General features: G+C 41.7%; 1 protein-coding gene and 1 long non-coding RNA gene across 2 annotated transcripts; both read left to right on the forward strand.

Annotated features, from left to right (window-relative positions):
- Nucleotides 1-15,613: 15,613 nt before the first annotated feature.
- LOC111889402 (uncharacterized) lies at nt 15,614-16,245 on the forward strand. Its single transcript, XR_002849526.3, has 2 exons — nt 15,614-15,781; nt 15,979-16,245. It is a non-coding gene; the product is annotated as an uncharacterized LOC111889402 (long non-coding RNA).
- Nucleotides 16,246-22,909: 6,664 nt separating this feature from the next.
- Nucleotides 22,910-23,778, forward strand: LOC122197945 (uncharacterized). Its single transcript, XM_052764073.1, has 2 exons — nt 22,910-23,352; nt 23,458-23,778. The coding sequence occupies exons 1-2, from the start codon at nt 23,010-23,012 to the stop codon at nt 23,604-23,606; spliced, it is 492 nt and encodes a 163-aa protein (XP_052620033.1). The 5' UTR covers nt 22,910-23,009; the 3' UTR covers nt 23,607-23,778.
- The last annotated feature ends 48,311 nt before the right edge of the window (nt 23,779-72,089 follow it).

Genomic DNA, 72,089 nt, shown 5'->3' on the forward strand with positions numbered 1-72,089 from the left:
TTGTCTCTGTAGATCAACAAGGTCTCGTTATTCGGTAGGTTTAGACGGACTGCCTTTTCGAAACACAGAATATTGGTACGATGGAGACTCAACCAGTCCATGCCCACAATGACATCGAAACTTTTGATTTCTACCGGTATGAGGTCGATTGGGAATGAATAACTATCTAGTGCGAGGGTACAACCTATGTAAATCTCATTTGAACTCTCTGTCTTTCCATTAACTGTAACACCGTGAATTTTCAAAATAATTTTTCGCAAATATAAAAAAATTTCTCATTTAATTTCATAAAACATTAAGTTTAAAATTCCCAAATTCGTATCATACAAAATCCCAAGATCACATATATATCAAAAGTCCCATGCGTGTGTACAGATCAAGCCGGCGCCTTCCCACGGTCATCGCTAGTACCTGAAACAACAACACTAACACTGTAAGCACGAAGCTTAGTGAGTTCCCCAAAATACCACACATAAGACACATATTAGCCACTCGAGGCTACGACTCTATGGGTCCGTGCACCCAAACTCTGTGAACCCTCAGGTTCTAACTCTAGGAACCTTCTGGTTCCAACTCTGTAAACATGCACAGCATAAATCACATAGAAATAATGCAGTACAACACATAACATACATAGCATACAAGTACTCTGTCACATAACTCTGGTTACCTACTCAGGGTAAAGTATAGTGAGAAGACTCACCTCGCGTATCTCGGTATCTCACGAATCCTGAAATTCCTCGTGCTCGATCCTCCGAGCTCTAATCCTCCTATAACATCATATGTCTCTAATTAACACTTTTATCTCTAAGGTTGACTATCCCTAAGAAGTCAACACTGGTCAACTTTGGTCAACGGTCAACGGTCAACTTTGACCGGACTCGGCGAGTGCACTAGGGCGACTCGGCGAGTCTAGACGTTTTCACCAACTCTCTAGGATTCCCTTTTTACACGTCGAGTACTCCCCCTGACTTGACGAATTCCACCTGGAAGAATCGCGGGGCCACCCCGACTCTACTCGCCGAGTCTCAAGAACAACTCGGCGAGTCCCAGCTCGACTCAGTCCACCTGTCAACCCTCTCTAACTCGCCCTGACTCACTGACTCAACCCATGACTCGACTGGACCACTCATTGGACGATCTAAGGGGAATCTTCAAGCTACTCGCCGAGTCTGTTCGTCGGACTCGGCGAGTCCATGCCATGCAATCACTCAAACTTGCTTCTAAGGTCAGATCTGTTCCAATAATTTATAGATTTGGCCTTCTTAGACTGATTCATCACGTAAAGCCCCTATCTTGGTGTTCATAACACACCCCATGGCTCATAAATAGCATTTTGACCTAAGGCATAAGGATTCCAATCCAAAACCTCCATTGATTCACAAAAAGCTTGGGCAAAGGGACACTCTGGACCTCCAAGGGTCCAGATCTATGGTCTAAAACGCTTAAGGGACCAAGGGAGCACTAGATCTAGCCACAAAAGGCCTCAATAAGCCCTAAATCAATGTAAACATCAACATAGAAGAGGATAGCTCGAAGATATTACCACAATAGCGATGCTCTGGACTCCAAACTCTCAGAAAATGGCTCCTCTTGCTTTCCCCTTAGCTGATCCTCCCTTTCCCTTGCAAGATGACACCTCCAAGATCAATAATGGCCTCCTACTTTGCTCCAAACGCTCACACTCGATTAGGGTTTCACTCAAGGGACTGGTGAGCACAAATGACGGCCATAAGGCCCTTTAAATAGGTCCCAAACCCGAGAAATTAGGGTTTCATTAAACAGCGCGGACTCGCCGAGTCCATACCTTGGACTCGCCGACTCCAGGCGCGAACCCGCGTCCAGAATCGCGATCCTACTCGGCGAGTCTAATCTCCAACTCGCCGAGTCCCCTCACAAAACATCAAAAATTGAAAGCATAAAAGATACCTGGAAATCCGGGCTGTTACAACTCTCCCCCACTAGAACTAGACTTCGCCCTCGAAGTCTCGCTCTAAAAATAGCTCCGGATGCTGCTCACGCATCTCACGCTCCGGCTCCCAGGTCATCTCTGATCCCTTCCGATGTTGCCACTGAACCAACACCAAAGGTATCTCCTTGTTCCTCAGAACCTTGATCTTCCGATCTCTGATGGCCACCGGCCTCTCGGCATAATTCAGGCTCGCATCCACCTGAATATCCTCTAATGGAACCACTGTCGACTCATCGGCTATACACTTCCTCAGCTGCGACACATGAAAAGTGTCGTGAATCTGCCCCAACTCTGCTGGTAGATCCAAACGATAGGCTACCCGGCCTACCCTCGCAACCACACGGAATGGACCAATATATCGGGGCCCCAATTTGCCCCTCTTCCTGAATCGAATCACCCCTTTCCAAGGAGAGACCTTCAGGAGAACGAGATCGCCGACCTGAAACTCAAGTCTGGATCGACGTCTGTCCGCATAACTCTTCTGTCGGCTCTGGGCGGTCAATAACCTCTGTCTGACCTGCTGAATCTGCTCTGTCGTCTGAAGCACGATCTCTGTACTACCCATCACTCTCTGCCCAACCTCTCCCCAACAAATGGGGGTCCGACACCTCCTCCCATACAACAGCTCAAAGGGTGGCATACCAATGCTCGAATGATGGCTGTTGTTGTAGGAAAACTCTGCCAAGGGTAAATACGCATCCCAGCTGCCCCCGAAATCCAACACACATGCCCGGAGCATGTCCTCAAGCGTCTGAATCGTCCGCTCACTCTGACCGTCTGTCTGGGGATGATATGCGGTACTAAAATGCAGTCTAGTACCCAACTCCTCATGAAATTTCTTCCAGAATCTGGAAGTGAAACGCACATCACGGTCCGAAACAATCGAGATCGGCACCCCATGCCGAGATACCACTTCCCTCACATACACCTCTGCCAACTTTTCCGCTGAAGAACTCTCACTGATGGCAAGGAAGTGAGCGCTCTTCTTCAACCTGTCCACAATCACCCAAATTGCGTCACAGGAGGCACACCCGGCAACTCCTCGGGAAAGACATCTGGAAACTCACGCACCACCGGTACCTCCTCAACTGAACTCGGTCTCTTGGAAGTTGCTCGCGTATCCATCACATACGCCACAAAACCCTTATAGCCCTGCTGTAGACACTGCCTCGCCCTAGCGGCCGAACAAAAAGCCGATCCCGAACGTGTACCCTCGCCGTACACCGAAAGAACTCCCCCACTAGGGTCTCGTATGGTCACCAAATGACGCTCGCAGTCGATAATTGCGCCAAATCTGCTCAACCAGTTCATGCCCACAATGACACAGACGTCACCCATCGCAATAGGAACCAGATCAATCGGGAACTCAACACCGAAAATCTCTAACACGCATCCTCGGAGAACCTCCGCGGCATAAATCACTCTCTCGTCAGCTATGGAAACTCTCAGAGGCCGACTCAACGCCTCACGACTAACACTGATATGCTGACTAAAGGACAAGGATACAAAAGACCGACTCGCACCCGAGTCAAATAACACTAAAGCAGGTACAGAGTTCACAAGGAAAGTACATACGCATAACATAATATAAGCATAATATCTCGACATCAAAATAAATACATGAAAGAAAACATACCAGCCACAACATCGGGCGCAGCGCGGACCTCTTCCGCAGTCAATTGGAAGGCTCTCCCTCGAGCTCTCGGCGCCTCGGCCTTCACAGGCCGACTCTCTGTAGCTCTGATGGCGGCAGGAGCAGATCCCTGAGATGCTCCGCGCAACTGAGGACACTCCGCCTTCCGGTTTCCGGTCTGGTTGCAGTGAAAACACACTGCAAACCCCTTGGGGCAGTCCTTGGCCATATGCCCCTCCTTGCCACATTTGTAGCAAGATCCCGCTCGGTAAACTCCGTCATGACCCTTGTCGCACTTCCCGCAAGTGCGGCCCTTCTGGCTCCCTGGTTTGGGATCAACGGGCTTGGCCCGCTTGGCTGCCGGCTGAGACTGTGCCGGTCGCCGATCCCTCCCCTGAGACTCCGCCTCCTCCCTGGCCTGAGTCTCAAGCTCAATCTCCCTCTTCCGGACATTTTCCTGAAGCTCAGCAAATGTCCGGTACGAGGAGTTCGCAGCGAACTCCCGAATATCCCGCCTCAAAATGCTCAAGTAGTGGCTCATACGTGCCTGCTCAGTGGACACGTGCTCAGGGCAGAACATCGCCCTCTCATGGAACATCCTCGTGATCGCTGTAACTGACTCAGTACCCTGCTTGAGGGTCAGAAACTCCTGGGCCAAACGCTCCCTCTCCACCTGGGAAACGTACTCATCTCGAAACATGGCAGTGAACCTCTCCCAGGTCACTGCCGCAAGCTCAGCAGGCGTGAAATGCGCTGTCACAAACTTTCACCAGTCCTTCGCTCCCAAGTGAAGCTGGTTCAGCGCGAACCGAACCTTCAAATGCTCATGAGATGAGCAAGTGAAGAAGCACCCCTCTATATCAGATATCCACCTCATAGCTGCCACCGGATCCTGTGTCCTATCAAACTCTGGTGGTTTTGTGTTGCTGAACTCGCGGAACAACAACACATCACCACCTTGCGGCCTCGCAGCAGCAATCGCTGCGGTAGCCGCTGCAACAGTAGCCTCAGAAAGAGCGGCATAAAGCTCGTCAAACATCTCAATCAGTGTGGTATTTATAGACCCAAACATCTCCGGTATCTCTGCCCTGATGGCCGCAGCCACCTCCTCCTGGATGATCCGGCGGATCTCCTCATCACCGGTACAACTGCTCTCGGGCATCAAACGTGTCCTCACCATGATCTACCTCTCAAATACAACATACGATAAATTAGAACCCACACGAGCATACTCACACTCGTCAACTCTTTCCTCCTTGATTCTTGGTATTCCAAAGATTCTTACTTGGGCTGCACACCGCTCCGGTGCTTTCAGTAGTACGGGCCCAATACTACTGTCTGCACCGCATCAGAATACACCCCAAGTCCTCCTCTTCGGATCCCAAATCCCAAGTACTCTATCATGCGTAGACCACTCTCTAATAAATCTATCATAAGCCCCTCGTTGCTACCTACTCACTCTCAAGCATCTCATAGCAGCTCACCTCTCCCTAGGCTAAGGCATCACAAATCAGACCACTCTAGTCCTAATAGCAATACCTAGCCTACTCTAGCATGTGGATACATCATATCAATATCAATATCACATAATATAAAGGTATTTTGGGAAATCACCGTTCGGGCGCGGACTGATCGTACACACATCTCTTGCTCTGCGTTTTTCAAAATTCTTTTACTCTTTTTGAAAATAAATCTGAAATCCTCAGTTTGAGTTCAAATACGCCCGAAGGTGTACTCGAATCCCTCAAACCAAGGCTCTGATACCAACTTGTAACACCGTGAATTTTCAAAATAATTTTTCGCAAATATAAAAAAATTTCTCATTTAATTTCATAAAACATTAAGTTTAAAATTCCCAAATTCGTATCATACAAAATCCCAAGATCACATATATATCAAAAGTCCCATGCGTGTGTACAGATCAAGCCGGCGCCTTCCCACGGTCATCGCTAGTACCTGAAACAACAACACTAACACTGTAAGCACGAAGCTTAGTGAGTTCCCCAAAATACCACACATAAGACACATATTAGCCACTCGAGGCTACGACTCTATGGGTCCGTGCACCCAAACTCTGTGAACCCTCAGGTTCTAACTCTAGGAACCTTCCGGTTCCAACTCTGTAAACATGCACAACATAAATCACATAGAAATAATGCAGTACAACACATAACATACATAGCATACAAGTACTCTGTCACATAACTCTGGTTACCTACTCAGGGTAAAGTATAGTGAGAAGACTCACCTCGCGTATCTCGGTATCTCACGAATCCTGAAATCCCTCGTGCTCGATCCTCCGAGCTCTAATCCTCCTATAACATCATATGTCTCTAATTAACACTTTTATCTCTAAGGTTGACTATCCCTAAGAAGTCAACACTAGTCAACTTTGGTCAACGGTCAACGGTCAACTTTGACCGGACTCGGCGAGTGCACTAGGGCGACTCGGCGAGTCTAGACGTTTTCACCAACTCTCTAGGATTCCCTTTTTACACGTCGAGTACTCCCCCTGACTCGACGAGTTCCACCTGGAAGAATCGCGGGGCCACCCCGACTCAACTTGCCGAGTCTCAAGAACAACTCGGCGAGTCCCAGTTCGACTCAGTCCACCTGTCAACCCTCTCTAACTCGCCCTGACTCACTGAGTCAACCCATGACTCGACTGGACCACTCACTGGACGATCTAAGGGCAATCTTCAAGCTACTCGCCGAGTCTGTTCGTCGGACTCGGCGAGTCCATGCCATGCAATCACTCAAACTTGCTTCTAAGGTCAGATCTGTTCCAATAATTTATAGATCTGGCCTTCTTAGACTGATTCATCACGTAAAGCCCCTATCTTGGTGTTCATAACACACCCCATGGCTCATAAATAGCATTTTGACCTAAGGCATAAGGATTCCAATCCAAAACCTCCATTGATTCACAAAAAGCTTGGGCAAAGGGACACTCTGGACCTCCAAGGGTCCAGATCTATGGTCTAAAACGCTTAAGGGACCAAGAGAGCACTAGATCTAGCCACAAAAGGCCTCAATAAGCCCTAAATCAATGTAAACATCAACATAGAAGAGGATAGCTCGAAGATATTACCACAATAGCGATGCTCTGGACTCCAAACTCTCAGAAAATGGCTCCTCTTGCTTTCCCCTTAGCTGATCCTCCCTTTCCCTTGCAAGATGACACCTCCAAGATCAATAATGGACTCTTACTTTGCTCCAAACGCTCACACTCGATTAGGGTTTCACTCAAGGGACTGGTGAGCACAAATAACGGCCATAAGGCCCTTTAAATAGGTCCCAAACCCGAGAAATTAGGGTTTCATTAAACAGCGCGGACTCGCCGAGTCCATACCTTGGACTCGCCGAGTCCAGGCGCGAACCCGCGTCCAGAATCGCGATCCTACTCGGCGAGTCTGAGCTCCAACTCGCCGAGTCCCCTCACAAAACATCAAAAATTGAAAGCATAAAAGACACCTGGAAATTCGGGCTGTTACATTAGCCATTTCTACGATGAAGGTTTCTTTTAGTGCTTGCGGTGCTTGATTAAGTAAGTGTTTAAATTTTTGGTTCACGAAGCTCCTTTCTACCCCACTATCAAATAGGATATGTGCATATGAGTTATCGAGGAGGAACGTACCCGTGACTACTATGGGGCCTACCACGGCTTCATTGTGGCCAATAGCATGTAGTCTCCCCGCTCCTCCCGCATTCCCAGCTTTAGGACAGTTTCTTTTGAAGTGTCCCGTCTCGCCACACCCGTAGCAGGCCTGGCTTGCTCCTGTATCAGGGACTTGGGTGATGGGTTTGGGTGGTGCTTTGCAAAACCGGATAGTATGGCCCTTCCGGTCACATTTGGTGCAATACATTTCCCGGTAGGGGCCGTTGTGATGGAAGTTGCACTTAGTGCACTTGGGTAGGCTCCCTGCATATGGTTTTGCTGGTGCAGGGGAAACAGGAGTTGTGGCAGCACGGACAGTCACAACCTGTTGGTTCTTGGAAGAGGGTTGAGTTGATTTGCCCTTCTTCTGGTCCCAACGCTTTCTCTTGTTGTCGGCCACTTTGGTTGGCGTTGAGACAGCAGTTGTAGTTGTCGTTGGAGGAGAAGGATCTCATGATCGATAAGCCTTTGGGCCAATTTTTTGGCACTATCAAAGGTCGCAGGGTTCAATGCCATAACGTTTCCTCGGTATGAGGGTACTAAACCCCAGATGTATCTCTCGATTTTCTTGATTTCGGTGGGGATCATGTTGGGACATAGAGTGACTAGGTCGCTGAACCTAGTTGTGTAAGCCACTATATCGGAACCCTTCATCTTGAGGTTCCACAGTTCCTCTTCGAGTTTCTAAACCTCGCCCCTCGGGCAGTACTCCTTCGCCATCAGATCCTTCAGTGTTTCCCAGCCTATAGTGTTAGCCGCTACTCGGGAGATTGATTTAACATGGCCATTCCACCACGTCAGGGCCCTTTCAGTGAAGGTGCAGGCAGCAAATTTTATCTTGCTTCCTTCAGGGCAAGAGCACATCTCAAAGATTGCTTCTATTCTTTCTATCCACTGGGATAGTGCAATGATTCCTACGGCTTCGTTGAAGAATTTGGGTTTGCAGCTAATAAAGTCCTTATAGGTGCACTCCCGTATACGCGGTTGGCTTTCACCACGGTTAGAGTTGGTGCCCGTGCCAGCTCCACTGGCACCACCAGAATTTACTTGAGTCATGGTTGCGGCCACAGCTGCGGTTATAGCAGCCTGAAACATCACCGCATTGAACTGCAGAGGGGGGTGGTGGTGGTGGTGTTTGATTTACAAGCGTGCCTCTGGCCGGACGCTTGCGAGGTGGCATCTTTTACTGAAAGTTTAAAGAGATGATGAATATAGTAAGAATTAATTGTAAGTATATAATGAGAGTGATCCATGGGCTAAATCGTCGTAGCCCAACCATTGAATGGGTGTATGATTGAAATAGAGACACAGTAATAGAGTAGGGAAAACACAAGAGTGGAGACTTTCCAATAGATTAGATAACTATCAATATTACTGGTATTAGTGATGTAAACGAGTTCGGGAAAAATGACCTAACAGTAGGTCTTACATCAAACCATAAAGGGAAAATGTTGACAGTTTAAATGTCTAGTTAAAGTACTTAAAAGTTGGGAATATTTTACAGATAAGTGCTTCATAGAGCACAGATAAGAAAGGCTATTCCTTAAACCAAAAGAAAAGATGAGTCAGACATCTTCTACCAGCGACGGGTATCCCTCGGGTGAACCCTCAGATCTGCTAGTTGACGCACAACTTCTCAAAGATGTCGCTCAAGCGCTCTTTGACAAACTTGAAGTTCTATGACTTTAGCTCGAGATGTAGCTAGTTGTTGTTGCAGAGTCTCATTGGTCCTCTTATTCCTTTCCATAGACTCTTCGAGTTGGCGAATGCGGACCGTGTTAACGCCAGAGTTGGCGTCAATCTCCATGACTCGGTCTATGGCTGCTCGACCTCGCTCGACATTCTGAGCAATCCTACGGACCATGATAGGCAGGACTTAGTCAGCTGAGCCACCCTCGCTTAGATTGTAAAAGCTTCGGTCACCATTGTAGGGTAAAGGTTGACCCTGCTCATCACTCCAACGGTTCAAGTTTGTCGCCCACAAGGGTTTGGGGCCTTGAAATGTTGGTCTGGGGTTGAGGTTTGGGACTTGACCCTCTTGGGGTAGGTTGTTGACTTCCGGATCGGAGTCAGAACCATCCGAAAAGCCTTCTACGAGGTGATCATCCAAAGGGATAGGATGATCATCTTCTGGCTCGTCTTCAAGCCATCCCACATTGCCTTGATTTGGAAAGTACGGGTCGCGGGAGGATAGAATCCAACCATGATATCTACGCGAGAAAAGGGATATAAGAATCTTATATAAATAGACGTAGCATTTAAGATAATTATAATATGATCTTTATTAGTTACTTCAATAATTGCATAATGCATACTAGTTATATGTAATCAAAATAGGATAGACCTTCGAATAAGTGACCCTAACTCTAAACCCACAACCAAACAAGGAACAGGGAATAAAGCAAAGATCACAGATTCTCAGTCTATGACACCTCATCTACATATAACCTTAGCGTATCCATTTAGCATTTATTGACCTACTTACTAAAGACCTTTTTAGTTCTCAGATAAGTAATTATGGTAACAAAAAATACTCCTATAGTATTTTAGGTTTTTATGTTTTGTTCTAATGTTTTCATTGTAGTAGTATTGGTAAGTTTTTAGACTTGTTACCACATCACAACCATTCTTGGGCATATGTTAATCACTTCTCGGACCAGCATAGTTGATCAGGCTATGCCACTCCTAGAACTGACCATATACCCCCAAGCCTACTTGTGATATTCAACAATCGTAATACTTTTTTTTTCTGTCCTAGTGACACTAATTTTAGTATGAATGCAGGTATGTATACTTAGTTAAATATTTTATTATTTAAAAGTATAAACTCTTGGTCAGAGTGTTTTAATCCCATTGTGTTTATAGTTAGTATATCTTTTATGGGTTGATATACTCAATTCACTATAAACAATGCTCCGATACCAATCTGTCACACCCCAAAACCGGAACGGCAGAAACGTTCTGGGGCAGAGGACGTCATGTACAGTATCACAACACATAATAATAGTAAATAGGCAAACAACATCATCCATTGCATTATATAATGCATTTTAATACAAGAGTGTTTTGTATAATTTATAAGACATCAAAAATATGAATTCAAAATAAAACATAAGTCTTGTATGTGCTCCATCTTCTCAAAAGTTGGCATTGGTACCTGTCTACTGATGACCTGAGAATACAAGTTATTTTGAAAGAGTTTATCAGCTTTAGATTTGGTGAGTTCATAAGTGTTTAGTGTCATTGTTTGTACGAAAATGTTCGTAAGTGTTTGAATGCATAAGTTTGTAAGTGTTTTCTAGTAGTAAAATGCTCGTTGTAAATGTTTGTAAATCGTTTGTACAATGTTTGTATCTTCCTAGAAAATCCCATATTTTCTACTAAGTTGTAGTCTTCTACCAAGACCCAAATGTTCGGTTTGTTTGTTTGTAATAGTATGTATTTTCCCAAGTCTAACTATTGTTATCAAAATATAGGTTGTACGTTATCGTTTAATGAGAAAACGTTTCAAAGTAAATGTATTGGGGAAAACATTATAGAACCGTATTTTTGTATGTGGAAACTACCGTAGTACTACTTACCTTAAAGCCCATGAATTATAAGGTAAGGTGAGATTTGTAGCCATACTGATTGACGGCTATAGAACACGACGATGAAAGACGTCGAAATAAAAGTGACATTTGTCACCCCTTGCCTTGGTCAGCCAGGGACTCTAGCTAACAGTCGGGGTGCGGGATAGTCTGTCCCGTATAGATCTATACACACAATGCCCGCTCTCCCTCCCGGAGACTCTAGTTACCGACATGACAACGGTGGAATCCGCGTCATGTAGAAGTAAATCTCATATTCTAATCGTTATGTTGGTGTATGTTCTTTCTGTTTACTTGTAAATGTATATGTATATGTTCTTGTTTGTTCCTCATAATAGTAGGTATTGACTCATGTATGAAATGACTCTTTGTATGTTTTCTTGTACTAGAAATAGTAAGTAGTATACCTCTAAACTATACCTATTATAGTTTACTAGAAATGTTGTTTGAACGACTTAGTAAGTTTATACACCTTTGGTACCCAAAGGTGATGGAAATGGGGTAAAAGCTTTATATCTATACATATATACATAATATATAACTAAGGATCAAATGACACTCGGACAAACAACAGGGTACTCTAAGTCCACAACCAAACAAGGAACAGGAATTAAAGTGAGTTATCAGTCCTAAGTCCTTTAAACCTTACTTATATAACTATATATGTATTGGACATGATTTTTGACAATATATAAGTTTAAAGATTTGAAAGTAAAGTTTGGGCAATTAAGACCGAGTTTTATAAAGAGTTTAGCATGTAAAAGAATTTGATAATCATTTTGAAGTAGTTTTGTTGACAAAACAGTTAAAAGTACAGTAAATCCATCTGTTTAATAGTTATAAATCACATGTGATTCATATTATAACTATAATGATTCCACCTGTATTCCCCCCATAAAAGCATTTAAAATCATTTAAAAGGTTGGTTAAGGGGTATGAACTCACCTGCAGTGAGTGGTTTGGATGAAAGTGTTGGACAAGGTGTTAGGTGTCAAGTGAGGACTTGAACACACACACTGATCCTATTTAACATATAGAGACACATATATGTATCTAATTAGTGATTATAACACTAATTAAGCAAGTAAAGACACCCTAAAACATGGAAAACACTTTGGTTCAAGTGTTATAAGTACTAAAGGGTTGCATCTAAGGGTTGTATGGCTTTGCTTTAGAGTTTACGGCCCAAGAACCAACTCTCCATGAGTTTACGGCCTAGGGTTTGCGGCCCTTATGGGTTTACGGCCGTAAACCCATGGTGACTTCTACCATTTGATGTTTAAGGTCCTTAGTTCAAGTGGGAGGTGTTCTAGACCAAGTTCTAAGCCTTATGAAGGAGTTTAGGGCAACATTGCATCCATTATTAAGGTTTACAGCCAAGGGAGATTGCCTTGGCCGTAAACTCCCTTGGTTGATGGATTCTTGGTGTTTTAAAGCCCTTAATTCATTAATCTAACTAGTAAACACGTAAAGTAGGTAAGGACTTACAATTTGAAGGCTAAAGATGGGAGTTTTCGGCCCAAAACACCTTTGTGTTCTTGGTGTTCTTGAGGATCTTGAAGATTTAGAACAAAAGATGGAATTTGTGGGTGGATTCAAGGATGAATCAAGAAGAAGTGATGTAACAACACATAAATGGAAGGATTTACTTACATTTGGGAATATTTGAAGAAAAATCTTGAAGATCCTTGGGAGAGAATTCGATTTCTCTAGCTTGGAAGGTGAAGAATGAATGAAAAATGACTAAGTGTCATATATATACAAGGGGTTCACGGCCACTTGGAGTTTACGGCCATAAACCTAAGTGTCTTGGCCGTGAACTCCTCTTTTGAGGGTTTAAGGCTTGTTTGATAGGTTACAAGTTCAACTGACACTCTCATTCACTTATTCCTTTGATGTATTAAACCTCAAAATGCTCAAATGGACACCAGAAGTGCTAAAAGTTAGCAGAAGCAAGTTTGACTAGATTGAAATGTAGGGTTTGTATAAGATATAAATTTTGGGTTGTCACACTAAGTTTACTAGAATTATTTTTAAAGAGATTGACATTGGAGAGTTTATCCCTTGAAGCATGTCCTAATCTTTTATGCCATGTGTACGTGGTGACGATCATCGCTTGTCTTTCTTTTTTTAACATGTCCATGAGATACAACCCCCCTTGGTACCTACCTGATCCAATCAAGCTCCTCGTTCGAAGCCCCTGCATGACGAAAAAAAAGTAGGGAAAAAGGTTACAACACATTTGGGATCTTTGCAAATTTTGCTAACAGAAAGGAGGTTATGTTTAAAATTAGGGATATAAAGAACCCCTTTTAATTTTTCTCCCCCTGGCAACAAAAAATCTCCCTTTCCCTCATCAGGAATGGAATCGCAATTTGGAATGACGACAAGAGCTTCATTTGAGATTCCCTTCTTATTTTTAAGATGGTTGGATTTGTAAATTATGTTTTCGGTGCAACCTGTGTCAACAACCCATACATCGTCCCTATTACCTGTCATGTTGGCCTTGGGTTTTATCTCACCATTGTTGCTCAAACTCGAAAAGAACTTCATAAACTCTTGGTATTGTTCTTCATTTAATCTGGGTATGGAGCTTGCTTGGGTGTTAACACATGCAACTTTTGGTTTTGTCTTGTTGTCTCTCTTCCCGGGCCACCAATCGGGATAACCAACTAGTTTGAAACACCCTTCTCGTCTGTGCCCGTTCCTTCCACAAAAAGTGCATTCATCGTCTTGCTTGTTTTCTTTTTCTTGTTTAGCCGTGTGCTTCCCCTTCTCCGGTCTAAAATCACGTTTCTGGAAGGCTTTGAATGCAGCTGGTTCTGGAGTGGCTTGGTTCTCAAGCGATATGGCCCTTTGTCTTTCATCTTCTGCCACCATGTGATAAGCCGTCCCTAGAGTAGGAACGGGTTTTGTTGCTAAGATTTGGGTCCTGATAACATTGAAATCGTTGTATAGGCCCATAAGAAACTCATAAAGTTGTTGTTTCTCAAGATGAGCGGTAATTTTCTTTCCTAGTTTACATGTACATTTGTTACATGAGCAACATGGAAAAGAAAATTTTGAATGAAACTCATCCCATAATGACCTGAGACAGGTGTAGTAGGTCGAAACACTGTTGCCCTCTTGACATGTAGCGGCGATCTTCTACTTTAGTTCATAAGCCCTCGGTGCACTTTCTTTTCCGAATCTTTCCTTAAGGTCTGACCAAATCTCTAATAAAGTGTTGGCATATTTCACGCTGTCACGTATGCCTTTCTCCATGGCTGTGGTAAGCCACCCCTGTATCATTGCATCGCACCTCATCCATGGTTTGTATTCTGGAGATGAAATCTCTAGCTTCTTCAAGGTTCCATCAATGAAATTTGTTTTGTTTTTGGCAAAGAGAAATTTGGTCATCTCTCGTACCCAATCGTTGTAGTTTCCATCTGTAAGAACCTCATTTACAGAAGGTTGCTTAGAAGAATCCGAAGGATGTAGGTAGTATGGAGATGAGAAATCGATGGTGCTAGATCCACCTTTGTCACCTTCGTTTCCAGTCATGATGCTAGGATCAATTGATTTTAAAACCGCTCTGATACCATCTAGAAATCAATGGTGACACAAAACAGGAGAATAAAGCTTTTCTTTGATTGATTTTTCATACATCGATTACAACCAGAGAGACAAAATAAATAAGCTAAACAATCACAAAAAAGGAAAGAAGATAATTGATTGACCAATATTTAAGGGGGGAATATATGGACGAAAATAGAGAATCCCATATAACAGTGGTAGGTGGTGGCGGTGATTGTGGTAGATGGTGGTAGCGTTGGCAGTGACCACAGGTGGGGGCGGTGGTGGTGGTGGTGGCGATAGGTGGTGGTGGCAGTGGTAGGTGGTGGCGATGGTAGCTGTAAGTGGTGGTGGAGGTATTGATGGTAGGTGGTGGTGACGGTTGGTGGTGGTGGCGGTAGTAGTGGCGGTGGTGGTAGGTGGCTGGTGGTGTCGTTGATGGTGGTGGTGATGGGTGGTAGCGATGACAGTGGCGGTAGGTGATGGTAGGTGTTGGTGTCGGGGATGGAGGTAGTAGGTGGTGGTGGCATTGTCGTGTGGCGGTGGTGGTTGGTGGTAGCTGTGGCAATGGTGGTGGTAGGTCGTGGTTGTAGTGGCGACATTGGTGGTTGTAGGTGGTGGTGGGGGCTGGTGCTGGTGACAATGGTGAAGTTGGTGGTGGGTCTTAGTGGTAGAGGTTATGTTGTGAAATAAAACAAGGGTAATAAGGTAAAATGCCACTTTCCTTCGTAGTAGATAATTAATTCCATTATTTTCTTGAAGGAAAGTGTTTTCCCCTATTTGATGGAAAGTTTTTTCATTTAGGATTCCAATTCCATCATACAAAAGTTGAACACATTGGAATGTAATGGAATTGGATTTATTTTCCTCCGAATTTCATTCAATTCCAGCGAACCAAAGGTACCCTAAATTGATTCCAAATTCAATTAATAGACCCTATTAAAAAAAACTAATTTATTTTTACCAATATGTTTCAAACTAACATATTTCTATCATTGTTTTTTAATTAAAAAAAAAAAAAAAAGAAATTACTGTAAGTGTGAGGAAACCACCTTTTAGAGACTCAAAACTTAAAAAACAAACTATACTATTGATTGGACTATATCCCTGCAAGCTAACAAACAATATTGTGGAAAAATATGTGTTTGATCAAGTCGTGGTCCTATTTGCACATTAAATAAGAAGAAGCAGTCGTAGGGCACATGGTGTCTTCATCTCTTTATGTGGTGTATAAAAGCCAAATAGATGTTTGATAATATTCATTCCCAAAAATAAAAAATGGGTTTCTTTGTTAAGAAACCAATGGCAATGGTCCTCCTTTTGACTATTTTTCTTCTGATATCTTATGCGTATGCGCAGGGTGGTTATTCCGGGTAGGATAACATTAACTATATACATCGATCTCTCTCTGTTATTCTCGTAATCTTGTTATAAACAAAAGTATATGATGATACTTTAGTAGTTTATTCTTCTTCAATATATTAATAGTACAAAATAATAAAGTTTAAGGTCGACTTAATTGCACATCAATACAATACTAATTAACTAATCTGTGTCTATATAATTTCAGGGACCCCACTTATGAGCCGGCACCTGATTATCCTGGAAGTGGAAGTGGTGATCAGTATCCTCCGCCCCCGTAATTATATCGATGTGCAATTCTCTTTGTATTCTGCAAATTCGAAGACGTCTTATAACTAATGAGTATTGATCTTATGATCAATACTCATTAGTTGATCATCAGATTCATAACAACCTTTATATATTTATTATATGTCATATGTGACAGCATTCATATTATTATATATAAATGAAAATGACCATGCATTCAGATTTATATCAAGCTTTTTATACATGTGAAAACTAATCTATAAGAAAGAAAAACCGGGTTAAGATTCATCTGATACCTAGGGTTCATCGAGTTGCAGAATGCAACACAGAAATTCACAAGTTTATATGCAACTTTTAGTTAAAACCAAAATACACTTCTATTTCTATTTTTTTTCCTAATTGAATCTCTCATAGCTCAATAACTTGTTTAATATTTTAATTCCTTGTGTCTATTTACTTCTCTCTACATAGTTTAATCCGATAACATTGTCACCCTCAAAACAACTCTTTAACTTAGTTGAGACATTTTATCGAACAGCTAAAGTGCACAGAGAACCAACCTACAACAAAACAATACCCTTTTGGGCTTCAAAAATATTTAAATTTTCCGGACAACACATGAACACTTGCTCGACCAAATCATCTTCGTTTGATGGATTCTTTAGTTTCGAACTTTCGATTAGGTTGCTTGATTCAAAAAACCAACAAAACAAAAACTAAATGGAGAAAGAGAAAGAAACCCAGAGAAAAAAAAAACAGTTTCATGATCGATGAGTTAAAGATACAATTAAACACACTACCTAGAGTCTAGAGAAATCAGAGGAGAAAGATCTGTACTCTTTTTCTTATATATAAGATATGCTCTTTTTCTTGATTGAAAGCAAAATGTTCGATTTCAAAAGTATATTGTCGTAATTAAAATTATAATGTAATAGATGATGTAATAGATGGTTAGATCATCAAAATACAATAACTTAATAGGAAAAAGATAATCAGTGTCTTTCACTAAAATTGAACTATAAGACTATATGTAATAGCCAAAATCAGACAACTTTAGATAGTCAAAGTACAATTCCTGAAGGGTTAGTTTTCAAAGTAATTAATGTTATGATTTGAAAGTAATTAATGTCATAACTGGATTTTCAAAGTGAAATTGTCTTAATAGTAAAAATATTAATAGGATAGATATAGAAATTATAATGCTATAAGTGGTTAGATTAGCAATATATAAATTCTTAATAAGGAAAATTTTAGAGTAAATTACACGAATGGTCCTTATGGTTTAGGGTAATTTGCACGTTTGGTCCCAAACTTATTTTTTTAACTCGGAAGGTCCCTACTGTTTGTTTTTGTTACACGTGTGGTCACTGTTTTACCTAAAAAGATTATTTTGCCCTTGATTTTTTAATTTATTTAAATAAATACACTCCCAACCCACTCTCATCACCTTACCCTACCTATCTCATCATTTTTTCCTATTCAAATTATAGTCTTTTTAGGTAACATAGAAACCAAGCGCATGACAAAAAGAAATAGAAGGGACTAAACACGTCACAAAAACAAACAGTAGGGACATTCCGAGTTAAAAAAATAAGTTAGGGACCAAACGAGCAAATTACCCTAAACCATAGGGACTATTCGTGTAATTTACTCAAAATTTTAGAAGTTCGGTGTCTTAATAGGTTATATTTCAATGCACAATTTTTAGTAAAAAAATAAATAGAATCTTAATAGAAAACAATTAAAAGGACAATATCTTAATAGGTTAGATGGTAAGACTATAATGATGTAAATGAAGATATAAATGTGCCATTTTATGGTAGCAATAGAGAATAAAGACAGTTTTTTACTACAAAATAAATTTACCATTTTGATCAACTCCTTTCAGCTTCTCCTTAATCTGCTTTGACAACTGAAGAATCTCAGGGGGTTTGTGCGTTTAACAAATCAGAATATAAGAATGATAAATTGCTAAGAACATGTATAAGGAAAATTAGTGTAACTTCTGATACAGAGATAGCAATAGCTGCTTTAGCATTCTTCTTCAATGGAACATTTCCTGAACTCCATGTGGTTACAAGTTAAAGTCCCGACATAATCATCTCAAACTGATTTCCCAGACATAAAACAACTTAAAATTTATTTAATTTATGTATTTTTATAAAAGAACTCAATTTTATGATTATGTTATTTATCCATCTTTTATATATTAAAGATAGTTTCCTAGGTAAATTACAAACTTGGTCCCTATTGCATTCTTTGAATATCAGATTCGATTTGTTTAGTCGATCTTCGTTTATATTGAAAATACTACTTTTTCTTTTTTATTTATATTTTATATTTTTTAATATTTATTAAATTATAGAAAAAAAGCACATACCCCTATCCTTAAGACTCATCTTTCCTAACCATCATTAAATCATTTCGTTAGGTATGCCCCTCTTCATCACTTCTTTTTAGTTTTAGATATATTTTTTCTCCTCACATTCTCATTTTCATTTTCTATCTATTGTCGATACACCGACCTTCATATCTCTTGAAACTTTCGTTGATCATCTCCTTTTGTCACTTTTTTTTCTCTATGATGGTCTTCTTTATCTTTCACCATCATTGATCCCACCAATGTTCCCCCCACGCTCGTTTTTCTATCCTCTCATTCTCAACTTGTTGAATCAAACCATGCAATATGACGAGTCAAGGGAAACTCACTGTAACGTCCCAAAATTCCAGACTAAAAATTTCTTTTAATAAAACATCACTTAAGCAATTTCATCATCTCAAAACATAAACAAAGTATTAATTTCCAAAATACATGTTCGTTATCAGAGTAAACATTCTCAGGCTGTCTAAACTATGGTGTGTGCCATGCGATCACCCCGAGCTCTTCCATCCGCTACCGGAAGTACCTGAAACCAAAACTGAAAACCGTAAGCACGAAGCTTAGTGAGTTCCCCACCCTACCACATACCATGCATAACCACATACTGCACATACTGGGCCATGCCCGCTATCCTGGGCTTCGCCCCCTACCTCGGGCCTCACCCGCTACAACGACCCCGCCGCTCCAGGCCCCGCTTGGCTTTGAGCCCCGCTCGGATACAGATCTGTTTCACTTAGGCCTCGCCCACTAACATATAATAGCACGTAAACATAACACATCACATCACATAATCTAACACATACTGACGGATCTTATCCTAAGGCCTCGCCTATCTCTGGGCCCGGCCTTGTCCTGCTACTGATGAGTCATGGAACCCCGTCCATACTCCTGCTGATAGTGAGGTACGGGCCCAACCCACCCTCACTCCTTCCCTAACTTGGGCCTCGCCCCTGCTCTGCTGCTACTGAGATGTGGAACACCATCCACACTCTGCTATTGGTGAGATACGGGACCTTGCCCACACTCATCTCCCTACCAGGCACATACAAGTATCACACAGACAACAAGTATAAACTACCACATAAACCATTCCTTGGGCACCCGCCCTCCATCATTGGACCTCGTCCCGAATATCATACTAGCATAATGTGCCTAGGGCTAACCCCCGGGTCTTCTACTCATATCTACATAGGCCGACATTGTGGTCGTAGACCCATTCACACAAAAGGGAAACTCACTTGCACTGGCTGAACTTGCTGATGATCCCACTAGCTGCTGCCCGACCACTCACTAAACTCCTGCTCTACTAGCTTCCTGAGCTATCAATATCAATGCAACACTTAGTCTAACTGACCCCCGACAGTTAACCAAGTCAATTCTGGTCTAAGTCAAAGTCTTGGTCAAAGTCAACCTTTCCAGGTCAACCCTACTCGCCGAGTCCATTTACTGACTCGCCGAGTTCACATACTCAGGGTCCTTCCATTCGCGACATGACTCGCCGAGTCAGTCTATGACTCGCCGAGTCCAACGATTTCCGATTCCTGACCTGACCAACTCGCTGAGTCTCCACCCGACTCACTGATTCGAGTCTCAACTCGAAGGGTTTGGGGCTTCGCGACCTGACTCGCCGAGTCCAAGAACAGACTCGCGGAGTACCAGACAATCTTCATCCAACTAGCCGAGTTGTTCCTCCAACTCGCGGAGTTCATGCCCAACATCATCCAACTCGACGAGCTGTTCATCCCACTCGTCGAGTTCCTCCTCATCTTCATGCTACTCGCCGAGTCCATTCAGATCTACATACATGCAGAGGACTTTTGAGTCATGCATGGACTCCAAACGGTAGATCTACCCTTCCCAAGCATATTACCCACGTAAAGTTGCAAACTTTACGTGTAGAGATGGAGATCTAGGCAAAATGCACCATAAACTAGGGTTTAAGGCCAAGGGGCTTCAAAATCGACTCAAGGGCTGATACTTTATGCTTCTCCAGTCCATAACACACTTGGATCTGAAGTAGCAACTCCAGATCCGACTTCTAACTCAAAATAATAACATTATGGCTAAAGAGCCCCAACAACCATACATAGATCTAGGTGCAAAAAGGGTCCAGGAACTAGGTTATTACCTCTAAAATCTCATAATGAACTCACAATCCCAGATCTATAGTCCCTTCTTGCTCCTCCAAGTTCCTTCTTCCTTCTCCAAGCTTTAATGCACCTTCCAAGGCAACAAATGGCTCAGATAGAGGATATGTCGGCTAGGGTTTAATGTTATGGGGGAAGGAGGCAGTAAAGGAACCCCAGGGGAGAGAATAAGGCGCTTAAATAGGCTCCAAGTCCCAAATTTAGGGTTTTCCTCGCACAGACCGGACTCGTCGAGTCCACTTAGCCGACTCGCCGAGTTGGTCACTTACTCCTCGACCCAGATCCCGCTCGGACTCGCCGAGTTCCTCCTTGGACTCGCCGAGTCCCCCCTTAAAATTAAGGTTTTCTTTCCTTTCTTGGCCTTCCAGATTTTGGGTGTTACACTCATATTGCCTTTTATATTTGAGCTGGTGGTCTTAGAATATGTCTATGCTAATGGCCACATTGTATGATTTTAAAGACCGTGACATTGTAAAGTCTAACTCTTGCACTACAAGCATAAATCATGAGACTTGTAATAAGGATCAACTGAAGATAGAGTTTTCTTCAACGAGAGGTGGCGAATAGAGTAAGCCGAATAATATCATGCAAGTAAACATCCAATAAGAAAAAGAAGAGACATGACATGTGTATCGAAGTCTTCTTCAACGAAAGGACATGTAGATAAAGACGACGAACCGTTTTTTATGGGGAGGAGATGAGACGAGAGAAAGAGAGACAAATAAGACATATGAGAGAAGATAAATGGTTTAATCATCTTCTAGGAGCCACATCATAGTTATGTGACAAGTGGCAACCGGTCGAAACCTCCTGAAATAGTTAAATGATGACAAAATTGGAAGTTTAAGTGGTTAATTAGCACGATTAGAACTTTAGTCACCAAATTGTGACAAAATTAAAGCTTCCATGATAAAAAAAAAATTAAATAAAAAAAAAGTTAATACTCATTGTTTATTTAAGTTTCATATTTGTATTGGTATTTTTATATTGGAGGTTTTTGTAGATTTTATAATTTTATATTTAATTATGATGTAATACTAATGTCGTCCGGTTATTTGGACCAGTCGAACCGATTAAACCATCAAATCAATAAGATGATTAGTATGATTTTCAAAACATTAATAATGTATAAACTACATATAAACTAGTTTTCACTTTAAATAACCAAATCACTTACATAAATATTAATATATAATATGTTTATAAAACTTGACTTTAACATTATTTTACTAAAATATAAAACTAAAAGTTTATTATTATTATTTTCACACTTTACAATAAAAGTTATATACAAATATACCATATCTTCTAAAATATAATAAATAAGCATAATCTTTTTATAATTGGTACTGTTTGTCTTATAAGTTCATATATTTTGATAAATCTTATAATCAGTATATATTTTATAAGTGCGAGTAACATAACTCTTTTTATATTACCATAAATTAATATAAACTTAAGTAAATTAGAATATGCCAATATCTTTAGATTATAACATAAAACTATTATTTACATCTACCATAATAAATGAAAATGACTTTGCCACATATCATTCTCTCATAAAATTAGCTACATGTAATTTTGTCATAATTTTGAGATATATATTATTTTTCCACTTGTCATTGTTTTAATTTATCATTAATTTAGTTTCTATAAATTAAACCTACCATAATGACTATTAATTTTAAATTTTAAATTTTAAATTCAATTTCAAATAAATTTACAATTTAAACCTTTATGTTTAACATTTTGTTATAATTAATTCGTTTAGTACACTTAACACATAATTTTAATTAGTTTATTTTTTGCATGTTTTTTTCTCATAATTTTCACTTATTTCAATTTCAAATTCAAATAAAATTTCTATTTAATCGTTCGTACTTAACATTTTGTTTTAACCAACCCGTATAATATACGAGTTTCACAACTAGTATTATATTAATTAAATTTTAAATAATGAGAAAGTGCTCAACCAAGTAATGACATAATTACCGTATAACACTTGTCATTTAAAAAAGTAAAACAATTTAAAAGTAAAACTAATTAATATCTCATAGAGAGGTGGTGAATAGAGTGAGCATATCATGCAAGACGTAAATATCCAATAAGAAAAAGAAGAGACATGACATGACACGTGTATCGAAGTTGTGTATTCTAGATTTGAAGTTGGTGCATGCGACCGGAACGTCAATGCGGAGGCCTCCTGACTTTCCCTTTCTATTTTTGTAATCGTCAACCCCTACATATACCACACACCGCCCATTTTTCTCATTACTTTCATCCTCACAATAATTTCTGTTCTCCCTTCAATCCATAATCCAATGAAGTTTTCTCTGGTTCTCGTTTTTGCTTCATCTCTCTTCCTCCATGGAACCACCGGTATGTATCTCTTTCCCTCTCATCTACATGCTTTATTTATATGCATCTCCATTATGCATGCTTCATAATTAATCGTTCATCGTAATGTATATATCTATAGGTGAGATTTTATGCGAGGATTTGACAAAGAATAATTGCTCATTTGCAATCTCATCTTCTGGAAAGAGATGCGTGTTGGAGAATTTCGAAGATAAGAAAGGAAAAGTGGAATATCAATGTAGAACATCGGAAGTGGTGGTGGAGATATTATCAGAGTACATCGAGACAGACGAATGCATTAGAGCTTGTGGCGTTGATAGAAACGCTACAGGTATTTCATCCGACACTTTGCTCGATAAAAAATCCATCGTCACACTCTGCTCACCTGCGTGTTATCAGAAATGCCCTAACATCATCGATCTTCACTTCAATTTGGCCCTCGGTGAAGGTATTCATTAATTATTACCCTAGCTAGCTCCTTTCAATCTACACGTACATGATCGATCTCCATGTCTGTAACTTTTCATTTCGAAATGTATGATTACTTTTACAGGAGTATCGTTGCCGGATTTGTGTGAACAACAGCGTAGCGACCCTGATTGTAACATGATCGATCTTCTAAGCTCGAGTGCTGCAAGTGGTCCGGTGGGTAGTGGAACGCATCGCCTGTTTAGTGCAGCACCAGCCCCTTTTTCGTTCTAAGACATTTGGTTATATATTGTGTTGGTGTATACATCCGATATATACGTGTGTGTGTGTGTGGGTTGTTTGAAATTTTGTAATAGATTGTTATCTGGCGGAATAATTAGCAAACTAGAGAAAGTAAATAGACGCATATACATCACTTGGTCTTTTTCATTGATCATTTGAATCTTTTGTAACCCATGTCTTTTTCTCTTATATGATGAGCAAGTTTTAGATTAATTAATTTGTTTTTCTCTATTTTGGGTTGTTATGTTTTTGGATACATATAATCAGCTGTAATAAATACACTTTAGTAAATGTTTGATAATAAATTATAAAAGTATCAATTATATATGACTCCAAAAAATTATCTTTTTCATAACAAACTTATTAAGTGGCTAGAAACTAAAAATATAGATGAAAGGTATTTAAAATAGTTGTAGAAACTTATTAAGTAGCTAGCAACTAAAAATATAGATGAAATGTATTTAAAATAATTGTAGAAAATGAATACTTAACCACTTATTTAAGTGATCATGGGCCAAGTCCCACTCATAGTCGATGGTCTCCACAATCCAATAGTCTCTTGGTAACTAGTAACCAAACCAATTTGCCTTCAAAAGTATTAAAAAGCATGGCGGTCTTCTCATCGGTCATCAAGAAGTTTACTTATGTAACATTTCATTTTATAAAAGGAGAACACCAAAAGAAATTAAAACACCAAAACTTTAAATAATATCAACAAAAAGTTAACTTTCAAAAAAATGGGTACATGAAATAAACAACATGAGTACTGTGAACAAAATAATAACAATAGAATATGATAAGTATAAGTGAGCATCTATTATGTAATTTCCGAATATTCCTTATGCATAAGTTGGTGTATAAGGGGTAATAAGGAAACCTAGTTCAAGTAGGCTACTAGGAATTAGAGTAAGTAATGGTATATCAGGCCGGTAGTTCGAGAAAACCAATTACCGGCCCGGTACTCATCAGGTCGGTGCTACAAGCATTGTCACTTGTTTCGGGCAAATATGAATTCGAATACATCGTACACAAGCATTAGAATCGTATCTCAAAAAATATGTCACATAGTACAAAACAAATAAAATAAGCAAGGAAATGACAGGAAGTGCGACCACTCGCAGACTGGGTAATAGGTGAAGGACCGGTCTAAGAAATAGGCGTTACTAACCACAGACAACCTATAAATACCCCCGGAGACATGATAACCAAGGAGGTAAGTAAAGAGAACACATATTCTTTAACGCAAAAGCAATACCAAAAAGTCGCAGTTTAACTTAGGCATCGGAGAGTTATGCTGGGGTCCAACCCTCGGTATGGTTATCTGACCTAGTTCTTGTTATTCTTACGTAGAGTGAATTCATGGACGCCTGTTGGACGACACCCTTTGGGGTGAAAGAGCTAAACATGTGCATGGAGTTCGTCGTATCAACATTGGCACCATCCGTAATATAAGGATTCCTAAGTGACAAACAAAGGAAATACCCGATAGTTGGATAGTAAAGCAACACAAATGAGCTATCCATTGCAGTTAAAAGATCATAATTTGTTTGATGCAGAAACAAATCATATTCCCCACCACCAAGAATATAGTCTGGTACTTATATATGAGCAAATATGCGACGTAGGCATTCATAGAATATGTTGTGATAGTGGAAGTTTGACCGAAATCATGTATGAACATTGCTTCTCACAACTACCGGAACAAATAAGAAAAAGGATGCAACAACCAGCAGGGCATCTAACAAGCTTTGTGGGGCATTTTGTTTGTCTGACTGGGATATTGTTTGTTCCATTAACTTTAATGGATTAGGCAATACAAACCAAAAATACACAGACGATAGCCTTCACAGTCGTACAATCAACATCGTCATACAACATCATATTTGGAAGAAGTGCAATGAGATAGTTCGGGGTGATCGTATCAATAATCCACGGTGTCGTTGGATTTCAAACGAAAAAACGGATTGGAATGATCTATAGTAAACCACCAACGGAATCCATTGCAATTGTGGAAAGTAGGGCGAAAACGAAGGAATTGGATACAACACAAGCAATTAACGGGCTAGAAGAAATCACAACCAATAGCAAATATACAGACCAAGGAGTACGGATAGGAGTCAGGTTACCATGTGTATTAGAAAAGGATTAAGGATACGTTTAAAAGAAAACATTGCCATATTCACGTGGGAGGCAGCAGACATGACAGGTGTACCCAGACTACTCGTCGAGCATAAATTAAATGAGTAAGCAGGAAGTAAGCCAATTCAACAGAAAAAAGGGTAATCAAAAGACAGGAATGAAGCAATAAATGACGAGATTGACAAACTAATAAAATTAGGAATAGTATGGGAGTCGATATTCCCATCGTGGGTGGAAAACCCAGTCTTGGTCAAAAAATGAGATGGACAATGAAGGATGTGCATAGACTTCACGGACTTAAACAAAGCTTGTCCAAAAGACTGTTACCCGTTACCATCCATCGATGAAAAAATCGAGTCCTTGCACGGGCATAAATGGAAGAGTTTTTTTCTCTCGTAATCAGTCTCATCTAAACTGGTTGTTGTGACATCCCCATTTTCACGGCCAGAAAAGACCGATTTTGTTTATGCTTTGTTCAAAAATCAGAGTAACATTTTAAATAAAAGTGTTGCAGAATTTGTTCTCAGCAAAACATCATAAGTACGTTATCAAGGCATTTCCGAAGAAAATTATTTTTATTCATTTTAAAACATTTGGTATGTCATCGTCAATACATAAACATAAGCATAAACAGAACTTACATTCATTATCACTAGTGATTTATATCTCCTTAATCTCTCAGTGTAATGTGACTTCATATCAACACCTGTGATATAAATAAACTGAGTGGGTCAGGTTGGGAAACCTGGTGAGTACATAGGGTTTTCAACCCATAATAATATAATTATTATGTTTAATCATCAAACAATTAACCTAATTACTCATACCCATTATCTTCTTTACTCTTAAGGATTATCCTTTCATTCTTTCCTAAGGATTATCCTAAGGAATAGGCACGAAATCCATCGTTGTCAGGGTTTACTCAATAGGCACTAAATCCATAGTTTCCAGGGTTTTCTCAACAGGAACTAAATCCATAGTTGCCAGGGTTTGCTCATCAGGCACTAAATCCATAGCTGCCAGGGTTATCTCGTTTATCGACAGTATCGTTTCTGAGAATCCACTCGCAATACATGTCAATGGGTTTCTACCTCGTTTATCGACAATATCGTTTCTAAGAATCCACTCGGAATACATGTCAGTGGGTTTTTAGAGTACAGTTGGTGAATACACAGTTCAAATAACACCTACAGGTTGCGAGTCTGCTAGTGTTCCACTGGACTGTCTAGAATAGTCTGTGGTTGTCATCCATACTCTGCTAGATGACGGAGCGAACACTTGGGTAAAAGGCTTCTCTCATGGTTCACCTCTCACCTTTATCTCATGGTCTATATCACGTCTCATCATTTTGTTTTTGTCACACATCAACTATTTCATCTACCCATGTTTTACCCAATACATTTTGTAGATATAAAATACATATACAGTTTAAATCATTTAAAACATGTATAAAAATCTTTCACCCAGCATAGACGACAAGTATACAGACAATATGAACACATAACATGTAATTTATACTAAATACTTCATATCTATGTGTAAGATGAAAGTAACTATGCACTCACTTGTTAAAGTTTCCAAACTCGGGCAACGCTTCGCTTCTAACAATTCTATTTTCCTTCGACAAAACCTAGCATTATTATTGCTAAGTTTTAGTCTAATCTTTATTGCGACTAATTATTAGTCTTGATTCATCATTAACTCAAAGTCTACTTCATGATCTATCAAGTAAGGAACAACCAGATAGGATCATATCGGAGGTAGGGTCCGTTTGGTATACGAAGTATACTGTTTGGAAATCCCACTTTAAACACCTCACTAAATCAAAGCCTAGACATCATTTCCATAAGTAGATCAATCAGTATAACGACTTTGAATCACTGATAAATCTTATTTATAGGTTCATAATAACGATATTATATTTATATATAAGCTATATTTAAAGTATGGTAGGCGTAGCTCACTTACAGCGGGTTTTTCTCAAAACCGATCTTCGCTGGAGCAACGTTCCCGAGCCGAAAGGCTCTTCTTCTCGGAGCCATCGAGCACTACAGGGCTTCCGCCTCATGCTAGGGAGATTCCCTAGGCTTTTCGGGGGGGGGGGGGGGGTGAGGAACGAAGAGGGCTTCACCTCTTATTTATAGGGGGATGGAGGAAGATTCATGTCGTGAATTTCTTGTTGTTCACATCGTGAGTGAGCTTGGGCTCCAAGTCTGAGCCAGGTGTTGACACGTGGCATCGCACATAGGGTGGAAATCAGCCGATTTTCAAAAATTTATAACTTTGGCATACGAGCTCTGTTTTTGATGTTCTTTATATCTACGTGTAGGTAAAAATAAGATCTACAACGTTAATTTTGACTCTATAGGCTAATTCTCGACCGACCTTAAATTTAACAGTACGAGTAGATTATATGGTTAAATGTTCGCGTAAAATTCATAACTTCTACATACGGACTCTGTTTTCGTCTGTCTTTTCACCGTTGAGTTCCTATTAATGAGATCTTCAACTCTCATTTAGGTCGCGTAGGCCAAAAACTGTTCGATCTAAAATTCAAGTTTCGGGCCGTGCACTGCTATGCCAAATCTTAGAAAATTCATAACTTCCTCATATGAAGTCAAATTTGGGCATTCTTTTTTTTTTGTATGTTCTCGGTTTAACGTATACTACAACTTTTGTTTAGATCTTTAAGGCTAAAAAGTAGTTTATCAAAAAAATCACTTTTTACGATTCTCGGTGCCATGTCGGTTTTGCCGTAAAACTTCGACGGGTCATAACTTCTTCGTTATAACTCGGATTTCGGCATTTTTTATATGTACGGAACCTTTGTAACATATACTACCACTTAGAAAAGATTAATCCTTATAAATAATCTTCCATCAAAAACTCATTTTTGATGTTTATTGTCTCTAAATTGACTAGCATGGATCTGTGGACGTTACAATTGTGGCACAAGAGGTTATCGGATTTGAATTTTAAGAACATATCGAAGATCTCTAGGAATCAACTTGTAAGGGGAATTCTAAAAATGCAATTTGTCAAGGATAAGATGTGCTCAGTGTGTGAAAAGGAAAAGAAAATCGAGTCTTCTTTCAAACCTAAGTCATGTTCTTCATTATCAAATATTTTCCTCTTCTTCACATGGATCTTTTTGGACCAATGTCGGTTAAGTCAGGAGCTGGGAAGAAATGCACTCTAGTCATTGTGGATGAATTTTCAAGATTTACGTGGCTAGTTTTTTTAAGAAAAAAGAGTTATGTCGCTGATGAAATCATTGCTCTCATTAAGTAGTAAGAAGTTCTCTATGATCACAAAGCAAGGCAATTATGTAGTGATCATGGAATTGAATTCAGGAACTCCTCTCTGGAAGACTTGTGCTCTAACTCAAGAATATCTCAAAACTTCTCCGCTGTTAGAACTCCCCAACAAAATGGTATTGCAGAAAGAAGGAAAAAAACTCTCATTGAAGCTGGAAGAACTATGGTTGTTAAAGTTGGTCTTCCTCCATCATTTTGGGATGAAGCTATTAACATAACATGCTATACTCAAAATCGTCCATTATTGTTAAGCTTCATGGAAAAAATACTTATGATCTACTAAAGGGAAGAAATCCAGATATCTCCTACTTTCATGTGTTTGGAGGTGCTTGTTACATCTTGAATCAAAGAGATCAACATTCTAAGTTTGAAGATAAAGCTGATGAAGGAATTTTTCTTGGTTATTCCAGCATATCCAAGGCTTTCAGGATATTCAATATTTCAAGGCAAAGTGTTGAGGAAACAGCTCACATCACCTTCTATGAAGACTCGTTCATTCATGATTAAGTTGATCATCCTTCATCAATGCTGAATGAACTTACACAGTCCTTCAGACCCGGTTCCTGATTTATTGCGAAATGATGTTGAGCCTGTTGTTCCAAATGTTGATCAATTTATCAGTTCACAATCTATCTCTTAAGATCAGCCTGTCATCCTTAAAGAAGCTAAACCATCCATTCAGGAAAACTCTGCTCAAAGTATTACGAATGAAAGTTCTAATCCAAGAATTCTTCGAGATCATCTTGAATCTCACATCACTAGAGATGTAAATTATGGGATTCTCACTCATAGCAGAGTCAACAACAACTTCTACATGTTTGCAAACCTTGTTTTAATGATTGAACCAAAGAATGTCATTGATGCCTTGAAAGAAGCTAACTGGATCAAGGCTATACAGGATGAGCTGAATGAATTTCAACGTCATCATGTATGGACTCTTGTTCCAGAGCCTCAAGGAAAAAGTATCATTGGTACTCACTGGGTTTTCAAGAACAAAATGGATGAAGATGGGATTGTTATTAGAAACAAAGCCAGATTTGTGGCTCAAGGTTTCTGTCAACTGGAAGGGTTAGACAATAATGAAACATTTGCTCATGTTGCTAGACTTGAAGCAATTCACTTATTTCTTACCTTCACTTCCTTTAAGAACTTTAAATTCTATCAAATAAACATCAAGGCTACCTTCTTACATGGAAATATTCAAGAAGAAGTATTTCTAAAACAACCACCAAGGTTTGAAAGTGAAGAATTTCCAAATTGTGTGTATCGTCTTGATAAAGTTATCTATGGTTTAAAGCAGGCACCTAGAGCTTGGTATGACACATTGGCAAGTTTTCTCATATTAAAGGAAGGGCACAACTCGATTGCATTGCATCCATGGGAGATTTGTGCACATGATAACTTTTGATGATACTCTGATAAATGTTTTGAGTTAAATGGTTTATCTAAGTTTTTCATAAATTGTGAAATTGAATAAATACTTAATTTTTTTAAATGAAAATTTTGGTTTGAATTTTGGGGCATTACAAGTTGGTACAGAGTCTTGGTTTGAGGGATTCGGTTATACTCTTGGGTAGGCCTGAACGTAAACTGAGGAATCGGTAAATTTTCTAAAACAAAATGATTTTCTAAAAAGGTTTTTAAAGTAAAAGGGTCTACGATGTGTGCAAACAACGAGCTCAAGTAAGTATTTCCCAAAATACCTATTCGTGTGTTATGATTGATGCTTGATATAATTATATGAGAATTACATGTTATATTAGAGCTAAGGATCCAATCAGTGTTGCATGGTAAGATGCATGATTATGAGAGATGCCTTATGCATGTTGTGTAGGCTTGTAGTAATGCATGCTAGCAACTAGAGATCTTCAGGATCTTCTAACATAGGGCTGCCTGTTTATGCAATGCTTTAAATTCTAGATGCTCGAATGCTTCTTTCTTTGTGCTTTATAGGACTCAAATTGATGTAAGTTAATTATTGCATGAATATGCTAAGTTACATGATGAAAAAGTTAAATAATCCCAAAGTGATTGAGTTTGCCTTATTGCGCATCTCTTGTATGAGTCCAACCGTTCTAGGGCTGTGTATTTTAGTTGAATGATTGTTTAGGATTTGTTGCATGTAATTGTATTCGTGAAGTAATTAGCTGACATCGATGGGAGTCCTTCAGCAGTTGATGGCAAGGTGAGCAGGGAATCCTAGGAGAGCCTAGTAAACGTTTTAGTGTGAGTGTTGCACTATCTAGTAGATTTTGGAAGGTATCATTATGAGAAAGTGACTTAGAGGATTCAAGATGATTCTGAGGAAAGTTCGGATATGTGTGGAAGGTAGTATCGGGCCTATACTGTTGAAAGCATAGGATCTGTACTCGAATCAAGTAAAGTCCTGGAATTTCTAAGGAGTTGGTTTAGGGTGGGAACATGGTTTAGGACCATGAAACCATTGCAGCATTTTGGTATTTATCGACCATTTAGTTATGGCTATCTGGGATGAAGGCGGGTCTAGAGATTGTTTGAGCATTAATAGCCATGTCAGTTTGGGATTGAATGGTGTAGATATATGACTATATGAGTAATTGATCTTAAGGTCTTGGGGGCCTTACTTGAGGTATTGCCAGTATGAGTCGCAGAAGCTTGAGGATTGTAGCCTGAGGTTGAGTGATCGGCCGACGACTTATGATGTCATTTTCTATGACGAGGATTCTCTTCTTCCAGTCTTTTATGTTGAGAGAGAGAGAGAGAGAGAGAGAGAGCATATGATTTCAGAATTTGGAGGAATATCTATTAGGGAAAACTAGATGGTTGTGGTATCTGCGACAATGGTGGAAATGCACAAGAGAATTCTTGTGGTTTGATAGCCTCGAGATATTTATGGAAAAAGAGACATTTTCGTAGAGACTATACAAGATGAGGACCAGGAGTATCAATTACATCTTAGGTATTTTTACTTTTAGCCCTTCATTTAAAAATCTTTTCAATTTGGTCCCTAGCCAAGTACGTTGGGTGTACTCTAGGAGTACGTTGGGCGTATTGGCTCGATGGCTTGGTCACAAATGCACCTACTTATACGGGGCATATGTGGAGGTACGTTGGGTGTACAGTCACCAGGGGTAAACCCTAATTTTTAAGGTTTGTGCCCTATTTAAAAATCTTAAGTCACTCTTAGACCTTCTTATGACCCGAACCATCGGTTTCTATTTATAGGGGTGCAATTTGAGGGTTCACGTCGTGAACATGGGTGGCTCACGTCGTGAGCTCGGCCTGGTCTCCTCCTGTAGACTTGACAACTCGTTGATAGGCTCTGGAACCCATCAGTCATAGGCTCACATCGTGAGCTTCTGGCTCACTTCGTGAGCTGCCTGACAGCCTCGAATTTTGTGTCTCGAACTTGTAAAATCCGTAACTTCCGCATACGAGCTCCGTTTTCAACGTTCTTTATATGCACGCGTAGTTGAGAATTTACTCTACAACTCTCATTTAGACTTCATCGGCTAATTTTGACTTTATTTTTAATTATTTATTTTTAACAGGTCGGGACACGAAAAGTCCGTTAAAAATCCACAACTTCTTCATCCGCTGTCCGCTTTCGTCAGACTTTTTACCGTTGTGCTACTATTGACGAGATCTTCGATTCTCGTTTAGATTTTTTCGGCTAAAAATCCCTCGATCTCTATTTCAAGTTTTTAGTTGTCTACCGTCATCCCGAAACTTAGAAAAATCATAACTTCCTCATATGAAGTCGGCTTTTGACGTTCTTTTTAAGCATGTTCACGGTTTAGTATAATCTATGACTTTTGCTTAGATACTTAAGGCTAAAAAGCATTTTATTGAAATTTCATTTTTTTTACGTTTGTCAGTGTTTTACCGGTTTTGGCACGAATTTTCGATTGGTCATAACTTCTTCGTTATAACTCAGATTTTAATGTTCTTTATATTTCTGAAAACCTTGACATGATAACTATCATCTTAGGCAACCCAATAGAGACTTTTGAACATTTTATTTTGATGCTAATTTCATTATATCAAAAGAGATTACAATTCTTGACTTTTTAGATCATTACATTGACTCGAAATATCGGGTTGTCACATCATGCCCCCGTTAGAGGGAATTTCGTCCTGAAATTTAATGTAAGATAAATATTAGTGGATTAGGGAAAGAGATGCGGATACTTTTGTTTCATCTGATCTTCGCGCTCCCAAGTGTATTCAGGTCCCCGCTTTGTATTCCAGCGAACCTTCACAATGGGTATGCGACTTTATTTTGTTCTTTTAATTTGCCTATCCATGACCTCAATTGGTTCCTCTATAAAGTGGAGACTCTCGTTGATTTCGATTTCGTCGAGAGGGACGACGAGGGTCTCATCTGACAAACATTTCTTCAAGTTTGATACATGAAAGGTAGGATGTACGTTATTGAGTTCCTGCGGTAGTCAAAGTTTGTATGCTACCGGGCCGATCCTTGCAATGATCTCGAATGGTCTGATATACCTTGGGTTTAGCTAGTTTCCCACGTTTTCTGAAACGTATTAACCCTTTCTAGGGTGAGACCTTCAATAACACTCGGTCCTAGACCTGAAATTCCAAGGGCTTCCGTCTTTTGTCTGCATAACTCTTTTGTCTGTCTCTTGAAGCCTTTAGTCGTTCCTGAATTTCTTCTCAGTTGTTTCTCTTATAATTTTCGGGCCTATGAGGGCGCTATCGGGTACTTGTCCCTTGGCTAGTTGCGTGTCACCCACTTCAGCCCAACACAGTGGTGATCTGCACTTGCGGCCATAGAGGGCTTTGAATGGAGCAACTTTAATTTTGGAGTGATAGCTTATGTTATACGAGAATTCGACTAGTGGTAAATGGGTATCCCATGCTTTACCAAAATCGATTACACAAGCTCTTAGCATATCTTCCAAGGTTTGTATAGTCCTCTCACTTTGACCGTTAGTTTGTGGATGGTAAGCGGTACTCATGTCTAGTCTCGTTCCTAGAGACTTTTGCAGCGACTGCCAGAATCGCGAGGTGAATCTACTATCTCTGTCGGAGATAATGGATATTGGTACACCATGTAGTCGTACAATCTCTTGGATGTATGTTCGATCTAGCTTCTCCCTCTTGTCGGTTTCCTTTATTGGTAGAAAGTGTGTTGATTTTGTCAATCTATCGACGATCACCCAGATGGTGTCAAGCCCACCCGTTGTCTTGGGTAATTTGGTTATGAAATCCATGGTTATCCGCTCCTACTTCCACTCGGGTATTTCAAGTTGTTGTAGTAATCCCGAGAGCTTTTGATACTTTACCTTGACTTCGGCACAAGTCAGACACTTGCCTACATAGGTAGCGACCTCTTCTTTCATGTTCGGCCACCAATACAGTTTCTTGAGGTCCAGATACATCTTGTTTGAACCTGGATGCACTAAGTATCGAGTCTTATGAGCTTCGTTCATGACAACGTCTCTGAATCCACCAAACTTCGGTATCCACGAAGTAACGAACTCCGTCGCCCTTGACTTCAAGATTTTTGTCCATTCCTCTTAAGGCTTCACCCGCCACATTCTCTGTTTTCAAGGATTACTTCTAAGCTTCCTTGATTTGTGTGGATAGGTGTGAATGGATCTTCATGGTTAAGGATTTCACCCGGCGACCCGAGTATTCCTTTCGACTAAGAGCATCAGCTACCACATTCGCTTTTCTTGGATGATAACGAATTTTGCATTCGTAGTCAATTAGCAGTTCAACCCATCGTCTCTGTCTCATGTTGATTTTTTTTTGGTTGAGAATGTGCTGAAGGCTCTTATGATCGGTAAAGATTGTGCATTTCGTTCCATAGAGATAGTGTCTCCAGATCTTTAGCGCGAAAACGACTACTCCTAGCTCAAGATTGTGTGTAGTGTAGTTGACCTCGTACGTCTTGAGTTGCCTCGAGGCGTAAGCGATGACCTTTCCTCGTTGCATTAGAACACATCCAAGACCTTGATTAGATGCATTACAGTAGACCATGAAGTCTTCTGTTCCTTCTGACAAGGACAATATAAGTGCGCTGCATAGTGCTTGCTTCAGTGTTTGGAATGCAACGTCTTGTTTTTCCTCCCACTTGAAAGTTACACCCTTCTGGGTCAAGGTGGTAAGTGTTTTAGCAATCTTCGAGAAGTTTTGTATAAATATTCGGTAATAGCCAGCAAGGCCCAAGAATTGTCGGATTTCCGTTGGGGTTCTTGGAGCTGACCAGTTCTCGATTGCCTTAATTTTAGAAGGGTCCACGTGTATCCCGTCTTTGCTAACCACATCACCTAGAAAATCTACTTTTCGAATCCAAAATTCACATTTTGAGAACTTTGCGTATGAATTCTCTTTTCTTAGTGTTTCCATGATTTTGTCGGAGGTGTTGACTATGGTCATCTTTACTCTTCGAATAGATGAGTATATTGTCTATGAACACGATCACAAATTTGTCCAGGAATGAACGGCACACTCGGTTCATTAAGTCCATGAACACTGTCGGTGCATTTGTTAATCCAAAGGGCATTACTACAAACTCGTAGTGACCATAACGAGTTCGAAAAGCTGTTTTGGGAACATCTCCTTCCAAGACTCACAGCCGATGATACCCGGATCTCAAATTGATCTTTGAAAAATAACTTGCTCCTTGGAGTTGGTCGAACAAGTCTTCAATGCGTGGTAGGGGATATCGATTGTTGATAGTGAGCTTGTTGAGTTTCCGGTAATCGATGCACATGCGGAAAGATCCATCCTTCTTCTTTACGAACAGGATTGGTGCTCCCAAGGTGAGAAGCTCGGCCTGATGAATCCTTTGCTCAGTAGTTCGTTTAATTGGTTGGATAATTCCTGCATTTTAGTTGGCACTAGATGATACGACGAGTTAGCTACTGGGGTAGCTTCGGGAATTAAATCGATTCTGAACTCAACTTGTCGTTCTGGTGGAACTCCTGGAAGATCTTCAGGGAAGACATCGAGAAAATCGCAGACTTCTGGAATGTCTTTGATGTCTTTCATTTCTTTTTCTTTATCTACCACGTGGGCTAAGAAGGCATGGTACTCCTTACGTAGGTATTTCTGGGCTTTGACGCAAGAGATGATTTGTAAATTGGTACCGGGTTTGTCACCATAAATGACAAGAGTTTCGCCGTTTGGCAGATTAAGGCAAACGACCCTTTCGTGACGAAGTATATCGGCATGGTGCAGGCTTAACCAATCCATACCGATGATGACATCAAAGCTCCTTATAGTGATCGGCATTAGATCGATTCGGAAGGAGTGTTCGTTTAGAGTTAGTGTGCAACCTACGTACATATCGTTTGTACTTTCTGTTCTACCGTTTGTCATTTCTACTGTAAATATCTTATTGAGTGATTGAGGGTTCTGTTTTAGTAAGTGTTTGAATTTATGACTCACGAAACTCCTCTCTGCACCACAATCAAAGAGTATGCATGCATAAGCGTTATTGATGAGAAACGTACCCGTAACCACCGTGGGATCAGCTATTGCTTCGTTCTGCCCTATTGCCAGCACACTTCCTATGCCGCCAGCATTCCTTGCCTTAGGGCAATATCTCTTGTAGTGTCTAGCCTCACCACACCCATAACACGCCTGGCGCACACCGACTCCAGGAAATTGGGTGATTGGTCGTGTCGGCGCTTTACAGAAACGGGCAGTGTCCCCTTTCCTGTTGCAGTTGTTACAGTGCATTTCCCGACAATGTCCGTTGTGACGGAAATTGCATTTGTTGCACTTCGGTAGGTTCCCAACATATTGCTTTGCTGGTGTAGGGGTAACAGGGACAGTAGTAGGGGCAGTAGCGGCATGGTTAACGAGAGCTTGGACCAACTGTTTGGCACTATTGAAAGTGATTGGTTTGGAAGCTAGTACACTTCCTTGAATATGGGGTGACAGTTCCCAGATGTATCGCTCGATCTTCTTGCTCTCTAGAGCAACCATCCCTGGGGAAAAGGATTGCCAAATCACTAAACCTATTGGTATAGGTTGTGATGTCCGAGCAAGGCCCCAAAGTTCCTGCTCGAGCTTTTGTACCTCGCCCCTTGGACAGTACTATTGCATTAACATTTGCTTTAGATTCTCCCAGCCCATAGAGTTAGCCACTACCAGAGTTAGTGACTTGACATGGCCATTCCACCACGTCGGAGCTCTCTCGGAGAATGTACAGGCAGCAAACTTTACCTTGCTCCCTTCCAGACAATAACAGATCTTGAAAACCGCTTATGTTTTCTCTATCCACTGCGATAGAGCCATTATCCCTCCGGACCCATTAAAAGGTATGGGTTTGCCGTTGGTGAAGTCCTTGTATGTGCATTCCCCTGAACAACTCTGGTGTTGGCCATTCGTAGAGCTATTTATCCCTCCTCCAGACCCATTATTACTCATCTATGCCATTGCTGCTGTCACTGCAGCTATTACAACAGCTATTAAAACGGAATTATCCATCGATGGAGGTGGTGGTGGTGGAGGTGTTGTGTTGTTGACATGGCGAGTAGATCTATGAGGCGGCATTGTGCTGCTAAAGAAATAACAATGAGAGACCATAAGTCTTTGATGATCGAAATCCGAATGTTAAAGAGTTAGCTATTTTCAATTATTCATGATTTAGGTTGGCCAACACAAGGTTTCGAGTTTGATTCATATTTAGAGTCTATATAATAATAGATAAATTCATGAATTGGAGTGATATGCAAAGGATTAATACCCAAAAGGAATATTTCATTATATATTAAACATATGCTTGGATTACATTCGAAGTTAGGAAAAATTGACCTTTCTAAAGGTCTCTGATTACAAGAAAGTTAAAGAAAAGTAAGACTTTTAGCCGATAACCTATTTTATATCAAAATTTGGGAGTTTGGCCAGTACTACTTGCGACGTGGGTTACGCTTGGAGCTTGACTCCGCTTCTGATTGCTTTGCTCCTATAAGACGCCTGTCAAAGGCGACTTGCTGCTTCCTCATCTCTCTTATCTCAGAGAGAGCTGTAGTCAAATGCTCCTGGAGGGTGTCGGTGTGGAGTTGAGCATTTTCTTGCAACATGTCCAGGCAACGGATGTCAGCAGTGTTACCATGAACCTCCACGTTGACTTCATGAATCCGGTTCGCTTGAACTCCAGATTGGTAGGATTGGTTAGCTAGTTTGCCCACAACTACCGGGAGTGCTCTGTCAGCTGAACTTCCTCCATTGACCTCGTAGAAATCCCGACACATACCGTAGGGAGGACGCAATCCTTGCAGGTGGCTCCAATGGTAGATGTGACTTCCCCAGACGGGAGTTGGTCCTTGAAAGTTTCCCCTAAATGCGGGAGGTTGGGCGACTCGTGGGTTGATTACTTCTGGCTCTGAGTCTGTCCCAGACTCCTCCTCCATGGGTTCCTCATCTTCTTCAAGGTCCTCCTCTACCCATCCTCCATTGCCCTGGTTCGGGTAGTAGGGATCCCCGGGTGGATAGAATCCAACCATTTCGACTATACGAGAATAGGGTTATAAGAATTGTACAAAATTTGAAACATGTAAGTCTAAATATGTAGGTTAACCTATTGCATTTACCAAATACTCCTATAGTATTTAAATTTGTGGGTTCGATACTTGTGTTATTTTGGTAAGTTTTGACTTGTTTCTCACTACGACCATTCCCCGACATACATTAGTCCGATCTCGGATAAATATAGTTGATCAAGCTATATTCGTCCCAAATCCGATTACATATTCTGAGGCCTACTCATAGTGTCCAACCTGTCTTAATACTTCTTGTATAGTTGTAACTATGAAAATAAATTGTTGTATGCATGTATTTGTGCTTTTACAACCCTAACAATTTAAGTTATATGAAACGCGGTTTAGGTGTAAAAATGTTTTATCAGAGAGTGTTAGTCCCTTTGAATTTATAGTTTGTATATCTTAATTGGTTCGATATACTTAGTTCACTATAAACAATGCTCTGATACCAATATGTCACACCCCCAAACCAGAACGGCGGAATCGTTCGAGGGCGGTTGACTTCATGTAGTATCGTAACAGTTGAATACATAGTAAAGAAAGTAAAGCAAACATCATATATATAATTGAAAAGTTACATTGCTGAATGATATTTGTTTCAAAACAAATTACAATATGATGAAAAAATGAGTTTTAAACTAACGCCTTAGCGCCACTTCTCCAAAAGCTGATGTTTACTTGCATTACTGAATCCCTGAGAAATACAAGTAGTTTTGAAAGAGCATCAACAATTAAGTTGCTAAGTTCATAAGTATTTAGTGTCAATGTTTGTATATGTTTGAAAACTCCTAGAAAATCCCATATTTCATACTAGTATAAAAGTAGTCTTCTACCAAGACCCGACTGTTTTTGAATGTTTGCTTCTAGAAATCCAAAGTTTTTCCATAAGTGTGTGGTAGTTTAAAAGTTCCAAAACTGTAATGCAATAGTGTTTTTCATGCCTAGAATAGTAGATGTATGTATGTATAGAATCACTAAGACATTTGATAACCCCGTAAATCAACGTGTTTTTAATACTCCATGTGAGTTTTATAACCATGCTATTGACCCAGACTGCCTACAACAACGTTCTTCAGGCGTTGGAATGTTATGACGTTTGTCACCCCAGACCTGCCGGTCTAACTGTAGCTAACAGTTTAGGTGCGGGATTGTCAATCCCGTATAGATCTACACACAAGTATCACGCTCTCCCTACAAGAGATTATGGTGTATAATACAGGACTTTAACTACATACTTGAAAGTACGTGAAGTTGAATGGCGCACAAAACTTAGTATCAAATAGATTTACATATGAAGATTTCATTTGTTCTTGTATATGAAAGTATTTCCTTGATATAGTACTTATAGTATTTAAAATCTCATGATTTCTTTGTAAACTATACCTATTATAGTTTTTCTAAAAGTGTTTCGTTTGTATGGTAAACCCTAGTGTAGTGTTGACTTTGTATGTAAAGTATAACATTTGTAATAACATTATTGAACATTTATACCCAAAATATAAATAAATTGTTTGATATTTATATAACATGTTTTATTCCAAAAGGACAGGGTGTTATCGCGATATATGGCATGAGAACGTTTTCGTATGATAGTTATAAATCACATATGATTGATTATATAACAAAAAGTATACCAAAAGATTGATGTTTTTCACACGAGGATAACTGTGTGTTTACTTGTATTCCCCCCCCCCCCCCCCCTTAAAAGTGTATGAAAGTATTTACAAAGCATTTGAAAACATAGTTGTAGGGGTATGAACTCACTTGATAGATCGAAGTAGGTGAGACAAAAACCGAGCAGAAATTCGACTGGAGAAAGTTGATTTATCGGGATTCTCAGGAATCTCGGGAGCGCAAAACTTCCTTCGGAACTTGGATATGAAAACCGGGACTTCGGGATGGCTTCGAGGGTTTAAACGCAGAGCTTCGGCAGTAGAACGAAGAGAATTGAGCACCGAAACCCGAAACCACCGGTTTCTATTTATAGGGGTGCAATTTGAGGGTTCACGTCGTGAGCATGGGTGGCTCACGTTGTGAGCTCGGCCTGGTCTCCTCTCGTAGACTTCACGACTCATTGATAGGCTCTGGAACCCATCAGTCACAGGCTCACTTTGTGAGCTTCTGGCTCACTTTGTGAGCTGCCTGACAGCCTCGAATTTTGTGTCTCGAACTTGTAAAATCTGTAACTTCCGCGTACGAGCTCCGTTTTCAACGTTCTTTATATGCACGCGTAGGTGAGAGTTTACTCTACAACTCTCGTTTAGACTTTGTATGCTAATTTTGAATTTATTTTTAATTATTTATTTTTAACAGGACGGGACACGAAAAGTTCGTTAAAAATCAACAACTTCTTATTGCAATTTCATTTTTTTTACGTTTGTTAGTGTTTTACCGGTTTTGGCATGAATTTTCGATTGGTCATAACTTCTTCGTTATAACTCAGATTTAAGTGTTCTTTATATTTCTGAAAACCTTGACACGATAACTATCATCTTAGGCAACCCAATAGAGACTTTTGAACATTTTATTTTTGAAGCTAATTTCATTATATCAAAAGAAATTACAATTCTTGACTTTTTAGGTCATTACATTGACTCGAAATATCATGTTGTTACAAGCTTTTAGACCCATAATCATCTCCAACTTGGAAAGCTATTTGAGGTATAAAGCTCTTAGCTTGATGGTTCATTTTGATAGATCTAGTTAGGGCTTTTTTTGTGCTTTTTATGGTCCTTTAAACCATGCTTGAGAATATGAGCTACTCCAGAAGCTAAGGATGGTAGATCTTAGCATTTTTGAGGTCCATTGTTCATATAAAAGCAATCTTGATGTGTTATATTGGACAATGCATGAGTTAGGGTTCTTATTATGGGTTTTATTGAGTATTGGGTCCCATTAAGACATGCAAAGGGGTAAAGTTGTCAAGTTTACGTGTTAAGACATTATTTAGGATCATATTTGAGGAGTGGACTTAGTTTCTTAAACGAGTAAGCACTTAATGGTATGTTGGGTTAGCTGTGGTGTATGATGGGCGTACCCAGCTTGTACACAGTGGGTACTGGCCAAAGAGGGTGTACGCATGTCGTAGGTTTGAGTACGCTAGACGTACTCAGCAGCCATGGAATTTTGTTGACTTTTGAGATTTAGGCCATATTTGGACTACTAAGGTTTTGGGCTTTGTTGGGCCACTAGTCTTTCTGAATTTGGGTCATTGTTAGACTTTGGGCCTTCTTGGATTTGGGTCCATAATGGGCTTTGGGCATCATTTAGGAATTTTGGCTATATTAGGCTTTTGGGTGTCATTGGGTGGGGCCTCGATTATGGTTTATGACCTAAGTATTAATTAGGGTATTATTTGATGATATTTAGTGTGAATGTTTTCACGATCAGCAGTTTGAACTTTATCTGGTTGTTTCAGCAGTTTGAGGTGAGTCTCCTCATAGTATGCTAGTTGTCACTGTACTTATGGGTCGAAGGAACCAATGTCAACCCAATGGATTATGTTATAGTTTGCTAGTTGTTTTTGTGACTCTTGCATTCCTTTTATGTGCTTGTATGTATACCGGGCGGGGCCTAATGAGTGTGTTGGGCGGGGCCCATCACATGTTACTGATAGATATGTTCCGAGCGGGGCTCAAAACTGGGTGGGGCATATGGTTGTAAGTCATGGCCCATTGTATGTTTGATGTTTATGGTATGGGGAATTTTGGGTAATTCACTTTACAGTTTTCAATTTATGTTTTAGGTACTTCCGAATCGAAAGGGAAGAGTTCGGGTGATCACATCGCACACACACCATGATTTTTGTCCTATATAACTTTGATGTATTGAGATGATTGATTAACTTACTCTAATTTTACTTTATGTTTGTGTAAACATGTTTGGGCCATACATTGGATTGATTGACTTACTCATTAGATATGGGCTTGGCGTGTTTTGGGCCTCAAATTGGGCCATACATTGGATTTTGGTTCTTTGGGCCTTAATGGGCCATCAAAAGTCAGATAATTTGGGCCAAGAATATGTTTCGGCTTAGGGTAAGGCCCATTAGAGGGATTGGGCTCAATTTAGCAAATTAGGCCATTAGTGGGCCACTAGTGGGCTTGGGAAGTCTACCTAGTATTGGGCCTTTCATATTATGGTTTTTGGGCCTTAGTTTTGGACCAGTTTAGATAAGGGGTAAAATGGTCATTTTACCCTAAGGAGGATTGTTGGTTTGGACTAACTGTTATTATGGTAATGGTAGCTCGGGGAGTCGATAGAATAGCAGTTCGGGGATCTGCCAGCTAGCAGCGAGAGGTTTATTCATAGGATTCTATAGTCAACTTGTGAGGTGAGTTTTCTCCTGTAGGAACGGGTCTAAGGTGCCAATTTCGGCGCATTTTATGTATGTTAGTGTGTACCGGATTCAGATCCAATGTCGGGGTTAGCCTAATGTAGTTTATATGCTTCCGGATTATGGTCCGATGTCGGGCAAGGCCCAAAGAAGGATGTTTCCGAACTACGGTTCCATGTCGGGTGGTACCCGAGAAAGGAATGCATGTTTAGTTATACTTGTTGTCTTTGTGATACTTGTATGTGCCTGGTAGGGAGGTGAGTATGGGTGGGGGCCGTATCTAATCACTAGCTGAATGTGGACGGGGTTTCATATCCCGTTATTAGCAGAGTAGGGGCAGGGACTTGAGACTAGTAGTTATAGTGTTGTGCTTGTATGTTATGTACTAGCATGATTATGATTATATGTTTGTATGTGTATAGCGGGTGGGGCCTAGTAGAAACAGATATATATACCGAGTGAGGCTCGATGCCAGGCAGGGCTTGATACCGGATTCGTCCGATGTCGGGCGGGGCCCGATGCATGTGGTTATATGATTATGTGTATGGTATGTGGTAGTTTGGGGAGACTCACTAAGCTCCGTGCTTACAGTTTTCAGTTTTGGTTTCAGGTACTTCTAGTAGCAGAGGAAAGAGCTCGGGATGACTACATTGCACACACCACGAGGATTTAGCCTGGGATGTTTACTCTGATGATTTGATATGACACTCTGATAATGTTTTGAAATACTTTGACTTATATATTGATGAAATGTTTTGATACTAACTAGTAAAAGAATATGTTAAGTTACATATTGCGAGGACTAAATAATTTCATAAGGTTAGGTCTATCTCTATTGCACAACTCTTGTTTAAGTCTAACTGTTGTAGGGTAGGACCTCTCATTCGAAGAATTATCTAGTCTTAGTGATATGTAATAGTTTTTGCGAGCTAGTTAGGGGGAGATAGCAAGGACTTCTTATGCAGTTGATGGTGGAGAGTGGGTCGTTGATTACCCTAGGGCAAGCCTAGGATGAGATTAGCGCGTGAAGCAGTAGTAGCAAAAGGGAATTAGTGGAGTCAAGGCAATTCTTGAGGAAAGTACGGATAGATGTGGAAGGTAGTATAGGCCCGTGCTACTAACAGCAGAGGATCCGTACTCAAATCAAGGAAGGCTGATATGAAACCGGGAAACTTTTAGTGTATGTGTGACAACCCAAAGTTATTCTGTTACATTACCCCGTTACCGTTAATGGAATATTCCAATGTGTAAAAGTTCCGTTAATAAGAGGTCACCAGATAAATAAATGTTCTATTTATTTATGTTTTATGTCGTTATAGTCGTAATAAAGTAAATAAAAACACTTAAGTTGCATTTCCATTTAATTGGGAAAAGTTAGTTTTTATTATTACGACCACTAAATCGGGTGCGACCAAAAGCCCCGTATAACGACAGTATCGGGTAGATTTCCACTGAGCCCCAACTTCAACCCCTATATAAGGGTGAGTGGAGCCATTGGAGACTTTTTACACTCTCCCCACTCTCCCTCTCTACAACTTAAATTCGAGCCAAAAATCATCCGTTTCGAGCCTCAAACGAGTAGGTAAACTATCCTAACTCGTTGTATAACTTATCTAGCCTACAATTTCGAGTTTAAAACATAAAATAGGGACATAATCATGTGTTTACGGCCCAATAACACTCTTGGGCCGTGAACACCATTTAATGGGGTTTTTAATCCCCAAAACCCCTCCAAATTGCCCCTAAGGCTTAGATATGACTTTTAGGCTTACATATTCGGACTTAGAACACCTTGAAATGAGTTTTTGAAGAGTAAACATGAGTTTACTGCCCAAGAACATGCTTGGGCCGTAAAATCCTCTTCATGGGGAGTAAACTCAAGATTTTGTGCTAGAAATGCCCTAAACACCCCCTATGGCCTTGGAAAAATACCTTGAAGCAATACCAACATTGTAGAAGCCTTAAACTTCAATAAAACTAGGGGAGTAGGAGTTCACGGCCGTGAACTCCCATAGGGGTGGTTCATTGGTCGTAAACTCCCAATTTATGCCTAAATGGTGCCCTAAACTCCCCATTTGACTTGGAAAAATGCTTAGGAATTTACCCTCTACCATTTAAGACTTGAAAACACCAAAAGAATGAGTGTATAGGAGCTTACGGCCGTAAGCTCCCTTGCTTAGGGCCGTAAACTCCTCAAAGGTGCCATTTGATGCTTTAAACCCATTCACACATTTGATATTTGAGTCTAGCAAAATTCCACAATTGATATGAGACACTTTAGCACCCTAGAACACCCTCACCATGAGTTTACAACCGTAAACTCATGGGGAGTAGTCCCAGAGCCGTAAACACCCTATGGTGAGTTTACTCTTGGAGAGTAAACTCCATTCCTAAGTCATACTAGCCCTTAAATGTTACCTGGGACACCCCAAACACTTAACCAAAGTGTTTTCCGCTCCCTAGAGTGCGTATACTTGTTTAATTAGTATTATATGTACTAATTGTATGTAAACATATGTTATCATATGTTAAATAGGTCACTAAGTGTGTCCAAGTCCTTACTTGACACCGAGCACCCAACCGGCACCACCGTCGGATCCACTTACACCAGGTGAGTTCATACCTCTAAATGAACCTTTTAAATGTTTTTACATGTTTTATAGGGGGGAATACAAGTTAAACATGCCAGTTATCATATCAATCACATGTGATTGATAACCCGCATGCACAAAGATTTACCACACTGTAAACTGTATTACCAAGTAGGACACTATAAATGGTTTTCAAAAAGGTTTTCACTTGTTTCAAAACTCTTACTTATGATGTTTTATCAAAGTTCATTGTAAACTGGTTTATGAAAAGTTTCCAAAGGATTTCTAAAGGTTTTTTTTCAAGAATAAAGGTTTTTTTCTATGTTTTAATACTCCTTCTTAGTTAAAGTTCCTACTTGATAACGCTTTCACTTCGTGATGCGTTTATACCTGTTATTGCCTCTATTTCGCTTATACTTGTAGTCGCTTATGCCTAATAGACGCTCTTACTTCACTTGTTGTCGCTTCCACTTCATGATACACTTATACCTGCTAGACTCTTATACTGGTTCACACTCTTACTTAGTGATACGTTTCTACTTCACTTATACTCAATACGCTCCTACTTCACTTGTTGTCGCTTCTACTTCGTGATACACTTACATTTGGCACGCTTATACTTCACGACTCGGTCATTCCACACTGTACACTTATACTTCACGATATGAATCCACTTGTTACACACTCAAGCATAGTTAGATGTATGTTTGTGCTTGTCTAGATGCATATAAGTAATGATTGAAGGACTTAGGAAGGCTTGTCCGCCCTATTTCCTTTTCTTCGTTGAGATGTGGTCTGGTGGGATCGGATGGCCATCCGAAGGTCGTTTGGTTCATTAGTTATATGTTATGTATATGAGCATAGACATATAGGTTTACTCTAGTCAGTCTAGTTATGAGTCTCTACCTCTAATTCAACACTTACATATGAAACCCACTACCCACTATTAGGGATGCATCTTCGGGACACGGCCTTCTCCGTCGTCTAGATGGTAACCAGAGTCTCCTGTAGGGAGAGCGGACATTGTGTGTATAGATCTATACGGGATTGACACCCCCGCACCCTGACTGCTAGCTACAGTCCACGGCCTACCAAGCCAAGGGGTGACAAATGTCATATTCTCTAGACGCTCGTAAGGCGTCAGGTACTCTAGTGTCGGTTAGTATGGTTACGAGTATCCCATGTTACCTTATAATTCATGGCCTTAAGGTAATGGTTTTTCACCAGCAATTTACACTGTATGCTGGAACCCACTCTCGGAGTCACACTGTTTTAGACCTTGCTAGACATATCATTCATTTGGTACCGTCTGGGGTATGTATTCACTATATTCATTGTTTTAGACCTTGCTAGACGTATCATTCAGTTGACACTGTCTGGGGTCTGTGTTCACTGTTTTAGACCTTACTAGCTGTACCTTTCAGTTGGTATCGTCTGGGGTCTGTGTCTCTTTCTGTTAGACTGAGCCAGGCGTGTCGTTCATTCGATACTCTCCTGTAGTCTATGATTCCTTTGCCTTAGTCAGCAGTCCTCACTGCTGAGGCATATGTTATTTTCCCTGATATTCTCCGACTTTCTTAAAAAGCAAATCCCGTATTTTGATAATGAAAGTGTTTAAGGGAAAACTACTTTTTACCACATAACTCTGACCAGTCTTGGTAGAAGACTGCTTTTAAATAGAAAATATAGGATTTTCTGGAAAGGACTCTATTTCACTGTATACTTGAAAAACTACTACTTATATAAAGTTATTTGTATAAAATGTCACTAAATACTTATGAACTCACCAGCATTTGTAAAAATGCTGATACTCGCTTTTCAAATAACTTGTATTCTCAGGTCAGCATTAGACAGGTACATTCCCGGAGCTGTTGTTGAAGATAGCTTATTACCAAACTGTACTTATATTATTACCTGTATTACTTTGTTGTACTGTTATGTAAACTATGTAAAACTATTACTATTAATGCAATGTTTTGTTGTACTTTGATTACTATAATGCATGTGTTGTGATACTTGACATGACGTTATCCACCCCAGAACGTTTCCGCCGTTCCGGTTTTGGGGTGTGACAGTATGTGTGTGTGATCCCTCGATAGTGATGAGTATTCTGATGGTTGTTATGATATGTTGCAACATGGTGACGTTACGTGGCAGACTAGTAGGCAGTTCAGGTGTCGGTAAGGGATCGGGCTCGAGCTATGGAGCCGAGCAGCTGGATGAGCAGATGAGAGAGTTTATTTCAGCTAAGATTACGCGCAGTGTTTTAGACCAGACTCCTGTGATCTTTGGTACGGTCAAGAAGGGTATTATGAAGTTTTTAGACAAGAGATTGGGTGTAATCCGCACCGAGATGGCGCCCATGATGGGGGCGCGCACATTGACATTTAGGGAGTTCAGAGCCTGTGGAGCTCCAGAATATCATGGGGCTAAGGACTCCATTGCTAGCAGCCGGTGGTTGGCAAATGTCGCCAACACCTTCCGTTTTAGCTGGTGTCCCGAGGGGGACACAAGGTCCGACTCGCCTCCTGTCTTCTAAAGGACAGAGTGCGTGATTGGTGGGAGGAGGTTGGACATGCTATTGGAGATGAGGCCGTGTTGGACGCGATGACATGGAGTGACTTCTTGGCTAGATTCAATTCCAAGTTTACACTAGTTATTAAGGTGCCGCAGTTAGCACGGGAGTTCCAAGACCTCCAGCAGACTATAGAGACAGTGGCGGAGATCACCGCCAAGTTCAGAGAGAGAGCCTTTCTTGTTCCGCAGTATGTGGCGGACGAGGAAATAAAAAAGGCTCGGTACCACGAGATACTGAGTAGCGACATTAGACAGTTTGTGAGCCGGTTCAGCTGCAAGATGCTTGAGGATATGATCGCTCGAGACAAGGTGTAACGTCCCAAAATTTAAGACTAAAAATTTCTTTTAATAAAACATTACTTAAAGCATAATCATCAATCCAAAACATCATCATAGTATTACTTTCCAAAACATATTTTCATTATCAGAGTAAAACATTCTCAGACTGTCTAATCTATGGTGTGTGCCATGCGATCACCCTGAGCTCTTCCCTCCGCTACCTGAAGTACCTGAAACCAAAACTAAAAACCATAAGCAAGAAGCTTAGCGAGTTCCCCAACCTACCACATACCATGCATAACCACATACTGCACATACTGGGCCGCGCCTGCTATTCTGGGCCTCGCCCCCTACTTCGGGCCTCGCCCGCTACAACGGCCCCGCTGCTCCAGGCCCCGCCTGACTTCGAGCCCCGCTCGGACATAGATCTGTTTCACTTAGGCCTCGCCTGTCACAGGACCTCGCCCACTAACATATAATAGCACATAAACATATCACAACACATAAGTTAAACATATACTAATGGATTCTGCCCTAAGGCCTCACCTATCCTGGGCCTCGCCATTGTCCTGCTACTGATGAGTCATGGAACCCCGTCCATGCTCCTACTAGTAGTGAGATTCGGGCCCAGCCCACACTCACTATTTCCATAACTTGGGCCTCACCCCTGATCTACTGCTAATGAGATGTGGAACACCATCCACACTCTCCTACTGGTGAGATACGGGACCTCGCCCACACTCACCTCCCTACCAGGCACATACATCTATCACACAGACAACAAGTATAAACTATCATATAAACCATTCCTTGGGCACCCGCCCTCTGTCATTGGACCTCGTCCTGGATATCATACTAGCAAAATGTGCCTAGGGCTAACCCCCGGGTCTTCTACTCATAACTACATGGGCCGACATTGTATCCCTAGACCCATTCACACAAAGGGAAACTCACCTGGTACTGTTGAACTTGCTGATAACCCCTCTGGATGCTGACCAACAATTCCCTGAACCGCTGCTCCACTAGCTCCCCAAGCTACCAATATCAAAACATATATCACTTAGATTAACTGATCTCCAAAAGTCAACTCTGGTCAAAGTCAAAGTCCTGGTCAAAGTCAACCTTCCAGGTCAACCCTACTCGTCGAGTCTGCCTACTGACTCGCCGAGTTCATTAGCTCATAATCCTTTCATTCGTGACTCGACTCGCCGAGTCAGCCCCTGACTCGCCGAGTCTACCGATTTCCGAGTCCTGACCTGTCCAACTCACTGAGTCCCCACTCGACTCACTGATCCGAGTCTTAACTCGAAGGGTTTGGGGTTTCGCGACTTGACTCGCCGAGTCCAAGGCAATCTTCAACAGACTCGCCGAGTTGTTCTTCCAACTCGCCGAGTTCCTGCCCAACTTCATCAAACTCGCCGAGTCCACCCATGTGACTCGCCGAGTCGCTCCAGTTCTTAATCCATTCAGGGGCTTTTCAAGCCATGCAGGGGCTCTAAATCATAGATCCATACTTCCAAAGCTCAATCCTTACGTAAAGTTGCAAACTTTACGTATAACTAAAGAGATCTAGGCTCAAAACACTCTAGGGCTAGGTTTTAGGACAAAAGGGCTTCACCAACTACTCAATATCTGATGCTTTACGACATATTGGACCATCCCAACACTAGATCTGAAGTGGCAACCACATATCTAAGCCCCAAACCCGAATTGGGTCTCAAACAACCATAAAACCCCCAAATCTCATAACAAAAATAGATCTAGATGCAAAGGAGGGAAGATAGCAACTTATTACCTCCAAGATGAACACAAACTGAAGTAGATCTCAGATCTACACCTCTCCTTTGAAGCAACCCTCTTGATCTTCAAGTTCCTTTTAAAGGTTCCCTCCTCCAAAGTTATTTCTCTCAAATGATGGAAGCTCACACGAAATCTAGGGTTTACATGCTCTCTAGGATGATATGGAGGCTGAGGAAGGGACATAACACCCTTTATATAGGATACAAATCCCAGGATTAGGGTTTTCCTTGTTCAAAACAGACTCGCTGAGTCCCCTTATCCGACTCGCCGAGTCGGTTACTTAATCGATCCCCTGGATCCCGCTCCGACTTGTCGAGTTCCTCCCTGGACTCGACGAGTTGACCCTTTGACTTAGGGTTTTCTTTCCTTTCTTGGCCTTCCTAGTTTTAGGTGTTACACAAGGAGAGGGAGATTCGCTTAGAGGCAGATAGGAAGAGGAAACCAGACGATGTGTAGACATCCGCGGGATCGGTCAAGACGCCCAAGACATCAGATTCTAAATCGAGAGGTCATCAGGACCGTAGCCGCTGTGGCAAGTGCGGCAGGACACACGAGGGTGCGTGTAGGAGCGGTAGTGGTGGTGATTCTGGTTGCTTTAAGTGTGGTCAGATCGGTCATTTTAGTAGGGATTGTACCGCTAACACCACACAGGGATCAGACCTGATCTACTTCCATTGCAGTCAGCGGGGCCACAAGAAGGCCCAATATCCGAGTTTGCTTGCAACGGGACAGGTGATAGCACCTGCCCCTGCAACATTGAGGATCATAGACGGCTGTCAGGGCCAGACAGAGGCGCCTGCGGCGAGGAGCAGGGCTTTCCAGTTGATTATAAAGGAGACACGAGCAACTTTCGATGTTCCAGGTGCGTATCTTTTGCTTTCCTATCAGTTTTTATTTATGATTTTATTGTTATTTTCTCGCATCCATATGAGTAGTTGTATCTTAGGATTATACTTCTTGTTTATGTTTGTATTATATGTCATCTGCATCCCATGGTTCTTAGGGTACTAGTGTGGGGACGTCTCCGTATAAGATGGGTTTTCAGGATGTGGCAGTTGTAGCAAGTGTGACTGGGACCCGGGAAGTGTTCCGACAATCTTCAGGGGTCTTACTGCTTTAGCTTTGGTTAGTTTTTGGAACACTAACAGTGGTAAGCGTTGGTTGCCAGCATGATTGATCACTGGATGATACAAAGAATTGAGGATCTTTCCAGCCGGGTGTGCGGTAAGATGTTAGTTGAACCAAAGTGGGGGGGAGAGTTTTCCAAGGGTTCAGGAACCAAAGAAAGTGTGGATTTAGAGTGGGTTTGCATTCTCGTCAGGAAAGAAGACAGCCCAAGTGGCTGACTGGTTTAGGAACATATGGGTTGGAAGTTGGGAAACTTCCCAACGTAGGATTCGCGTCTTTTGATATTTGATAGTTGGCTTTGGGAAATTAGGTTGACGAAATTTCCGTCAAAACGCAATTTCAGTCAAGATGTTAGGTCATGTGCATGACCAGCATGGAAAGTGTTGTAAGACTGCGGGATAGATTTAGCATTCACTAGCAGCCAGACAGCGTAGGAAATGTTGTAAGAATGCGGGATAGCCGCGACATTCATTAGCGGCTAGTTAGCAGAGTGTAGGCAAGGGGGGGGGTGTGTATCTCCTAGTCAGCGGAGTGTGGGCGAGGCTCATATCTTATAGTTAGTGTGATCAGAATAAGGAAAGGATAGGTAGGTAGGATTCGAGGTGAAGTGGTACATGCGTAGCCCTAGACAGGTGAGACCTGGGAGAAAGGTCACTCCGTAGTGTGGTTTGGGTAAGATCTGTGGGCAAGGCCCGTTCGATCATAGCATGGTAGGTGGAACCTGGCAGAGACCGAGGGGTCGAGATATAGGATCGGGGATTCCAGGATTTATAGAGCCAAGAGTGGCCATGTCGATAGAGCAGTTTCGATAGCCTAAGTTTCATCAGAAGTCGATGGGAGCGACTGAAGGGGTGTTCATTGGTTCAATAATCGGATGGAATCCGATATTCCAGATAGTGGACATATAAGTTTGGACCTGGAAGGTCCCGGTTCCTTCAGAAGGTAGATAATAGACAACGTGATGTTCTGGAAGAAGTAATGATTATGAGGGTTCTTGTGTGTAGGGTAGCTTGTGGATCGAAAGAGCGAAGACACTTACAACCGGATTAAATAATCTCATAGCAATTGATTTAACTCTGTTGCGCAGCTATCGTTTGAGTCTAACCGTTGTAGGGATGAATCTTGTACTCGAAGGATTATTTGAGACTTCAATCAAGTATAATTGTCCTACAGATAGTTATGTGTGGACAGTCTATTAGGGAGACAGATCAGCATGGGTTTGAAATATGAAAAAGCAGAAGTGATTTGTTGAAGCTGAAGTTCACTTCCTTTAGGATGGAAGTTCGATTGAATTTCGGTTGTTTTGGGAAGAATGGATTACGCATAAAACCACCAGTTGCGTTCCTCGGATCGTTAGTCGGATTCAGGTGTGAGTATGGAGCGATTTCGAGGACGAAATCCAATTTAAGTGTGGGAGAATGTTAACACCTAGTTTTGAAAGTACTCGGTTGTGACGTCAGAGGACAATGGTATAGACGTAAGGTGACGATTTGGTCTTTTATGGGGTCTCAGGTCTAATTCAGGAGGTTTTAGGTTTTGGGGAGTAGCTAGGAGCGTAGGGATTCCCACCACCTTTTCGTGGATATAAAGTTCGTCAGAAACAGACTTAGAATGAAGGAGTTACGACACTTTGAAGTTATTGGCAATATTAGTCCTTAATGGAGAAAAGTGGCAAGAAGGTACCATGCATGCAAGGTGGCCAGCGCGGAAGTACACCCATCATAAGTTGGGGGTACGCCCATCGTAGAGGAGTAAGTGGATGCGGGTGTGGGAGGAGTATGCCCAACATACAAGAAGTATGACCAGAGTTCCTAAACCCTAATTTTGGGGCTAAGCACTATATAAAGAACATAATGCCCTAGATATCAGCCTCCTTCTCATTCTTAGACAGCCACCACGAAACCCTAATCCTTCCTTGAGTGTTCTTGGATTCAGAAGGCTGTTAAAGAGAATTTTGGTGTTGTGAAACCATTTTCCAAGCAAGTGAAGAGCAAAGCAAGGTGGTGGTTCAAAGGAGAAGCTGTAGATCCGAGATTGTTGTTCCATTTCAGATAACCTTGAGGTATAAAGCCTTGAACTTTTCTCAAGTATGCTTAGATCTAGTGTAGTGTTGTTTTGTACCATTTTGGTCCCAAGAATAGAGCTTTATGGTTCAATTCTGATTCCTAGGCTTAGAGTTGCCACTCTCAGTGCCAAATGAGTCCTTAAGACAGAAAGTTGCCGTCTTGGATGTGTTAATGGGTTCATGCATGAGTTAAGGTAACTTTCATGGAAATAAAATACCATTTTTGGAGTTTGGGCTTAATAGGGTCATGTCAAGTTACCAAGTCAGTGACTTTATGGATTAAGACGTTGAAGTGCGTTGGGCGTACATGAAGGTACGCGCAGCATACTCACCATGCAACCTGTACGCTTAGCGTACAGAGGAGTACGCCTCGCGTACTCATTAGATATGGGCTTGGCGTGTTTTGGGCCTCAGATTGGGCCATACATTGGATTTTGATTCTTTGGGCCTTAGTGGGCCATCAGAAGTCAGATAATTTGGGCCGAGAATATGTTTCGGCTAAGGGTAAGGCCCATTAGAGGGATTGGGCTCAATTTTGCAAATTAGGCCATTAGTGGGCCACTAGTGGGCTTGGGAAGTCTACCTAGTATTGGGCCTTTCATATTATGGTTTTTGGGCCTTAGTTTTGGACCAGTTTAGATAAGGGGTAAAATGGTCATTTTACCCTAAGCAGGATTGTTGGTTTGGACTAATTGTTATTTTGGTAATGGTAGCTCGGGAGTCGAGAGATCAGCAGTTCGGGGATCTACCAGCTAGCAGCGAGAGGTTTATTCATAGGATTCTATAGTCAGCTTGTGAGGTGAGTTTTCTCCTGTAAGAACGGGTCTAAGGCACCAATGTCGGCTCGTTTTATGCATGTTAGTGAATACCGGATTTAGATCCGATGTCGGGGTTAGCCCGATGTAGTTTATATGCTTCTAGATTATGGTCTGATGTCGGACGAGGTCCGAGGAAGGTTTATATGTATGTTTCCGAACTACGGTTCGATGTCGGGTGGTACCCAAGGAAGGAATACATGTTTAGATATATGTGTATATATATATATATATATATATATATATATATATAATTGTTGTCTTTATGATACTTGTATGTGCCACGTAGGGAGGTGGGTGTGGACAGAGGCCCGTATCTCATCACTAGCTGAGTATGGATGGAGTCCTATATCTCATTATTAGCATAGTAGGGGCGGGGCCTTGAGACTATCAGTTATAGTGTTGTGTTTGTCTGTTATGTACTAGCATGATTATGATTATATGTTTGTATGTGTATAGCAGGCGAGGCCCAGAGACAGGTGGGGCCTGGTTGTAACGTCCCAAAATCAAAGTATTAATTTCCAAAACATATGTTCATTATCAAAGTAAAACATTCACAGGTTGTCTAATCTATGGTGTGTGCCACGCGATCACCTCGAGCTCTTCCCTCCGCTACGGGAAGTACCTGAAACCAAAACTAAAAACCGTAAGCACAAATCTTAGTGAGTTCCCCAACCTACCACACACCATGCATAACCACAAACTGCACATACTGGGTCACGCCTGCTATTCTGGGCCTCGCCCGCTACAACGGCCCTGCCGCTCCAGGCCCCGCCTGGCTTCGAGCCCCGCTTGGACACAGATCTGTTTTACATAGGCCTCGCCTGTCACAGGGCCTCGCCCGCTAACATATAATAGCACATAAACATATCACAACACATAAGCTAAACATATACTAATGGATTCTGCCCTAAGGCCACGCCTATCCTGGGCCTCGCCCTTGTCCTGTTACTGATGAGTCATGGACCCCGTCCATGCTCCAACTGGTTGTGAGATTCGGGCCCAGCCCACACTCACTCTTTCCCTAACTTGGGCCTCGCCCCTGATCTGCTGCTAATGAGATGTGGAACACAATCCACACTCTGCTATTGGTGAGATACGGGACCTCGCCCACACTCACCTCCCTACTGTTGGAATAGTGTCTAAGGCTGCAACTATATTAGGCAAGTATTTGACCCGGTTGTGCATGGTCCTTTTTGGTTGCCTTCACCATAGCAACTTGATAGGATGATTTATTGAGAGAGAGTAAATATTATTAATATATTATGGGAATAATATAAAGAATAATATATTGATTATTTGATTAATATAAGTCATAGAATTAATTGGAATTAATTTGGTGACTTAAAGAGGTTAATTAAATAAAGGGGTATAAACTGTCAATTGTTTGATAGTTAAGCTTTAGACTATAAATCCTTATAGATATATAGTGGACGGATTCTAGAAGCTAGGATAGCTTCAAAATCGTCCAATGACTTATCTAAGGAAAGGATTTTGATAGGCTTAAGAGAAGATTATCCAATTAGGGTTTAGGTTGTAACCCTTAAGGAGTCTACAAGTATAAATAGATCCCATGGGCAAGGGAAATCGGCACCTCACCTAAAGTAAGAGAACCCTGGCCGATTTCCTCCCCTCTCCTCTCTCCTAAACCATCTTCCTTGTTATTGGTGTTTGTAAGCCATTAGAGGAGTGACATTTGTGACTCTAGAAGCTCCAAGACTACAAGATCAACAAGGAATTCAAAGGTATGGTTCTAGATCTGTTTCAATGTTGTTATTTAACCTAATTAGCCATTAGAAGTCTTGGATTCAAAGCATGTTTAATTAGAAAGCCTAGATCCAAGCATTAGGGTTTTGCATGCGCACATAGGAAAGTTCTTATGGCTAAAACCCATCAGTGGTATCAGAGCCTAGCTTGGTTTTCTTTAAATTGTTGCTTGATTAACTTAAACAAACCTGCAAAATTCGATTTTTTGGTTTCTGATTCATGGACTCGGCGAGTTCCAAAGTGGACTCGGCGAGTAGGCCTGACTCGGCGAGTCCCTTTGTGCACTCGGCAAGTCCAGGCGTCAGGAGTGGCCAGATTCGGGATTTTTTTCATAATTATCTTATGGAAATTTACCTTAATCATAATAGATCAACCTAAATCCGATTTTTTGATATATATATGGCTATTATCTTGATCTAGTTAAAGGTATTTATCAACTAATAAAATATTTAATTTCCTTATATGATAATTAATTAATTATTTTAATTATTTTGGTAATTATCTTTCAAAGAAATCTTGAATAAAATCAAATATAGATAATTAGGATATTAATTGTTAATTGGAATTATTTGTTATTTGATCCTCTATGTTTTAAATGTTTAAAACTTGCCCTCAAGTTTTGAAATTTATATTTGTGATTAAAAGTTTTAATTTAGACGACTTAAATTTCAAACCCTAGATTTTAAAAGGTTTAAAATACAACCCTATACTAATATGATATTACTAGAATAATATATATATATATATATATATATATATATATATATATATATATGTATCACTAAATGCTAGTCTTACTGTTAGTAGGCCTCATTCACGAAGCCAATCTATAAGGTGGGTATAAGGTTGCGGCCTATAAAATGGCGCTTAATGGGTGTACAGTCACACCCACCGCTTGCTTGATTGGTGGAGGGTCGTTAGCCGAACGGGTATGATAGGGCAACCTCATCCTTTCATTAAAAGTATAATAAGAAATACAGAGTAACTACATATTTTTTTAAAATTTCCCAATCTTAGTTACTTTAAGAAAAGTGAATTGATGCAATCCCATGAAATTACACTTTGCACCCTTGCCAAGAAGTTAGTGGAGCGTGTGTGGTTTACCGGCACACTAATTGGTTCTAAGCAAAGGTGGCAAAGGGTGATTCATTGTTTATCATTGTTCAATGGAGCGTGTGTGGTTTACCGGCACATCGAATAGGTGATCGTTACAATGAAGGCAACATGTGAATTTGCATGGTAATTCACACCCGCTTTGTGATCCTCGGTATCCCAGTCACAAACAAGAGGGGCATATCGAGATTTAAACATGCCATTGAATAGTTTCAATGAATCTCATTCGAACCTAGGAATTCTCAATACACTTAGGACTAATAGTTAAGTTTTGTGATGGAGAATTAGTGAATCGTCATTCACTTACCTTCAATTTATTTGCATGTTAGATTACGGCATCCCTTTTCTAGTATGCAAATGTTATTGTTGGATCCTAGCCCTAATTTTTCTTATTGGGTGATAATTAGGGATTCTTATTCTAATCTATCTTTGTCCTTTTTCTTTTGTAGATGTCGAACGCAAACAACGCTGCTGCTAGTTCTTTCACGTTGATGAGCCTTTGCCAAAAGGTCACCTTCGATGGAACGAACTTTAGCGAATGGATAAGATACATTCGCACCATTGCTCGCTATGAGGATAAGGAGTATGTCCTCGATGAGAAGCTCGAGAAAATCAACCCTGAAATCGCTACTCCGGCCGAAATCACCGCCTTTGAGACTCATGAGCGAGATGCAACAAAGGTACATTGCATCATGATTGCCACCATGAACTCCGAATTCCAAAAGTCCTACAAGGACATGTACCCGTACGAGATGCACCAAGACTTATTGGAGAGATACCACCAGAACGCGAGACAAGAGCGTTATGAGATTTTCACCAACATGATTTCCGAGAAGATGGGTCATGGAGAATCTCTTACCGTGCACCTGCAAAAGATGCAAAGGTATGTCGACCGCCTTCGTAAGTTAAATGTTGACTTTGGAGAAGACTTGGCGATCGACATGGTGCTTCATTCTTTGCCTCCGATGTACAACCAATTTAGGATGACCTACCACATGAACAAAGAAGAGGTCGCCCTAAGCAAGCTCCAAGGTCTCTTGAGGGTTGCTGAGAGCAACTTCAAAGACAAGTCTGTTGCGCCAACTCCCAATCCGCCTCCTGCTCCTGTCTTGGCTATTGGTCAAGGAAAGGGAAAGAAGAGGAAGGCTTCATCGAAGAACTATCGCAAGGTTAAAGCCCGAGATGGTGCCTCTTCTAGTGGGACCAAAGTTGATCCCGCTAAGCCCTGTCCTAACCCGAAGGAGGCAGAGTGTCACCACTGCCACAAGATAGGACATTGGAAGAGAAGCTGCCCAGAGTACCTGCAAGCAATCAAAGAAGGAAAGATCAAGCCATCTTTCGCAGGTATATACACAATTAAATCTAACGATTCTAATCATGCTATTTCTTGGGTTCTTGATACCGGTTGTGGTTACCACATTTGTTCTAATGTGCAGGGACTAAGAAGAAGTAGGGATGTGGAGCAAGGAATGATCAATCTAATCATGGGGAACAGAAGATCGTCGCCTGTGACCAAGATTGGAGTGTATTCTTTAGTGCTTAGGAATAATTTGTGTTTAGATTTGAACAATTGTTGCTATTCGCCAGAAATGGCTAGAAACATCATTTCATTTCATGGTTTATATAGACAAGGATTTAGATTTTCTTTTAATAATGAGAATGGTTCTATTTTGGCTTATCTAAATGGTGTCTTTTACTTTGAAGTTATACCATGTAATGGAATATATGAAACTGTTATGATTGTTGATAACTTAGGAAATGACGTTTTGAATATAGATTCTTCCACTAGTATGGATAAAGCATCCTTGTGGCATTGTCGTCTTCGACATGTCAACAAGAAACGCATAGCCCAACTCCAAAAGGATGGAGTGTTGGAGTCATTCGACCTTAGGGAAGATGACACATGCGAGTCTTGTTTACTTGGAAAGATGACTAAATCACCCTTCACGAGTACGTGTGAAAGGGGTGAGGGTCTATTGGACCTAATACATACCGATGTATGTGGACCGTTTAGATCAACCACGAAGGATGGAAACCGCTTCTACATGACCTTTACCAATGATTATAGTAGATATGTGTATATCTATTTAATCAAGCAAAAGTCAGAAACCTTTGAAAGGTTCAAAGAGTTCAAGAATAAAGTGGAGAATCAATTTGGCAGGAAAATCAAGATGCTTCGATCCGATCGAGGAGGAGAGTACCTAAGTCTTGAATTCCACGATTATTTCAAGGAGTGTGGAATAGTTTCGCAATTGACGCCTCCTAGGACACCGCAGTTGAATGGTGTGGCAGAAAGGCGTAATCGAACCTTATTGGATATGGTTCGCTCTATGATGAGTCGTGCTTCACTACCTATCTCTTTTTAGGGGTATGCCTTAGAGACTGCCGCCCATATCCTTAACTAAGTCCCTACTAAGAAGGTTGCGAAAACACCTCACGAGATGTGGACAGGGAAAGCTCCCTCGTTGGCACATATCAAGGTTTGGGGTTGCGAGGCTTTTGTAAGACGAGATACTCACGACAAGCTCGAACCTCGAAGTGAGCGATGTATTTTCATCGGCTACCCGCAGACATCCTTTGGATATCTCTTCTATAGACCGAAGGAAATGTTGCCTTCGTTGCGAGGAGAGGAGTTTTCCGAGAGCGAGAACTCATAAGCCAAGGAGACAGTGGGAGGCAAATCGAACTTGAAGAGATTCAAGAGTCGATAGATGAAGGGACCTTTACTGCTGGCACTCAACCCGAGGAGGAAACTCCGGTTGAACCGATTGACGAATCCTTACCTCTTAGACGTTCCAATAGAGTTAGAGTTCATCCCCAATTTTATGGTTTTCATATTACTACCGAAGGGGACACGTATATTAGTGATGGTACACTAATAAATCTTGATGAACCTAATAGCTATAAGGAAGCCATGGCAGGCCCGGAGTCTGCAAAGTGGAAAGAGGCAATGGATAGCAAGATCCAATCCATGTATGATAACCAAGTTTGGAATTTGGTTGATTATGTGCCCGGACGTAAGACCGTTGGGTGCAAATGGATCTTCAAGAAAAAGACCGACGTGGATGGAAAAGTACACACATATAAAGCGCGATTGGTTGCAAAGGGCTTTACTCAAACTCCCGGAGTTGACTATGATGAGACCTTCTCACCAGTTGCGAATATTAAATCTATTAGAGTGATGCTAGCAATTGCCGCATTTCATGATTATGAGATTTGGCAAATGGATGTCAAGACCGCTTTCCTTAACGGAAAGTTGGCTGAGGATGTTTACATGGCTCAGCCAGAGGGGTTTGTGGATCCGAAGCATCCAAATAGAGTGTGTAAGCTTGAGAAGTCCATTTATGGACTTAAGCAAGCGTCTCGCAGATGGAATCTTTGCTTCGATGAGAAAGTCAACGAGTTTGGATTTGTACGAAGCGAAGACGAATCATGTGTATATGTCAAAGCCAGTGGGAGTATAGTAATCTTCCTCGTTCTATATGTCGATGACATATTACTCATAGGAAACGACATCCCGACTCTGCAGGAGGTTAAGTCCTGGCTCGGGAAGTGCTTCGCTATGAAGGACCTCGGAGAGGCTTCTTTCATTTTGGGAATAAGGATAGTAAGAGAAATAAGTAAGAGACTAATTGGACTTAGTCAAAATACTTACTTAGAGAAGGTACTAAAACGTTTTAGTATGGAAAACTCAAAGAAGGGAGAATTACCGATACAAAGTAATGCCAAGTTGAGTAAGACTCAAAGTCTGAGTACCGAAGCTGAGATAGCAGAAATGAGCCGAGTACCATACGCTTCCGCAGTTGGCTCAATCATGTACGCTATGACTTGTACTCGCCCTGATGTAGCCTTCGCTTTGAGCATGGTTAGTAGATATCAAGGGAACCCTGGTAGAGCACATTGGATTGCAGTGAAGAATATCCTTAAGTACCTTCGGAGGACGAAGGAATGGTTCTTAGTCCTCGGAGGGAGTGATGACTTGAAGGTGCGAGGGTATAGTGACGCCAGTTTTCAGACCGACAGGGACAACTATCGTTCGCAGTCGGGCTGGGTCTTTACCCTAAATGGAGGAGCAGTAACATGGAAGAGTTCCAAGCAGGAAACCGTAGCTGATTCAACGTGCGAATCAGAGTACATCGCAGCGAGCGAAGCGTCGAAGGAGGCAATATGGCTGAAGAACTTCATCGGTGATCTTGGAGTTGTACCTGCCATAAAGGAGCCCATGGAGATTTTCTGTGATAACGAAGGAGCGGTTGCCTTGACCAAGGAACCGAGGGATCATGGTAGATCAAGACATATCAACAAAAAATATCATTTCATTAGACATCGTGTAGAAGAAGGACAACTCATAGTGAAGAGGATATCATCAGAAGATAACCCAGCAGATCCGCTTACGAAGGGACTGAGTAGGGTTAAGCACTTGCAGCATGCTAGGAGTATTGGGCTGAAGGATGATATTAGCATAGATTAGATAGTATTAGAAACGTGTAATAGATAAATGTAATTACCATTTGATGATTAAATAAAGGAGTTTTATTTATGAGTAATGTTACTATCTTATGTTAATTGTTTAACTATTGTTTCACTTTGCATGTTTTGACTTCCAGAATAATTGAGTTTATTAGGAATAATCGAATTGTTCAAATTGTCCACAATCGTTCATATGTTGGAAGTAGATATGAATGAAGATTGTCATGAATTGGTGTGTAGATTGTCTAAATGGTTTTAGACATAGAAAAAGGGTTGCTGCAACGTTCATGAGTGCTTATGAACTAGTTTTGAGCATTGGAACAAACCCGCGCTTGCTGGAATCACCTTATGGAATATGATATTAAAGGGTGATCGCAAGACGATAATATCATATAGTCTTAAAACCTAGATATATGGTTTGTTATTTGTTAATTGATTGTACATTGATAATGCGAAAACGCATCAGTAACTCGGTGTTATAAAACGCATTGTTGTGTATAGTTGGTTAATGAATAAGTAAATGCATATAAGTCGACGTTTATCTGTAACTTTTATCTAAGAAGGTAAAAGCGATATCTCGGCCGCTCGATGATTTGATTTGACTTATGTGCCGGGCCCGGTCAGAACTGAATTGATGTGTTCGATTAAGTTTTATGTCGAATAAATCAGAGATCGAGAAACCTAAATGCTTGACTAACCATTCCATAGGATTGTCAGCATGATATCTAACAGAGGACTGTACGATCACTTATCTAAAGGACAAGGTTGATTAGATCAAAGTTTAACAGTGTCTTTGAGAGCTACGATTGCAAACCGAATTGTACTTGTGCATATAGTTACTAGACTTATCCAAGTGGGAGACTGTTGGAATAGTGTCTAAGGCTGCAACTATATTAGGCAAGTATTTGACCCGATTGTGCATGGTCCTTTTGGGTTGCCTTCACCATAGCAACTTGATAGGATGATTTATTGAGAGAGAGTAAATATTATTAATATATTATGGGAATAATATAAAGAATAATATATTGATTATTTGATTAATATAAGTCATAGAATTAATTGGAATTAATTTGGTGACTTAAAGAGGTTAATTAAATAAAGGGGTATAAACTGTCAATTGTTTGATAGGTAAGTTTTAGACTATAAATCCTTATAGATATATAGTGGATGGATTCTAGAAGCTAGGATAGCTTCAAAATCGTCCAATGACTTATCTAAGGAAAGGATTTGGATAGACTTAAGAGAAGATTATCCAATTAGGGTTTAGGTTGTAACCCTTAAGGAGTCTACAAGTATAAATAGATCCCATGGGCAAGGGAAATCGGCACCTCACCTAAAGTAAGAGAACCCTGGTCGATTTCCTCCCCTCTCCTCTCTCCTAAATCATCTTCCTTGCTATTGGTGTTTGTAAGCCATTAGAGGAGTGACATTTGTGACTCTAGAAGCTCCAAGACTACAAGATCAACAAGGAATTCAAAGGTATGGTTCTAGATCTGTTTCAATGTTGTTATTTAACCTAATTAGCCATTAGAAGTCTTGGATTCAAATCATGTTTAATTAGAAAGCCTAGATCCAAGCATTAGGGTTTTGCATGCGCACATAGGAAATTCTTATGGCTAAAACCCATCACCTACAAGGCACATACAAGTATCACACAGACAACAAGTATAAACAATCACATAAACCCTTCCTTGGGCACCCGCCCACTATCATTGGACCTCGTCCTGAATATCATTCTAGCATACTGTGCCTAGGGCTAACCCCCGGGTCTTCTACTCCTCTGGATGCTGACTGACAATTCCCTGAACCGCTGCTCCACTAGCTCCCCGAGCTACCAATATTAAAACATATATCACTTAGCTTAACTGATCTCCCAAAGTCAACTCTGGTCAAAGTCAAAGTATTGGTCAAAGTCAACCTTCCAGGTCAACCCTACTCGTCGAGTCTGCCTACTGACTCGCCGAGTTCATCAGCTCATAATCCTTTCATTCGCGACTCGACTCGCCGAGTCAGCCCCTGACTCGCCGAGTCTACCGATTTCCGAGTCCTGACCTGTCCAACTCACTGAGTCCCCACTCGACTCACTGATCCGAGTCTTAACTCGAAGGGTTTGGGGTTTTTCTGAGTCCAAGAACAGACTCGCCGAGTCCAAGGCAATCTTCAACAGACTCGCTGAGTTGTTCTTCCAACTCGCCGAGTTCCTGCCCAACTTCATCCAACTCGCCGAGTCCACCCATGTGACTCGCCGAGTCACTCCAGTTCTTAATCCATTCAGTGGCTTTTCAAGCCATGTAGGGGCTCTAAATCATAGATCCATACTTCCAAAGCTCAATCCTTACGTAAAGTTGCAAACTTTACGTATAACTAAAGAGATCTAGGCTCAAAACACTCTAGGGCTAGGTTTTAGGACAAAAGGGCTTCACCAACTACTCAATATCTGATGCTTTACGACATATTGGACCATCCCAACACTAGATCTGAAGTGGCAACCACATATCTAAGCCCCAAACCCGAATTAGGTCTCAAACAACCATAAAACCCCCAAATCTCATAACAAAATAGATCTAGATGCAAAGGAGGGAAGATAGTAGCTTATTACCTCCAAGATGAACACAAACTGAAGTAGATCTCGGATCTACACCTCTCTTTTGAAGCAACCCTCTTGATCTTCAAGTTCCTTTTAAAGGTTCCCTCCTCCAAAGTTATTTCTCTCAAATGATGGAAGCTCACACGAAATCTAGGGTTTACAGGCTCTCTAGGATGATATGGAAGCTGAGGAAGGGACATAACACCCTTTATATAGGATACAACTCCCAGGATTAGGGTTTTCCTTGTTCAAAACAGACTCGCCGAGTCCCCTTAGCCGACTCGCCGAGTCGGTTACTTAATCGATCCCCCGGATCCCGCTCCGACTCGTCGAGTTCCTCTCTGGACTCGACGATTTGACCCTTTGACTTAGGGTTTTCTTTCCTTTCTTGGCCTTCCTGATTTTGGGTGTTACACTGGTAGAAACAGATTTGTATACCGAGCGGGACTCGATGCCAATCGGGGCCTGATGTCGGATTCGTCCAATGTCAGGCGGGGCCCTATGTAGCGGGCTAGGCCCAATGCATGTGGTTATGTGATTATGTGTATGGTATGTGGTAGTTTGGGGAGACTCACTAAGCTTCGTGCTTACGGTTTTCAGTTTTGGTTTCAGGTACTTCTAGTAGCAGGGGAAAGAGCTTGGGATGACTGCATTGCACACAACACGATGATTTAGCATGGCACGTTTACTCTGATGATTTGATATGACACTCTAATAATGTTTTGAAATACTTTGACTTATATTTTGATGAAATGTTTTGATAACCGTGGTTTATTAAATGGTTTAAAACGAAATTTTTGGCCTAGAATTTTGGGATGTGTCATGTGGTGCATGTAATCAATCGAGATCAAGTAAGTTTTCCCAAAATACCCGTACATGTATATGTCATGCTTTGAATTGTGAATCTGTGAATTGCATGCTAGATTAGGGCTAAGGATCTGCTCAGGATTACATTATAGAGTGATAAGAGAGATGCCTTTGTATTCCTGTTGTATGAGCTTTTAGACTTGCATGCTAGTACTGATTAGTCGGTGACAGGATGGCTTTTTTAGGTTATACTTGATTTCTATTACTTGATGCTTGAATATTGCTTAATTTGTGCTTTTTAGGAGTTCCCATTAACATCAACCAACTAGTAAGTGAATATGTTAAGTTACATATTATTAAGACTAGATAATTTTAAAAGGTTAGGTTTTAACTCTATTGCGCAACTCTTGTTTGAGTCCAACCGTTGTAGCGTGAGACCTTTCATCCCAAGAATTATCTGGTGTCAGTGATATGTATTTGTATTCATGAGCTAGTTAGAGGGTGTTAGGGGGAGTTCCTTCTGCAGCTGATGGCATAGGGTGGTGTGGTGGTTTCCCCAGGAAAACCTAGGAGATGATTCGGTGTCGAGAGCCTTGTCTTGTTGAGGTTTATTTGGATTGGTAAAAGAGTGACTTGGAGGACTCGAGGTGATCCTTGAGGAACGTACGGATAGATCTGGAAGGTAGTTTGGGCTCGTACTAATGGAAGCATAGGATTCGTACTTGAGTCAAGGAAAGTCACAATGATACCAGGGAGCTCGTAGAGTATGGGATTTTCTTCATGTTTGTTATGATGATTTATATGGTTTATGTTTCAGTATGCTGGTCACTTGAGGAGGCTCTAGTGTAGATAGAGGTGCCGGTGCTAGTGGCGGTGATGGTTCAGGTTTGGGCTCTGGGGTCGAGTTTATGGATGATCGGATGCGGTAGTTCATGTCAGCAAAGATCACCCGTAGTATTCTTGAGCAGACTCCTATTATCTTTGGCACGGTCAAGGAGGGTATTCTGGATATTCGGGATGAGCGATTAGGCGCTTTTCTTTCTGATATGGTGGTGATGATGGGAGCTCGCACTTTGACCTTCCGTGAGTTCCGGGCATGTAGAGTCCCGAAGTTCTTCGGGAAGAAGGACCCAATTGCGAGTAAGCGTTCGTTGGCAGACGTCGAGAACGCCTTCCGCTCTATCCTTTGTCTTGAAGAGGCGAAGGTCAGATTTGCGTTGTAACATCCGGGATTTCAGGTATATTAATTAATCTTTTTATTTTGAGTTTTGAGATGGGACTCGGCGAGTTGGTGCGTAGACTCGCCGAGTTAAGACGCGGGTTCTCATCCAGATTGATGCTCGGACTCGGCGAGTCTGCTTCGTTTAATGAAACCCTAATTTCTCGGGTTTGAGGCCTATTTAAAGGGCCTTGTGGCCGTCATTTGCGCTCATTAGTCCCCAGAGTGAAACCCTAGAGCATTTGAGTGATTCAAGTGAGGGAAGGAGCCATTGTTGATTCTTGGAGTTATTGTCTAGCAAGGGAAGAGAAGATCTAGCCAAGAGGAAGACAAAGAGGGGTGGATTCTTGAAGAGCTAAGGTCCAGGACATCACATCTGAGGTACCATTCGAATCCTTCTTTGTTATTGTGATGTTCATATAGATTTAGGGTTTTTGAACCCATTTGTAGCTAGATCTAGCATCATCATGGTCCATTGACGAGTTATGGCTCTGAATCAAGACCCATAGAGGTCCAGAGCACCTCCTTGCCCAAGCTTTATGTGCATCCATGGAGGTTTTAGATTGGGATCTATGTATTTGAGGCTAAACCTCCATTAATGAGCTATTTGATGCTTAATGAGCACCAAGACTCGGACTTTACGTGATCAATAAGCTTAAGGGGACTGGATCTATGAGTTACTAGAGTGGATCTGACCTTAGAAGGTCGTTTGAGGTTGTGCATGGAGTGCACTCGTCGAGTCCAATCCTAGACTCGGCGAGTTGGTGCGGGTTGTTCAGGGACTACGGACCAGGGACTGAGTAACCGAGTCGGGTGAGTGACTCGGTGAGTTGGAAGAGATTCAGAGGGAATCGGGTTCCCGTAGGGACTCGGCCAGTCGGGTTGACCGTTGACCGTTGAACGTTGACCAGTGTTGACTGGTTTGACTTCGTGGTATTAGTCAGCCAGAGTCAAGTAGTATTAAGTAAAAATACACCTGTGTTGTAGGAGGACGATAGCTCGGGAGATCGAGCACTAGTGGTTGAGAGCTTTACGAGTTACCGAGACACGCGAGGTGAGTCTTCTCACTATACGTTACCTCGAGTGGTATTATGAGTTGACCAGAGGGTCTTATGTGTTATGTATGAGATTATGTGCTATTTATGAGATTGTATGCTATGTGTTATATGTATGTTGTATGACTATATAGACTGGACCGGAGGGTCCAACGATTCAGATCGGGCTAGAGGGCCCAATGAGCTATGACTGGACCAGAGGGTCCAACGAGCTGTGGGACTGGAGGGTCCCGCTGAGACATCTTGACCAGAGGGTCGGGTTAGCCTCGAGTGGCGTATTTGTAGTATGTGGTATTTTGGGGAACTCACTAAGCATTTATGCTTACAGTTGTTATGTTTGATGTCTCAGGTACCAGCGAGGACCGTGGAAAGGCGACGGCTTGACATGTACACACACACTGATGGAGATTTTTCTATTTAGAGATCTTGGGATTTGTTTTTGAAAACAGAATTGATTATGGCTTTTAATTTGTGACGTGATACATTATGTGATTTTGAAAATAAAAAAATTATTTTGAAAATTTACGGTGTTACAAGTTGGTATCAGAGCCTTGGTTTGAGGGATTCGGATGCACCTTCGGGCGTATTTGAACTCAAACCGAGGATTTGAGGAATTTTCAAATAAAACTAAAATTTTCTAAAAAGAAAAAGAGGTTTTGTGAAACGAGCAGAGTGGAAGGTGTGTACGGTCAGCCAGCGCCCGAACGGTGAATCCCCAAAATACCTTTACATTATATGTTATGAGTTATGAGATATTATGTGGTGCATGTTAGAGAGGCTAGGTATTCCTATTAGGACTATAGTGGGCCTTATTTGTGATGCCTTAGCTTAGGAGATCGCTGCTGCTAGGAGACACTTTGAGAGAGTGAGTAGGTAGCAGTGAGGAGCTCAGGGGAGGGCTATTGAGAGTAGCCAGTGCATAGCGAGAGTAGAGTGTTTACAATTTGGGATCCTAGGAGGGGGACTTGGGTTGTATATCGATTCGATGTGGATGATAGTATTGGGCCCGTACTATCGAAGACACCGGATTGGTGCGCAGTCCAAGTAAGAATCCTTAGGAGTACCAGGAGAGAGGATGTTTGAGTTGTTGAGTGTGAGTATACTCGAGAGTATTCCTGATATTTCTTATGTTGTATTTCATAGGTTGATCATGGTTGGGACACGCCATAACCCTGAGAGCAGTGGGGTGAGCGATGAGGAGATCCGTCAGATCATCCATGAGGAGGTGGCCGCTGCCATCAGAGCCGAGATTCCGGAGATGTTTGGGTCTATTAAGACCACACTGATCGAGACGTTTGACGAGCGTTACGCTGCTTTGACTGATGCTGTTGTTGCTGCAGCCACCGCAGCTGTTGCTGCTGCGAGACCCCAGGGTGGTGATTCGTTGCTGTACCAAGAGTTCAGCAACACAAAACCACCGGAGTTCGATGGTACACAGGATCCGATCACCGCTATGAGGTGGATCTCAGACATGGAGGGGTGTTTCTATACGTGCTCGTGTCCGGAACACTTAAGGGTGCAATTTGCACTCAACCAGCTTCGCTTGGGGGCGAAGGACTGGTGGAAATTCATGACCGCGAGCTATTCTACAGCTGAGCTGACTGCAGTGACCTGGGAGAGGTTTACTGCGATGTTTCGTGATGAGTATGTTCCCCAGGTGGAGAGGGAACGTTTAGCTCAGGAGTTTCTGACCCTCAAGCAGGGGACCGAGTCGGTGATAGTGGTTACGAGGATGTTTCATGAGCGGGCGCTGTTTTGCCCGAAGTTGGTGTCCACTGAGCAGGCTCGCATGAGCCGTTATCTGAGCATTTTGAGGAGGGACATCCGTGAGTTCGTGGCGAACTCGACTTATCAGACATTTTCCGAGCTCCAGGCAAATGCCAGGAAGAGGGAGATCGAGCTTGAGACATAGGTGAGGGAGGAGACTGAGTTGCAGAGGGGTGATCGGCGACCGGCACAGTCGCAGCCGGCCGCCAAGCGGGCAAAGACCGCTGATTCGAGGACAGGCAGTTCGAGGGGCCGCACTTGTGGGAAGTGCGACAAGAGCCATGACGGGCTGTGCAAGACTGGGGTATGCTACAAATGTGGGAAGGAAGGACATTTTGCGAGGGACTGTCCGAAGGGGTTCTCGGTTTGCTTCCATTGCAACCAGACCCGCCATCGGAAGGCCGAGTGCCCCCAGCTTCAGAGATCAGCGCAGGGATATGCACCTGTGGTTCGAGCTACCGAGACCCGGACAGCGAAGGTCGAAGCACCGAAGGCTAGGGGGAGAGCCTTCCAGCTGACTGCGGAGGAGGTCCGCGCAGCACCTGACGTCGTGGCCGGTACTTTTCTTGTGAGTTCTGTACCTGCATTGGTTTTATTCGAATCGGGTGCGAGTCGGTCTTTCATATCTTTAGCGTTTAGTCGGCACATTAGTATTCCGAGAGAGGCGTTGAGTCGACCTCTGCGGGTTTCCATAGCAGATGAGCGTGAGGTATGTGCTACCAAGGTGATACGTGGATGCGTGTTGGTGATCTTCGGGGTGGAGTTTCCGATTGATTTGATTCCGATTGCTATGGGGGATGTATGTGTCATAGTAGGCATGGATTGGTTGAGCCGTTTCGGGGCTGTCATAGATTGCGAGCGTCAGTTGGTGACGATCCGAGATCCTAGTGGGGGAGTGCTGACAGTTTATGGCGAGGGGACTCGTGGTGGTTCGGTATTCTGTTCGGCTGCCAGAGCGAGGCGGAGTTTGCAGCAGGGCTGCAAGGGATTCGTGACCTATGTGACGGATGTACGAGAGGCCGTTGGGAGGCCAAGTTCAGTGGATGATGTGCCGATAGTACGTGAGTTCCGGGACGTGTTCCCCGAGGAGTTGCCGGGCGTACCTCCCGAGAGGCAAGTGGAGTTTGGTATCGATTTGATTCCCGGGGCTGCGCCTATCGCTAAGGCGCCATATCGGCTGGCACCGCTAGAGATGCAGGAGTTATCCTCACAGCTGCAAGAGTTGTTGGGGAAAGGGTTCATCCGTCCCAGTAGCTCTCCCTGGGGAGCGCCGATCCTTTTTGTCAAGAAAAAGGATGGTTCACACCGGATGTGCATTGATTACCAGGAGTTGAACAAGTTGACGGTCAAGAACCGTTTTCCGTTGCCGAGGATCGACGATCTATTCGATCAGTTGCAGGGGGCGTCTTGGTTCTCCAAGATTGACTTGAGATCGGGATATCACCAAATGAGAGTTCGGGATGAGGATATCCAGAAGACAGCGTTTAGGACTCGTTACGGGCATTACGAGTTTGTGGTGATGCCATTCGGGCTCACCAATGCACCAGCGGCATTCATGGATCTCATGAACAAGGTGTGTAGGTCGATGTTGGATCGTTCAGTCATTGTATTCATTGATGATATCCTGGTGTATTCGAGGACCAGAGAGCAGCATGGGGAGCATTTGAGGGAGCTCCTCGGGGTTCTGAGGTCGGAGAGGCTATTCGCCAAATTCTCCAACTGCGATTTTTGGTTACGGGAGGTCTAGTTCTTAGGGCATCTCGTTAACCAGAATGGGATATTGGTTGACCCGGCCAAGATCGAGGTCGTGATGAGTTGGGAAGCGCCGAGGTCACCTGCGGAGATCCGGAGTTTCTTGGGGCTGGCAGGCTACTATTGGAGATTTATCAGGGACTTCTGCAAAATTGTTGTGCCACTTACCAAGTTAACCCAGAAGGGTGTTACTTTCTCATGGGGTCCAGAGCAGCAGACCTCATTTGAGACTCTTCGCCAGAGATTGTGCGAAGCTCCCGTGCTTGCATTGCCGGAAGGGATGGAGGATTTTGTGGAGTATTGTGATGCATCGATATCGGGGTTGGGAGCGGTGTTGATCCAAAGAGGGCATGTGATCGCGTATGCATCGAGGCAGTTAAAGCGTCATGAGACGAGATATCCCATCCATGATCTGGAGTTGGGGGCTGTGGTGTTCACCCTCAAGATCTGGTGTCACTATCTGTATGGGGTTCGGTGTACGATATACACGGACCACAAGAGTTTGAAGTACTTGATGGATCAGCCAAATCTAAATATGCGGCAGAGGAGATGGTTGGATGTGGTAAAGGATTATGATTGCGAGATCCTGTACCACCTGGGCAAGGCTAATGTGGTAGCCGACGCCCTGAGTCGTAGGGTAGAGAGTGCCCCATTGCGAGACATCTGTTTGAGGTTGACGGTGACGACTCCGATTTTGGACACCATCTGAGGGGCTCAGGCTGAGGCTGCGAGATCAGAAAATCAAAAGAGGGAGCGGGTGGTTGGTCAGGTATCGGAATTTGTTACCGATGGTCGAGGACTTATGACGTTTCAGGGTCAGATTTGGGTACCGTTTGTGGGCGGGACGCGTACCATTTTGATGGAGGAGGCACATCGATCGAAGTTCTCGATCCATCCTGGGGCTACCAAGATGTATTTGGACCTAAAGAAGGAGTATTGGTGGACCTGTATGAAGAGGGATGTTGCTTGGTTCGTCGAGAGGTGCCTAACTTGTCGCCAAGTTAAGGCCGAGCACCAGCGCCCGCATGGTAAGCTGCAACCGTTGGAGATTCCCGAGTGGAAGTGGGAACAAATTACCATGGATTTTTTCACCAAATTGCCAAGGACTGCGAGAGGAGTTGATGCGATTTGGGTGATCGTGGATAGATTGACGAAGAGCGCTCATTTTCTAGCCATCAGCGAGAGCTCTTCTGCGGAGAAATTGGCGGAATTATATGTGAGAGAGGTGGTATCGCGGCATGGGGTTCCGATGTCGATTGTTTCAGACCGGGATGTGCGCTTTACTTCCAGGTTTTGGAAGAAGTTTCATGAGGAATTGGGTACGAGATTGCATTTCAGTACCGCATACCACCCGCAGACGAACGGACAGAGCGAGCGAACGATTCAA

Source organism: Lactuca sativa, chromosome 5, assembly GCF_002870075.4.
Source record: "Lactuca sativa cultivar Salinas chromosome 5, Lsat_Salinas_v11, whole genome shotgun sequence".
Classification (NCBI taxonomy): domain Eukaryota; kingdom Viridiplantae; phylum Streptophyta; class Magnoliopsida; order Asterales; family Asteraceae; genus Lactuca; species Lactuca sativa.

What these genes read in the sequence shown, in the direction of transcription:
- LOC122197945 (XM_052764073.1), top strand. Translation starts at nt 23,010, where the DNA reads ATGTATATATCTATAGGTGAGATTTTATGCGAGGATTTGACAAAGAAT. An exon ending in CAATTTGGCCCTCGGTGAAG is followed by an intron (nt 23,353 to 23,457) that starts GTATTCATTAAT and finishes TTACTTTTACAG; the next exon opens with GAGTATCGTTGCCGGATTTG.